This window comes from Salvelinus alpinus, chromosome 31 (assembly GCF_045679555.1).
Source record: "Salvelinus alpinus chromosome 31, SLU_Salpinus.1, whole genome shotgun sequence".
Taxonomy (NCBI): Eukaryota; Metazoa; Chordata; class Actinopteri; order Salmoniformes; family Salmonidae; genus Salvelinus; species Salvelinus alpinus.
Genome location: NC_092116.1, coordinates 3630652 through 3702740, shown reverse-complemented (window position 1 = coordinate 3702740; position 72089 = coordinate 3630652). Strand labels below are relative to the sequence as shown.

The 72089-nt window shown below is 42.2% G+C and overlaps 1 long non-coding RNA gene across 1 annotated transcript; it reads right to left on the bottom strand.

Moving 5' to 3' along the window:
• Nucleotides 1-65214: 65214 nt before the first annotated feature.
• On the bottom strand, nt 65215-65678 carry LOC139560987 (uncharacterized). Its single transcript, XR_011672039.1, has 2 exons — nt 65582-65678; nt 65215-65384 (listed from the first exon to the last, which is right to left on the bottom strand). It is a non-coding gene; the product is annotated as an uncharacterized lncRNA (long non-coding RNA).
• Between the last annotated feature and the right edge of the window lie 6411 nt (nt 65679-72089).

Genomic DNA, 72089 nt, shown 5'->3' with positions numbered 1-72089 from the left:
TCATTTGGCAGCACACTTTGTGACCAGGAAGTGGAAAGTCTGAAATCGATGCTGTGTTCAAGTCGCTGCCTATAAATGGGCATGATACGTATGACTATACGTGCACGTCATACACCTTCCCCTGGATGTCAAGAGGAAGTGAGAGGAAAAAGGAGTTGATTATCTCTGTCTGACGTTGAATGAGCCCTCTTGGAACAACGTGTCCCCCATTTTCTGTTGTCTGCAAGGCGCGTGGGGGGACCTGCTATTGCCTACTGGAAACCTGTCGTTATGGGCGAATATGAGCTCCGGCTTTGAATTTATTTGATACATGTTACAATATCATCCTAAAGTATGTTTTTTCAATATAGTTTCATTAGATTATTGAAATTTATTCGGGACGTTAGGCGTGTTGCGTTGTTTGACTTTGTTGACGTTGGAGAGCTTAGCGCCGCATGGCCCGTGTGCTTGCTAATTCAAGAGGGAAAAAGAACGTTCTGAATCCAAACAAAGACGGTTCTGGAAAAAGGACCCATTGTACAACATTCTGATAGAAGATCAGCAAAAGTAGGAACCATTTTGTGATGCTATTTCATATATCTGTCGAACTGTGTAATAGTAGCTTTGCGCTCAGGTTTTGGTTATTCCCTTACCATAACTAAGTCTTATGTCGTAATGAAGATATTTTTAGAATTCTAACACTGCGATTGCATTAAGAACTAATGGATCTATCGTTTCCTATACAACATGTATTTTTTTGTAATGTTTATGGATAGCTATTTGGTCAGAATAGGTGAGAGTCTAATAGAAATATCTGCACATTCTGGGAAAAAGATGCTACGTTAGCACGTTATGCTACGTTATGCTACGTTGTATAACCACGGATTTCAGCTCTAAATATGCACATTTTCGAACAAAACATAAGTGTATGTATAACCTGATGTTAGAGGACTGTCATCTGAGGAAGGTTTATGAAGGTTAGTGAAATTTAATATCTTTTGCTGGTTTATTCGCTAACGCTAACGTGCCTATTGCTATCGCTAACGTGCCTTGATGAATCAATGCTGTTGTGTGGTTGGCTATTGTAGTAAGCTAATATAATGCTATATTGTGTTTTCGCTGTAAAACACTTAGAAAATCTGAAATATTGGCTGTATTCACAAGATCTTTGTCTTTAATTTGCTATACACCCTGTATTTTTCAGAAATGTTTTATGATGAGTATTTCGGTATGTCACGTTGGTGTCTGTAATTATTCTGGCTGCTTTCGGTGCAATTTCTGATTGTAGCCGCAATGTAAACTATGATTTATACCTGAAATATGCAAATTTTTCGAACAAAACATAGATTTATTGTATAACATGTTATAAGACTGTCATCTGATTAAGTTGTTTCTTGGTTTCTTTGGTTTGTTCTAGGTTAGTTTGGTTGATTTTGATTTTGCTACCTGTGCTGTGAAAAATGTCTGTGCTTTTTTCTATTTGTTGGTGAGCTAACATAAATATATATTGTGTTTTCCCTGTAAAACATTTAAAAAATCGGACATGTTGGCTGGATTCACAAGATGTGTATCTTTCATTAGCTGTATTGGACTTGTTAATGTGTGAAAGTTAAATATTTCTAAAAGAATATTTTTTGAATTTCGCGCTCTGCCTTTTCAGTGGAATGTGGGAGGAGTTCCGCTAGCGGAACGGGGGGGCGAGACAGGTGAAATTCGATTATACCTTCCGGTAACCTGCCTCACCCAATGTGATACGTAATCGCTATTATTTTTAACTTTGGAACACATTCAAGAACCTCCAGTAGCTAACCAGCTAATCAGCTACAAGCTATTTAGTCATTTTTAGCCACTGCTAGCGGCTTTTACCTTCTGCATCAGACACCAGCCCTGTTCTTAGCCTGGATATTACTTGCCAATCTACCAGCATCGGACTGTCTCTCCACAACAACGCCGGATTCCTGCCCGTAATCCCTGAGCCACTACTTCTGATCCTCACAGCTAGCTTGCAGCTAGCTAGCTCACGGCTAGCTTGCAGCTAGCTAGCTCACGGCTGGCTTGCAGCTAGCTAGCTCACAGCTTGCAGCTAGCTAGCTCACAGCTAGCTTGCACCTTCCGTGGCACCCAGTACCGAAGCTATCCCTGAGGCCCACCCCCGGCCTACTCAGCTGTTTACCCGAACCCCACTCATACACGACTAGAGCCCAATACTCCACCGGATCCTTGCTGTTAACTCTGGACCTTGGCACCGGATCACCACTACTACCGATTGGCTATAGTGGCTAACGCCACTGCCACGAAGCTAGCACCAGTTAGCAAACAAAATACTACAATACCTCTTTCGCCATCTGGCTTGGATTCTCTGTCGACACGGCGCCCCGCCGCACCACCACGTCTGGTCTGCCGGCGAATACTCCATCCGCTGTGCCCTCAACCGGCCTCCGTCTGAGCAGACCACCCCCGGGCTACTAACTTTAAACGCCGCGTGCTAGCGTGGTGACTGCTTCCCTGTTCCATCCACTGCTCCCCCCTGGACACTATGATCACTTGGCTACATAGCTGATGCCTGCTGGACTGTCCATCAATCACGGTACTCCATTCTGTTTATTTGTGTTTATCTGTCGGCCCCAGCCGCGAACTCAGGCTCTGTGTGTAGTTAATCCGACCCTCTCTGCTTAGTCATCGCCATTTTACCTGCTGTTGTTGTGTTAGCTGACTAGCTGCTGTTGTCTCACCTGTTGTTTTAGCTAGCTCTCCCAATCAAGACCTGCGATTACTTTATGCCTTACTATATGTCTCTCTCAAATATCAATATGCCTTGTATACTGTTGTTCGGGTTAGTCATCATTGTTTCAGTTTACAATGGAGCCCGTACTTAAACTCCATATACCTCTCTTACCTCCTTTGTCCCACCTCCCACACATGCGGTGACCTCACCCATTATAACCAGCATGTCCAGAGATACTACCTCTCTTATCCTCACCCAGTGCCTGGGCTTACCTCCGCTGTACCCGCACCCCACCATACCCCTGTCAGCACATTATGCCCTGAATATATTCTACCACGCCCATAAATCTGCTCCTTTTATTCCTTGTCCCCAACGCTCTAGGCGACCAGTTTTGATAGCCTTTAGCAGCACCCTCATCCTACTACTCCTCTGTTCCTCGGGTGATGTGGAGGTAAACCCAGGCCCTACATGTCCCCAGGCACCCTCATTTGTTGACTTCTGTGATCGAAAAAGCCTTGGCTACATAGGAAGGAAAAAATTATACCTTCCGGTACCAAAAAGAAAAAAAAAGGCATAGGTTAAATCCTGAGATTACAGACTAGTACTAAAACACTTGAAGTAAGCATTCTAGAGTTAAGTCAACAAGTTACTATATCATTGTGTTTACTTGATAGCTACCTACACAAATAGCATGCATGTCAACATCAGAAGCCTCCTCCCTAAGTTTGTTTTACTCACTGCTTTAGCACACCACAACAAAGTTCTGTCATACTTCCCAGGTCTATGGCCAAACAGTTCGAACTTCTAATTTTAAAAATTAATCTCTCCAGAAATAAGTCTCTCACTGTTGCCGCCTTCTACCGACCCCCCTCAGCTCCCAGCTGTGCCCTGGACACCATCTGTGAATTGATCGCTCCCCATCTAGCTTCAGAGTTTGTTCTGTTAGGTGACCTAAACTGGGATATGCTTAACACCCCGGCAGTCCTACAATCCAAGCTTGATGCCCTCAATCTCACACAAATCATCAAGGAACCCACCAGGTACAACCCTAAATCCGTAAACATGGGCACCCTAATAGACATTATCCTGACCAACTTGCCCTCCAAATACACCTCTGCTGTCTTCAATCAGGATCTCAGCGATCACTGCCTCATTGCCTGTATCCGCTACGGGTCCGCGGTCAAACGACCACCCCTCATCACTGTCAAACGCTCCCTAAAACACTTCTGCGAGCAGGCCTTTCTTATCGACCTGGCCCGGGTATCCTGGAAGGATATTGACCTCATCCCGTCAGTTGAGGATGCCTGGTCATTCTTTAAAAGTAACTTCCTTACCATCTTAGACAAGCATGCTCCGTTCAAAAAATGCAGAACTAAGAACAGATATAGCCCTTGGTTCACTCCAGACCTGACTGCCCTCGACCAGCACAAAAACATCCTGTGGCGAACTGCAATAGCATCGAAGAGTCCCCGCGATATGCAACTGTTCAGGGAAGTCAGGAACCAATACACGCAGTCAGTCAGGAAAGCAAAGGCCAGCTTTTTCAAGCAGAAATTTGCATCCTGTAGGTCTAACTCCAAAAAGTTCTGGGACACTGTAAAGTCCATGGAGAACAAGAGCACCTCCTCCCAGCTGCCCACTGCACTGAGGCTAGGTAACACGGTCACCACCGATAAATCCGTGATAATCGAAGACTTCAACAAGTATTTCTCAACGGCTGGCCATGCCTTCCTCCTGGCTACTCCAACCTTGGCCAACAGCTCCGCCCCCCCCGCTGCTACTCGCCCAAGCCTCCCCAGCCTCTCCTTTACCCAAATCCAGATAGCAGATGTTCTGAAAGAGCTGCAAAACCTGGACCCATACAAATCAGCTGGGCTTGACAATCTGGACCCTCTATTTCTGAAACTGTCCGCCGCCATTGTCGCACCCCCTATTACCAGCCTGTTCAACCTCTCCTTCGTATCATCTGAGATCCCCAAGGATTGGAAAGCTGCCGCGGTCATCCCCCTCTTCAAAGGGGGAGACACCCTGGACCCAAACTGTTACAGACCTATATCCATCCTGCCCTGTCTATCTAAGGTCTTCGAAAGCCAAGTCAACAAACAGATCACTGACCATCTCGAATCCCACCGTACCTTCTCCGCTGTGCAATCTGGTTTCCGAGCCGGTCACGGGTACACCTCAGCCACGCTCAAGGTACTAAACGATATCATAACCGCCATCGATAAAAGACAGTACTGTGCAGCAGTCTTCATCGACCTGGCCAAGGCTTTCGACTCTGTCAATCACCATATTCTTATCGGCAGACTCAGTAGCCTCGGTTTTTCTAATGACTGCCTTGCCTGGTTCACCAACTACTTCGCAGACAGAGTTCAGTGTGTCAAATCAGAGGGCATGTTGTCCGGTCCTCTGGCAGTCTCTATGGGGGTACCACAGGGTTCAATTCTCGGGCCGACTCTTTTCTCTGTATATATCAATGATGTTGCTCTTGCTGCGGGCGATTCCCTGATCCACCTCTACGCAGACGACACCATTCTGTATACTTCTGGCCCTTCCTTGGACACTGTGCTATCTAACCTCCAAACGAGCTTCAATGCCATACAACACTCCTTCCGTGGCCTCCAACTGCTCTTAAACGCTAGTAAAACCAAATGCATGCTTTTCAACCGGTCGCTGCCTGCACCCGCACGCCCGACTAGCATCACTACCCTGGATGGTTCCGACCTAGAACATGTGGACATCTATAAGTACCTAGGTGTCTGGCTAGACTGCAAACTCTCCTTCCAGACTCATATCAAACATCTCCAATCCAAAATCAAATCTAGAGTCGGCTTTCTATTTCGCAACAAAGCCTCCTTCACTCACGCCGCCAAACTTACCCTAGTAAAACTGACTATCCTACCGATCCTCGACTTCGGCGATGTCATCTACAAAATAGCTTCCAATACTCTACTCAGCAAACTGGATGCAGTTTATCACAGTGCCATCCGTTTTGTTACTAAATCACCTTATACCACCCACCACTGCGACCTGTATGCTCTAGTCGGCTGGCCCTCGCTACATGTTCGTCGTCAGACCCACTGGCTCCAGGTCATCTACAAGGCTATGCTAGGTAAAGTGCCGCCTTATCTCAGTTTACTGGTCACGATGGCTACACCCACCCGTAGCACGCGCTCCAGCAGGTGTATCTCACTGATCATCCCTAAAGCCAAAACCTCATTTGGCCGCCTTTCCTTCCAGTTCTCTGCTGCCTGCGACTGGAACGAATTACAAAAATCTCTGAAGTTGGAGACTTTTATCTCCCTCAACAACTTTAAACATCTGCTATCTGAGCAGCTAACCGATCGCTGCAGCTGTACATAGTCCATCGGTATATAGCCCACCCAATTTACCTACCTCATCCCCATACTATTTTTATTTATTTACTTTTCTGCTCTTTTGCACAACAGTATCTCTACTTGCACATGATCATCTGATGATTTATCACCCCAGTGTTAACCTGCTAAATTGTAATTATTCGCTCCTATGGCCTATTTATTGCCTACCTCCTCATGCCTTTTGCACACATTGTATATAGATTCTCTTTTTTTCTTTTTTTCCTACTATGTTATTGACTTGTTTATTGTTTACTCCATGTGTAACTCTGTGTTGTTGTCTGTTCACACTGCTATGCTTTATCTTGGCCAGGTCGCAGTTGCAAATGAGAACTTGTTCTCAACTAGCCTACCTGGTTAAATAAAGGTGAAATAAAAAAAGAAAATAAAAAAAAGAAAATGACAAAAAGCACATGCCTACCCCTTGTTAGCTTAAGATTTTGAAGAAAATAAAATTGGACCTGATTATGTAAAGTGATATACAGTGGGGCAAAAAAGTATTTAGTCAGCCACCAATTGTGCAAGTTCTCCCACTTAAAAAGATGAGAGAGGCCTGTAATTTTCATCATAGGTACACTTCAACTATGACAGACAAAATGAGAAAAAAAATCCAGAAAATGACATTGTAGGATTTTTTATGAATTTATTTGCAAATTATGGTGGAAAAAAGCGGCGGGTGAATGTCTCCACCATCTGAGGCAGGGGACGAGGAGCGTCCAGGAGTTCGCCATGGACTTTCGGACCCTGGCCGCCGGTGCGGGATGGAGCGACAGGGCTCTGATCGACCCCTATCGCTGCAGTTTGCGCGAGGACGTCTGTCGGGAGTTGGCCTGCAGGGACACCACCCTCACCTTCGACCAGCTGGTGGACCTGTCCATTCGGTTGGATAACCTGCTGGCTACCCGCGGACGTCCAGAGCGGGGTCTGTCGGTTCCATCCCCCATGGAGCTGGGACGTTCTGTGTGCAGGGAGACCTGAGGAGGTTCCGTCTCGTGCACCATCTGTGGCCGCAGAGGTCACACTGCCGGTCGGTGCCGGGTTGGTTCCTCTGGGGATCGAAGCAGCAGGCAGGGCACTCTGGTGTCACCCCAGGTGAGCCGGCACCATTCTCACCCAGAGCCCTCTGTTGCACACATGTTTTTGTATGTCACTTTTCCTGAATTTTCCCCACCTCCCAGCATAAGGCGCTTGTCGATTCAGGCGCGGCTGGGAATTTTATAGACAGATTGTTCGCCCATAGTTTAGGGATCCCCATTGTTCCCGTGGCTGTGCCCTTCTCCGTTCACGCCTTAGACAGTTGACCATTAGGGTCAAGGTTGATTAGGGAGGCCACCGCTCCCCTGGGCATGGTGGTGCAGGGGTATCACAAGGAGAGAATCAGTCTCTTTCTTATTGACTCTCCTGCGTTTCCCGTGGTGCTAGGCCTACCCTGGTTAGCCTGTCATGACCCCACTGTTTCGTGGCAACATAAGGCTCTCACGGGGTGGTCACGAGAGTGCTCGGGGAGATGTTTAAGGGTTTCCGTTGGTGCTACTACGGTGGAAAGACCAGACAGGTTTCCACTGTGCGTATCCCCTTTGAATATGCCGATTTGGCTCTCGCCTTCTCCAAAAGAAGGCGACTCAATTACCACCCCATAGACGGGGGGATTGTGCGATAAATCTCCTGGTTGACGCCGCACTTCCCAGGAGTCACGTGTATCCCCTGTCACAGGCGGAGACGGCGGCTATGGAAACATATTTCTCCGAATCCCTGCGTCAGGGGTACATTTGGTCCTCCACTTCACCTGCCTCCTCGAGTTTCTTTTTTGTGAAGAAGAAGGAGGGAGGTCTGCGCCCGTGTATTGACTATCGAGGTCTAAACCAGATCAATGTGAGGTACAGTTACCAGCTACCTCTCATAGCCACAGCGATTGAGTCAATGCACGGGGCGCGCTTCTTTACCAAACTAGATCTCAGGAGCGCTTACAACCTGGTGCGTATCCGGGAGAGAGACGAGTGGAAGACGGCTTTTAGTACTACCTCAGGGCATTGTGAGTACCTCATCATGCCGTACGGGTTGATGAATGCTCCATCAGTCTTCCAAGCCTTTGTAGACAAGATTTTCAGGGACCTGCACAGGCAGGGTGTAGTGGTGTATATTGATGACATTCTGATATACTCCGCTACACACGCTGAGCATGTGTCCCTGGTGCGCAGGGCGGAGCGAAACTATGACGTGGGGGACCAGGAGCTGTTGTCTGTCATCAAGGCTTTGAAGGCGTGGAAACATTGGCTTGAGGGGGCTAAACACCCTTTTCTCATCTGGACAGACCACCTGGAGTACATCCGGGCGGCGAGGAGACTGAACCCTCGCCAGGCAAGGTGGGCCATGATTTTCACCCGTTTGTTTTAACTCTTTCTTACAGACCAGGTTCCCAGAACACTAAGGCAGATGCACTCTCCCGGCTGTATGACACAGAGGAGCGGCCCATGGATCCCACCCCATACTCCCGGCCTCCTGCCTGGTGGCGCCGGTAGTGTGGGAGCTGGACGCGGACAATGAGCAGGCGCTACGTGCAGAGCCCACTCCCCTCCAGTGTACCGTTGGGCGTCTGTATGTTCCGTCTGTTGTCCATGACCGGCTGATCTATTGGGCCCACACATCACCCTCCTCTGGTCATCCAGGCATCGGTCGGACGGTGCGCTGTCTGAGTGGGAAGTACTGGTGGCCCACTTTGGCTAAGGACGTCAGGGTTTATGTTTCCTCCTGCTCGGTCTGCGCCCAGTGTAAGGCTCCTAGGCACCTGCCCAGAGGTAAGCCACACCATTTACCTGTTCCACAACAGCCGTGGTCGCACCTGTCGATGGATTTCCTTACTGATTTTCCTCCCTCACAGGGTACCACCACGATCCTGGTTGTTGTGGACCGTTTTTCTAGGTCCTGCCGTCTCCTCACTCTGCCCGTTCTCCCTACGGCCCTACAGACTGCGGAGGCCTTGTTTACACACGTCTTCCGGCACTACGGGGTGCCTGAGGACATAGTGTCTGATCGGGGTCACCAGTTCACTTTGAGGGTCTGGAGGGCATTAATGGAACGTCTGGGGGTCTCGATCAGCCTTACCTCGGGTTTTCGAGGTCTTATTGCCAGGACCGGCCGGGGGAGTGGGCGGCATTCGTGCCCTGGGCAGAGATGGACCAGAACTCGCTCCGCCATTCCTCCACTACCCTCTCCCCCTTCCAGTGCATCCTGGGGTATCAGCTGGTTCTGGGTCCTTGGCATCACAGTCAGACCGAGGCTCCTGCGGTGGATGACTGGTTCCGGCGCGCGGAGGAGACATGGAACTCCGCTCATTTTCACCTTCAGCGCGCCGTGCTGTGCCAGAAAACCAACGCAGACCGTCACCGTAGTGAGGCCTGGTCTGGCTCTCGACCCAAAACCTGCCCCTCCGCCTGCCCTGCCGGAAGCTGGGTCCGCAGTTTGTGGGGCCATTTAAAGTCCTGAGGAGACTGAACGAGGTGAGTTACAGGTTACAGCTTCCCCCCGATTACCGCATTAACCCCTCGTTCCATGTGTCTCTCCTCAGGCCGCTTCAGGAGTCTGAGGTGCGGGAGGTTCCTCCGTCCCCTCTGGACATCGCCGGTGTCGGCGCACGTCAAGGGAGAGGGGGGGGTTACTGTCACGACTTCCACCGAAGTCGGTTCCTCTCCTTGTTCGGGCGGGGTTCGGCGGTCATCGTCGATCCACTTTTCATTTTCCATTTGTTTTGTCTTGTTTTCCTACACACCTGGTTTTCATTTCCCTCATTTATTGTTGTGTATTTAACCTTCTGTTCCCCCATGTCTTTGTGCAGAATTGTTTGTTGTAAGTGCTTGTGCACATGTTTACTGGTGCGCGTCGGGTTTTGCACCCATGTTGGTTCTTTCTTTATGCCGCTGGTTTTGAAATTAAACTGCTCCGGCTAGTACCTAGTTCTGCTCTCCTGCGTCTGACTTCCCTGCCACCAGTTACGCACCCCTTACACCCAGACAGCTTTAGAGAAACACTTGTGACCTTCTCTCGTTGGGTTACCTCTCTGGGAGCGTTCGGGACGCTAGCGTCCCACCTCGCCAACAGCCAGTGAAATGGCAGGGCGCCAAATTCAAAACAACAGAAATCTCATAATTAAAATTCCTCAAACATACAAGTATTTTACACCATGTTAAAGATACACTTCTCGTTAATCCAACCACAGTGTCCGATTTCAAAAATGCTTTACGGCTAAAGCACAGCATATCATTATGTTAGGACAGCGCCTAGTCACAGAAAGCATTCAGCCATTTTCCAACCAAAGAGAGGTGTCACAAAAGCAGAAATATAGATAAAATGAATCGCTAACCTTTGACGATCTTCATCAGATGACACTGTCCAGGACTCAATGTTACACAATACATGTATGTTTTGTTCCATAAAGTTAATATTTATATCCAAAAACTTCAGTTTACATTGACGCCATGTTCAGAAATGCCTCCAAAACATCCGGAGAAATTGCAGAGAGCAACATCAAATAACAGAAAAACTCATCATAAACTTTGATGAAAGATACATTTTTTACATAGAATTAAAGATACACTTGTTCTTAATGCAGCTGCTGTGACAGATTTTAACCTGTTGAGGATGGGGGCGCTGTTGTGGCTATTTATGCTAATCGTGTAATTTTTTGAAACGGCTTCCCACAAAGTTCTTGATCGTACAATATGCATATTATTATTATTATTGGATAGAAAACAGTCTATAGTTTCTATAGGAGTTGAAATTTTGTCTCTAAGTGGAACAGAGCCCATTCTACAGCAATTTCCCTGACATGGAGTCAGATTTCAAAAATTTTGGCCACTGTTCTGGAGTCAGTTAAAAGGGCACTGTTATTGCTATGACTATACGGACACTGCTTACGTCTTCCCCTGGATGTCTTTACGTGATGACGATTTGAATGGGGTCGATTGCGCGTTCACAGGCACTATAAATTAAAAAACCCTGAGGCTAGTCACTCTTTTGGAGCTGCGTCATGCGCCTAGAGGACACCGACCCGCACCTGTTCCAAGCATTAGTGGAGGGAGTAATATTACTCTGGTCATGTTTCTACTCGTTATGGGAGTTAAAAACATCATAAGGTAGTTAATTTAAAGCGTTTTATAGCAATTTATATCCGTTTAGTGCGATTTTGGGACATTTATTTCTGAAACGCTGTGAATTGCTGGGCACGCTTCCAGTTCATCCCGAACGCAGTTGGCATTTCCACATGGCAAGAGGACAGCTTTCCACCAAAAGACGATTGGACCCAAGAAAGGATCCTTTGCCCAAGATACCGATGGAAGAACAGCTCAAAGTAGGACATTTTTATTATGATAAATCGTGTTTCTGTCGAAAAATGTTAGTGGCTTCGGACGCCATGTTTTTTGACGTAGCTTCGCTTGGCGCAAGCTGTATTGAAAAGTAAGGATAATTTAAAAAATGTAATTCCGCGATTGTATTAAGAATTAAATTGTCTATCAATCCCTGTCCACCCTATATTTTTTAGTCACGTTTATGAGTATTTATGTATAAGAGTAGATCACTGTCTAAGTGGCGCACAGACTTTTTCTGACCAGCTGAGCTACATTTCACATTGTCTAACCATGATTTTGGTGGCTAAATATAAACATTTTCGATCAAACTCTATATGGATTGTGTAATATGATGTTACAGGAGTGTCATCTGAAGAATTCTGAGAAGGTTAGTGAAAAAATTAATATATTTTGGCGATGTTTACTTTTATCGCTCACTTTGGCTAGAATCAATGCTGGGCTGCTATGTGCTATGTGCTATGCTAATATAACGATTTATTGTGTTTTCGCTGTAAGACACTTAGAAAATCTGAAATATTGTCTGTATTCACAGGATCTGTGTCTTTCGATTCGTGTATGCTGTGTATTTTTACGAAATGTTTGATGATTAGTAAGTAGGTAAACACGTTGCTCTAAGTAGTTTTTCTATTCCATTTGTGACGGTGGGTGCAATTGTAACCTATGCCATCTACCTGAAATATGCACTTTTTTCTAACAAAACCTATCGCATACCATAAATATGTTATCAGACTGTCATCTGATTAGTTTTTTTATTGGTTAGGGGCTATAAATATCTTAGTTTAGCCGAATTGGTGATAGCTACTGGTGTTGGTGGACAAATAAAAGATGGTGGATTATGCTAATGTATTTTTAGGTAATAGATGTACATCTTTACATATTGTGTCTTCCCTGTAAAACATTTTAAAAATCGGACATGTTGACTGGATTCACAAGATCTGTGTCTTTCATTAGCTGTATTGGACTTTAATCTGTGAAAGTTAAATATTTAAAAAAAATATTGTTTTTGAATTTCGCGGCACTTGTTTTTCAGTGGGGGTGGGGGGGGAGTGCCGCTAGCGCCACTCTCATCCTAGAGAGGTTAAAAAAGCACAATATTCAATAATCTGAGTACATCGTTCAGCCACCAAAGCAAGCCATACAGTTGTTTACATGTTTACAATCAACCCGTAGGGTCTTTTTATAATAAATCTTCAATAATATTCCAACTGGACAATAGCGTATTCATTACAGAGGAAAAAGAAGGAACGGCACGCCCGCGTGACCGCGCAGTAAACAACTCATTGGCCTCAGCCTAGTCCACTTGTTGAAACAGCTCTTATTCGACCCCCTTCCACAAAAGAAGCCTCAAACAACTTTCTAAAGACCGTTGACATCTGCTGGAAGCCTTGGGAAGTGCAATCTGGCCCCATAGACACAGCATATTGGATAGGCAATCACTTAAATGAAACTACAAACCTCAGATTTCCCACTTCCTGGTTGGATTTGTCTCAGGTTTTTGCCTGCCATATGAGTTCTGTTATACTCACATACATTATTTTTAACAGTTTTGGAAACTTTAGAGTGTTTTCTATCCAAATCTACTACTTATATGCATTTCATAGCTTCTGGGCCTGTGTAACAAGCAGTTTACTCTGGGCACCTTATTCATCCAAGCTACTCAATACTGCCCCCCTTTCCCAAAGAAGTTAAGCCACAGAAGAAGAGTAGCCAGCAGATAAAGCTTACATTTTTCTGCATTGGTAGGATTACTATGTCTGGGGTGGAAAGGTAGGCCTAACTTTTGAAAGTACCATACTCAGATTCGTAATGACTTCTTCGATTTAATTATTGGCAAACAGGAACGGTACCGTTGTAAGCAAGATGCAAAGATTTGACATTGGAGAAATAAGATAATAAAAATAACTATTATTATTTATTACATTTCTAAAGTGCTTTTCATAATCTCAAAGCGCTTCAAAAGCAAAAAACAAACAGGCAATATATCATCATGGGTTAGTTAGGTCAACCAATAGAGGCCAAGTCTTTGAGTGCATGCATCCTCCAAAGATGAAGGGGGACAGTTCATCATGGCTTGATCAGAGGAACGTGGTCAGGGAGATGATTGATGAAGAGTCTGGTGACGATCTTGTCGAGGGCTACTCTGGGAACCAGCCACTGGACTTCTCCTTCACATTAGGTTTAGCCTAGGTTTAGGCTACTACATGTAACTACAATTTTCCCTATACCCACAATGAGGTTGCTACAACGTAGCTTATGAATTAAAGTGTACAATGTAGGGGCACAGGTCAAGAGACAAATTGGATTAATCAATGTGACACATTCAATACAGCTTTGCAAACTCTTGCCTGCATATTGTTGATATAGGGTGTAATCATCAAACAGTTGCAAGCGAGAGTTTCCATTTGACAAATTCAGGTATGTTTATCCCTGTTGCGTTCCATTTGCTTCCGTTTAACATCTAACATCCCACTTGGCCAAAATCCAGAAAAAATTTAGCGCGCCAAATTAAAATATATTACTATAAAAATCTATCTTTCATGAAATCACACATGAAAGACACCAAATGAACCTTTACTTAATACCCATCCCGGATCCGGGATCCTCCTCATCAAAAAAGCTGACTAGCATAGCCTAGCCTAACGGGACAGGGATATCATATAATATAATTTTCATGAAATCACAAGTCCAATACAGCAAATGAAAGATACACATCTTGTGAATCCAGCCATCATTTCCGAATTTTAAAATGTTTTACAGCGAAAACACAATATGTATTTCTATTAGCTAACCACAATAGCCAAACACACAACCGCATATTTTCACCATGTTTCCACCGCATAGGTAGCTTTCACAAAACCAACAAAATAGAGATAAAATTAGTCACTAACCAAGAAACAACTTCATCAGATGACAGTCTTATAACATGTTATACAATACATTTATGTTTTGTTCGAAAATGTGCATATTTGAGGTATAAATCATAATTTTACATTGCAGCCACAATCACAAATAGCACCAAAGCAGCCAGAATAATTACAGAGAGCAACGTGAAATACTTAAATATTCATCCTAAAACATTTATGAAAAATACATGGTGTACAGCAAATGAAAGATAAACATCTTGTGAATCCAGCCAATATTTCAGATTTTTTAAGTGTTTTACAGCGAAAACACAATATATATTTCTATTAGCTCACTACAGTTGCCAAACACACAACGCAATTTACTCCCCGCAAAAATAGCTTGCACAAAACTGACAAAATAGAGATAAAATTAATCACTAACCTTGAACAAATTCATCAGATGACAGTCTTATAACATCATGTTATACAATACAATTATGTTTTGTTCGAAAATGTGCATATTTAGAGCTACAAATCCTGATTATACATTGTGAATACGTAGCATCGATTCACCAGAATCTCCGGAGATATTTTGGACACTCACCTAATATGACCAAAGAACTCATCATAAACTTTACATAAAAATACTTGTTGTATGGCAAAAGAAAGATACACTGGTTCTTAATGCAACCGCTGTGTCAGATTTTTAAAAAAAATTAAAAAGCACACCATGCAATATTCTGAGACGGCGCTCAGATTTAACAACATTTCTCCGCCATGTTGGAGTCAACAGAAATACGAAATTACATCATAAATATTCCCTTACCTTTGATTATCTTCATCAGAATGCAGTGCCAGGAATCCTAGTTCCACAATAAATCGTTGTTTTGTTCGATAATGTTCATAACTTTTGTCCAATTAGCTAATTTTGCTAGCATGTGTAATACACGTGTCCAAACGCTCGCTCAGATGCAGGCAAACGTCGGACGAAAACTTAAAAAAGTTATATTACAAGTCGAATAAACTGGTCAAACTTAGTAGAGAATCAATATTCAGGATGTTGTTATCATATATATCCAATCACGTTCCAACCGGAGCATTCTTTTCAGTCTCTATAAGTAATGGAACGCATGGCGATATCATGAGGAAACCAAGAACGTGACCAAGAACTGGCACTCTGCCAGACCACTGACTCAGACACCTCACATTCGGTCCCACAACACAGCATAAGCTTCATTCCACGTTCTACTGACTGTTGACAACTAGTGGAAGGCGTAGGAAGATCCATATATTACAGGGAATTGAATAGGCGATGACTTTAACATCGACCACTCTCAGAATTCTCACTTCCTGTTTGGATTTTTCTCAGGTTTTTGCCTGCCATATGAGTTCTGTTATACTCACAGACAACATTCAAACAGTTTTAGAAACTTCAGAGTGTTTTCTATCCAATAGTAGTAATAATATGCATATATTAGCATCTGGGACAGAGTAGGAGGCAGTTCACTATGGGCACGCAATTCATCCAAAAGTGAAAATGCTGCCCCCTATCACAAAGAAGTTAACTTCTTCTGGCTGCAAGCCCGACGTCGGTACACTTATGACAACAGCCAGCTCAAGTGCAGGGCGCGAAATTCAAAATATATTTTTTAGAAATATTTCACTTTCACACATTAACAAGTCCAATACAGCATTTGAAAGATAAACATCTTGTGAATCCAGCCAACATGTACGATTTTTTAAATGTTTTACAGAAAACACCACGTATATTTATGTTAGCTCACCACCAAATACAAAAAAGGACAGACATTTTTCACAGCACAGGTAGCATGCACAAAACCAACCTAACTAACCAAGAACCAACCAAACTAACCAAGAAACAACTTCATCAGATGACAGTCTTATAACATGTTATTCAATAAATCAATGTTGTGTTCGAAAAATTTGCATATTTGAGCAATAAATCAGTTTTACATTGCAGCTACCATCACAGCTACCGTCAGAAATAGCACCGAAGCAGCCAGAGTAATTACAGACACCAACGTCAAATACCTAAATACTCATCATAAAACATTTCTGAAAAATATATGGTGTATAGCAAATGAAAGACAAAGATCTTGTGAATACAGCCAATATTTCAGATTTTTTAAGTGTTTTACAGCGAAAACACAATATAGCGTTATATTAGCTTACTACAATAGCTAACACACAACAGCATTGATTCAAGGCAAACGGTAGCGATAGCACAGTTCGACAGATATATGAAATAGCATCATAAAATGGGTCCAACTTTTGGTGATCTTCCATCAGAATGTTGTACAAGGGGTCCTTTGTCCAGAACAGTCGTTGTTTGGATTTAGAACATCGTTTTTCCCTCTTGAATTAGCAAGCACACTGGCCAAGTGGCGCGAAGCTCTCCATCCTGAACAAAGGGACACAACGCAACACGCCTAACGTCCCGAAAAAATTTCAATAATCTAATAAAACTATATTGAAAAAACATACTTTACGATGATATTGTAACATGTATCAAATAAAATCAAAGCCGGAGATAGTATTCGCCTATAACGACAGCTTTCCAGAAGGCAATTCCAGGTCCAACTTCGCGCTTTTCAGAAAACAGGAAATGGCGGACACGTCATTCCAAGAGGATTTATTCCACCTCAGACCAAGATAATCACTTCATTTCTTCTCTCACTTCCTCTTGACATCTAGGGGAAGGTGTATGACGTGCATGTATACTAATACGTATCATGCCCATTTATAGGCAAGCCCTTGAACAGAGACCTCGATTTCAGAAATCTCACTTCCTGTCAGGAAGTGGGCTGCAGAATGAGTTCTGTTTCACTCAGAGAAATAATTCAAACGGTTTTAGAAACTAGAGAGTGTTTTCTATCCAATAGTAATAATAATATGCATATTGTACGAGCAAGAATTGAGTACGAGGCCGTTTGAAATGGGCACCTTTTTCCAAGTTACTCAATACTGCCCCTGCAGCCATATTAAATACCAATGGATATCAATGTTATGACCATCAAACAGATTCCAAGATGGCAGATTGCATGTGTGTCTTACAAGAAAAAACACATTTACGTTACCAAGTACATTCATGCGTAAACCTACTGTAAGAGTATGTATTAGGCTGTTTTTAGATGTTTAACATAGAGAGAGAGTCTGGTGACATCAAAAGGTGGGAAACGGAACCATATTTCGGTAATCCAACCAGTTGAAAATATGCGTTGGTACTTAAAGATGAACTTCTTGTGAATCCAACCACCGTGTCAGATTTAAAAAATGCTTTACAGCGAAAGCATACTTTACGATTATTTGAGAACATTGCCCAGCAGACAAATCATTACAAACATAACCAGCCAAGTAGAGTTACACAAGTCAGAAAAAGAGATAAAAGTAATCCCTTACCTTTGATGATCTTCATATGGTTGCACTCAGCAGACATTCATTTACTAAATAAAGTCTTTTTATATCCAAAAACCTCAGTTTTGTTCGTGCGTTTTCTTCAGTTATCCACAGGCTCAAACGCAGTCAAAACAGGCATACAAAAAATCCAAATTGTATCTGTAACGTTCATAGAAACATGTCAAACAATGTTTTTATTCATTCCTCAGGTTGTTTTTAGCCTAAATAATCGATAATATTTCAACCGGACAATAACGTCGTCAATTTAAAAGGTAAACAAGAAAGGCACTCTCTCAGTCTCGCGCATGAAAAAGCTCTGTGACACTTTAGAGTCCACTCATTCAGACTGCTTTTACTTCCTCATTTTTCAGAATACAAGCCTGAAACAATTTCTAAAGACTGTTGACATCTAGTGGAAGGCATAGAAACTGGAATTAAATCTGAGTCCTAAATCAAGGAATACTGTAATGGCATTGCATAGAAAACTACAAAAACAAAAACAAAACTACTTCCTGAATGGATTTTTCTCAGGTTTTCGCCTGCCAAATCAGTTCTGTTATACTCACAGACACTATTTTAACAGTTTTAGAAACTGTAGAGTGTTTTCTATCCAAATCTACCAGTTATATGCATATCATATGTTCTGGGCCCGAGAAACAGGCAGATTAATTTGGGCATGCATTTCATCCAAAATTCCGAATGCTGCCCCCTACCCTAGTGATGCATTGTCTCGACCAACCTCTCTACCTGGAGCCGACAACTGGTCTGGGTGGAGTATGCCCTGAACACTCTTGCCTGTTCGGCCATGGGACTCTCGCCTTTAGAGTGCTCCAGGGTGTATCGGCCTCCACTCTTCCCAGATGAAGAGCAGGAAATCAACATACCCTCGCGCCAGATGTTCGTCCCCATCTGTCGGCATACGTGGAGAAGAGCCCGGGTGGCGCTTCTCAAGACCAACTCCAGGTATCGTTGACAAGTGGACCGCTGCCGGACTCCAGCTCCATGCTATCGCAGAGGGTATGGCTATCCACACGGGACCTGCCCAGTTGGGTGGAGTCCCTCAAACTTTCCCCCCATTTCATTAGCCATTTGCCCTTATCAGAGTCCTTAGTTCCAAAGCTGTTTGTCTTTTGTTACCCTGTACCCTCCCTGTTCCACCCTCTGTATTCACCCTACGTTCTCACCGTACCTACTCCGCTATGCAATCTGGTTTCCGAGCTGGTCACGGGTGCACCTCAGCCACGCTCAAGGTCCTAAACAATATATTAACCACCATCGATAAAAGACAGTACTGTGCAGCCGTCTTCATCAACCTGGCCAAGGCTTTCGACTCTGTCAATCACCATGTTCTTATCGGGCAGACTCAACAGCCTTGGTTTCTCAAATGACTGCCTCGCCTGGTTCACTGACTACTTTTCAGATAATGTGTCAAATCAGAGGGCCTGTTGTACGGGCCTCTGGCAGTCTCTATGGGGGTGCCACAGGGTTCAATTCTCAGGCCGATACTTTTCTCTGTATATATCAAGAATGTTGCTCTTGCTGCGGGTGATTCTCTGATCAACTTCTACACAGACGACACCATTTTGTATACATCTGGCCCTTCTTTGGATACGGTTAACAAACCTCCAAACGAGCTTCAATGCCATACAACACTCCTTCCGTGGCTTCCAACTACTCTTAAATGCTAGTAAAACTAAATGCATACTCTTCAACCGATTGCTGCCTGGCCGACTAGCATCACTACTCTGGACGGTTCTGACATAGAATATGTGGACAACTATAAATAACTAGGTGCCTGGCTAGACTGTAAACTCTCCTTCCAAACTCGCATTAAGCATCTCCAATCCAGAGTTAAATCTAGAATTGGCTTCCTATTCCGCAACAAAGCCTCCTTCACTCATGCTGCCAAACATACCCTCATAAAACTGACTATCCTACCAATCCTTGACTTCAGCAATATCATTTACAAAATAGAATCCAACCCTCTACTCAGCAAATTGGATGCAGTCTATCACAGTGCCATCTGTTTTGTAACCAATGCGACATATACTACCCACCACTGTGACCTGTATGCTCTCGTTGTCTGGTCCTCGCTACATATGCATAGCCAAACCCACTGGCTCCAAGTCATCTATAAGTCTTTGCAAGGTATAGCTCTGCCTTATCTCAGCTCACTTGTCACCATAGCAACACCCACCCGTAGCACGCGCTCCAGCAGGTATATTTCACTGGTCATCCCCAAAGCCAACACCTCCTTTGGACGCCTTTCCTTTCAGTTCTCTGCTGCCAATGACTGGAACGAAAAGCAAAAAATCTCTGAAGTTGGAGACTTATATCTCCCTCACTAACTTTAAGCGTCAGCTGCCAGAGCAGCTTACCGATCGCTGCAGTTGTACACAGCCCATCTGTAAATAGCCCATCCAACCAAATACCTACCTCATCCACATATGTTTTTGTTTTTCTGCTCTTTTGCACACCAGTATTTCTACTTGCACAGCCTCATCTGTACATATATCACTCCAGTGTAAATTGCTAAATTGTAATTACTTCGCCACTATTGGCCATTCCCCCTTACTTCATTTGCACACACTGTATACAGATTTTTCTATTGTGTTATTGACTGTACGTTTGTTTATCCCATGTGTAACTCGGTGTCGTTTGTTTCTGTCTCACTGCTTAGCTTTATCATGGCCAGGTTGCAGTTGTAAATGACAACTTGTTCTCAACTGGCCTACCTGGTAAAATAAAGGTTAAATTAAAAAAACAATAAAAATAAGTGTCTAAGATTAATCCCTTTTGTCACAGCCCTTTGTCTTCTGTTTACAGGCCCATCCCTCCACCTGTGTCATCGCTGGCCATCCGGCGTACATGGTGAGACGCCTCCTGAGTGTTTGACTGCGGTGAAGGGGTTTCCAGTACCTGGTTGACTGGGAGGGCTATGGCCCAGAGGAGATGTGCTGGGTCCCTTCTAAAGTCATCCTGGACCCAACCCTCATTGCCAACTTGCACGCCGGTCAACCAGGCATGTGCGCAGGTAGGACGCCAATCGGCGCCCCTGGGTGGGGGGGGGGGGGGGGGGGTACTGTCACCCTGATCTGTTTCACCTGTGCTTGTCTCCACCCTCTCCAGATGTCACCGATTGGATTCGACGAGCCTCCAACAGATGCCGGACTGTGTAAGCCATCTCCCGTCTCATGCTGGTAAGGACCAGTCCATTCTCTCACCCCACACCTGCTCCTCCGCCCCCTTGACTTGTGGATGGCCGCCCGGCCTACCCGGTCCGGCGTCTGTTGGACGCTCGTCGCGTCCGAGGGACCCTGCAGTACCTGGTGGACTGGGAGGGCTACGGTCCTAAGGCCCGGTGCCTGCCTGGGACATCCTGGATCCGGGTCTTGTTAGACTTCAAACAAGTACATGGTGGTCGTCATGGCTCTTCGGCTGGAGCCGCTCATAGTGGGGAGGTACAGTCATGATTCCTCCAGGCACAGAGGGAGGCTAAGAGACCGCAATAGAGACTTTTATTAGACTCGAGTGTGTCTTATTTAATGATTGTGTCTTTTCTGTGGTCCTTTTCATGAAGCTTGAATTGTTTACAGTGTGCTTTCGTTTTCGAGACTTGTTCGAGACAACTTGTGTTGTGAAATCTGTGAATGTATTGTAATGTTTTTAAAATTGTATAAATTGCATTCCTTTTCTGGACCTCAGGAAGAGTAGCTGCTGCCTTGGGGATCAGTAATAAATACATATACACATAAAGAAATGATGCCAAAAAGGTTGAGGTCAACATAGCAATGGAATCAACTTTATTTATAAAAAATGCAATGTCTTCCAATTTAAAACACATTTATGTTCAAGTTTTGTTTTTCACATGTACAGGATACACATGGTATACACTCTCCAACAAAATTTTGACGTGCAGGTTCTTTCACAAAAATGCAACAACAATAAGAATTAATAAAAGATAAGAATACGAACATAAAGTAAATGGCTCAGTAGAATATAATAAACATCTTAGCATAAGAACACGACATGGACAACAGTATGTGGACACCTGCTCGTCGAACATCTCATTCCAAAATCATTGGCATTAATATGGAGTTGGTCCCCCTTAGCTGCTATAACAGCCTCCCCTCTTCTGGGAAGGTTTTCCACTAGATGTTGAAACATTGCTGCGGGGACTTGCTTCCATGCTGCAGGGACTTGCTTCCTGCAAGAGCATTAGTAAGGTCGGGGACTGGTGTTGGGCAATTAGGCCTGGCTCGCAGTCAGCGTTCCAATTCATCTCAAAGGTGTTTGATGGAGTTGAGCTCAGGGCTCTGTGCAGGCCAGTCAAGTTCTTCCACACCGATCTCGACAAACCATTTCTGTATGGACCTCGCTTTCTGCACGTTGTCATTGTCATGCTGAAACAGGAAAGGGCCTTCCCCAAAGGAAAATTGGATTTCCTCCAGTACATCACTAGGGCCACGTTCCCACCCATCCAGGACATCTACTTGAAATGGTACCTGAGTAAGTGCCGCGTCATCATCAAGGACCCCATACACGGGCTGTTCACTCCTATTAATGATTTTGACTCTTTCATAATATTCTTTTATTTTTTCATTATTTGTTCAATGTACCATATATTTTCGGATTTAAAGTCGGTAATCTTATTCTGACAGCTAAATGTATGTAAAGTGAGTTAGCCTGGACCTGTGACTGGCATGGCTCCTATTCTTTACTATTTTCTGTGGGTAAACCTTTCTTTTCCAGAACAGTCCAATTTCAAACCACTTTTTTTTATCCTTCTGAAATGTAGGACTTTGTCAAGAAAGTAGTTAGCAACATCAAAAAATAGCATTTATGATTAATTCTGTGTTAATATGGAGGAACTAAAACAATCTATCTTTTGTAAATACTAGTCATGCATGGCTAAAATGAAAATGTCGACTCAATAGTAAAAAAAAAAGTTCGTGATAAAAGCACAAAATTTGGCACAGAGGTAGATGTATGTATCCTGAAAAGATATACAGTGCATTCTGAAAGTATTCAGACCCCTTGACTTTTTTCACATTTGTGACCCGTTTCAGGAATCTAGGCGTATGTCGCAAGTCACGACTTCACAGAAGAGACGTTGGAAAGTAAAAAAAAAAAACGTTTATCAAAATGCGTTTTTTGGCAGAAATGCCTTCTCGAACATGTGAACTTTCATGTGCCTTAATAACAAACTTTTACGACATCTGTAAATACAAATGCACATTTGTTAGTTGTTAGTTAGTTAAGCCACAGAAAAAGCCAGCCACCTGTCCGCTATCCATGATTGACTGAGATAATGACTGGGCTGGACATGCCGAGAGATGAGTTTCAACACCGGTTGAATATGGCCGGTGTCAGTAAACGTTGGCAAAAAAAAATCATATTTAAATTGTTGCCAGGACCCCAGTTACAGTCACGAGCGCTCTGGATAACATGAGAACAGTCTAACCAGCTCTGCTAGGGCGAGTAAAATGGTCAGAGTTTGGGTGGGGGCTAAAGCTTAAGATGTTTTTTGTGACATTGCACATGGTCAGTGTGAACCAGAGTGACTTGACACAACAACAATGGGCCAAGCAAGCTGTACATACAAAACGGAAAGGACACAGGACGTCTTATTTAATGAAAGGGGTTGCAGTCTGCCATGAAGCTTTCATCCATGTATACAGGTAAGAGTCTAGTTACAGTTTCAGATATTATACGTTTCTAATTTTGTCAGAAAGTTGTTTTCTTTGCAAGTTAAAGCTTGCTGTTAGCTAGCTAGCTGAAGTACGATGGCTGGCTTGCTAGCTACCATTGAACCTACTATATTTGGTTAACTTTAGCTAGCTATGACATTCGGTTTGTGTTGCTAGTACTCTGGTTTGGGATTATAGTTAATTGTTGAGCTAGCTAACATTAACATTACATGTCTAAACAAAAGACCCCAAGTTAAAGCTTGCTGTTAGCTAGCTGACGTTAGATAGCTGGCTTGCTAGCTAACATTAATTTATGTGTATGGACTGTGTGCAACATTAGGGATGTTTTCTCAGAATGCCATTTCGCATTGCTAGTTATAGGCTAATGTTAGCTAGCTATCTATGACATACTGTTTGTATTGCTAGTACTCTATGGGTTGGGATTGTGGTTAATTGTTTAGCTGGCTAGCTAGCTAGCTACATGTCTAAACAAAAGACCCCAAGTTAAATCTTGCTATTAGCTAGCTAGCTGACGTTATATTAACTGTGTGTAGTGATGTTATCTCAGAATACCATTTCGCATCTATTGTATAATAATGCTAAAATATTTGTATATCAGCATCAGTAGAACACGCCTGACTCTCCTCCACCAGTCATACAAAGAGAAGGATCTAATGCCTCCCATCAAAAAAGCGAGCTGGCGCAAGCACCCACAGGTTACACCTGAAGCCTGAGGATTTTCAGCGAGCCGTGAACTTCATCAACAACTACACAGAGGATAATGCAATAGTATTACCAGGACGCCAACCAGGACACAAACACTGCTGTCATCCCATGTGACAAAAGCAGCAGTGTGGCATCTCTACAAGGAATCAATGACAACACTTGGTATGTAAAGCATAAATATGTTTTGATTGGCACTACTTTTATTGATCTCACATTATTTCTGTATTTTCCAAAAGCTGATATGGATCAATATCCCACAGCTGGTTGGACTGGAGGATGATACCGGTGCTGGTGGAAAGCTATGGCTGGCAACAACACCTGACTCCATACCACAGATCAAGCAGTACCAGCATTTCAAGTGAAAATCATTTTCATTGCATTGTATGAGATTATTCTTATTATATACACTTGGGAGGTGAATTGATGTTGTGCAAGGTTTTAATGTCTTCTGATTTTTGTGTTGATGCTCTGGAGCCTGGTGTTGTCGTCGCCAAGGAGCGTTCGAACTCAGTTGGGACCAGGTTTCAGCTGCTGTTCAACGCTGACATCCTTCCTCCCATAGATCGTCTGCCTGTACAAGTACCACCTGGACTGGACACAGCTAGACAACTTATCTTTTTGAGAGGTTTAGGGAGTTTTGCGACAAAGAGGCTATGGACATCACATGCCCTGCACCAAAGTCAAGGGCAGGACAGAAACAGGCTCTCCGAATGTAGATTCCCTTGCTCATGCGTGGTTCAGATGGACCAGTCATCAGCACTATCTGCAGTGCCTCTTTTGAAATGACTCTATCATTTGAAATGATATTGATATTGTACATAATGTATATTAGTTTATTTATATTGACACTATCTAATTCTGATATTGCTGCTATGCAAGTAACCATTTGGCTGTACAGTTTACACCTTCTGTAGAGACCCATCCACTTAGCAAGACTTGTTTATTAATATGTGTTTATTAATATGTGTATATTAACAATACCACCACATATGGCGCATGCATCTGTTTATGTACCATTATCTTAAAATGGATTCAAATGTTTTTTCCCATCAATCTATACTCAATATCCCATAATGAGAAAGCAAAAATATGTTTTTAGAAATGTTTGCAAATTTAATTAACAAAAACCTGAAATATCAAATTCACAAAAGTATTCACCCTTCACTCAGTACTTTGTTGAAGCACCTTTGGCAGCAATTACAGCCTCAAGTTTTCTTGGGTATGACGCTACAAGCTGGGCAGACCTGTATTTAGGGACTTTCTCCCATTCTTTTCTGCAGATCCTCTCATGCGATGTCAGGTTGGATGGGGAGCGTCGATGCACAGCTATTTTCAAGTCCCTCCAGAGATGTTTTATCGGGTTCAAGTCTGGGCTCTGGCTGGGCCACTCAGAGACTTGTCCCGAAGCCACTCATGCGTTGTCTTGGCTGTTTGCTTAGGGTCATTGTCCTGTTGGAAGGTGAACCTTTTAAGATACAGTTTAAGGTCCTGAGTGCTCTGGAGCAGGTTTTCATCATGGATCTCTCTGTACTATGCTCTGTTAATTTTTCCCTCGATCCTGACTAGTCTCCCAGTCCCTGCCACTGAAAAACATCCAAACAGCTTGATTCTGCCACCACCATGCTTCGAGTCTGAATGGGTCTGAATACTTATGTAAATAAGGTATTTCTGTTTTTTATAAATTTGCAAACAATTCGAAAAACCTGTTTTTGCTTTGTCATTATCGGGTAATGTGTGTAGATTGATGAGGGAAATAACTATTTTTATTAATTTTATAATAAGGCTGTAGCATAAAAAAAAAATGAAAAAGTAATGGGGTTTGAATACTTTCCGAATAACCTGTAGATATACAGCAGCCCCAGATTTGGCAGCTGGGGGGCATGGCTGCCACTGTATAAAAAAAATATAGAACTCAAAAATACATATTTAGATTACAGTCTATGTCTCTATATCAAGTTGAGTCTCATCTTTCAGATGCAATGGGAACTGAGTTGATAGCCCCTATACCGTTGCAAAATTACAGGAAAAAGTCTGACGGCACCAGCCATATCGGTGGCTATTTTGGGTTTTACAGGTAGCGAAATTTCCTTCCGTAGTAAGGAGGGAGGCAAACTCATGAATATTCATGTTTCTCGACATAGAACCTGTCGGGTGATTGCTTGAGCCTTCTTGAGTGCATGACAAGCCTCTGACAAAAGACAAAACTTGGCAGACAATTTCTCTCACCTCGGATCTGAAACCAGTAGTAACCATCAACTTCAATGACAGTTAACATGAAGCTAAAAGATGTCTGACATTCCTGCGCCCCAATAACATTGTTGCCTAGGAAGGCTTGCTAGCTAGCTACAGTGTTGGATCCATATCAGCCGTTTTCTCATAAAACAGCTCAGCTAGCTAGCGAAATGCTAATTTGCAATGCTAGCTAGCTAACGTTAGCTAGACTCGGGTGCTCATGAGGACACAGGCCTCAGGATTCAGCGGGTTAGACATGATTCCACCATGGTCAACAACAACTAGTACAGACAAATATGTTCAACTCAAACTAGTTTATCCATTGGCCACATTTAGAAGGATAGCTACTGGCTGTAATGTAGTTAGCTAGCATACTGGCTCAAAATGGCCATGCAGTAGCCAACTACCTAGCTATCTAATCGTGTATGCCAAAAGACACAGCTATATAGACTTGGGAGGTCATGCATGTGCACACAGGCTACATTAGCCAACCGCTAGACACAATTACACCAATAATAATAACTAAATACGGTGGTCAGTTCATTGTCAGACAAATATTTTTCTTCAATTTAGTATATCCACTGACCACCGCATTTAGGAGGATAACTAATTACTGAAATGTAACTAGCAAGCTCACTGGCCAGGCAGTAGTCACTAATTAATGATGGACGCATTACCTATTATTTGTTACATTTGTGTTAACTTGCTCATATACAGTAACACATACCAGACTGTATGTGGAAAGGTAAAAAAAAAGAAATATTGGCTTGTTTTTTGAATGATAGGACAGTGAAACTAAAGTAGATTGGTAGCTAGCTGGTGAGGCATTCATTCGATCAAGCTGAAGCTGTGTTTCCCAAGTCATTCCTTCGGTGCTAACTGATCATGTAGAGCATATGTGTGAAGTCACGCACACAAGAAGGCTCACTCAATCACCCGACGGGTTCTATGTCGAGACTCATGAATATTCATCAAATTGCCACCCACCTTCCTACGGAAGGACATTTTGCATAGTGGCATGTCAGATTTGCTCAATTGCCAATATCTCAGCCGCTGAGTATCACAGAAACACAACACTTTGAATGAATAACATAAAAACATCAATGACAGTTTGCTATCGTTCCACACACCTCCAAACAACCCTCTGTCTCTCAACCCACTCTCTCTTTCTCTCGCTCTCTCTCTCTCTCCCTGTCTCCCTCTCTCATAGTTAATCATTTTCATCTGTGTTATTTGTGGCTGTATTATGTATAAAGCTATGCTGAACTTCAGTAGTGTTTAAGATGCATTACATTTTGAGGCCAGAAGCACCTCTGGACATCCATTATCGCAGCACAGGCCACAGCCTTCTCTGTTATTGAGTCTATCAGCACAGGTGAAGTAAGTTAATTGAAATAATATAATTTTCCATTCTATGTTTCCTACTAATAAACTCAGTGTAAAGGAAAAGACACCAGGGCAACGGTGATGGTGCCTCTATAGCTTGTGATGCAGTACCATATTGGGATCTGTTAGATTGCTGCCCCTTGTCTAAACCTCAAAGTCCTCATATCTCAACCTATTTTTCACCATCCTCCCGGCAATCACTGTCAATCCAAATACCAAATTGTCACGCCCTTGACCATAGTTTGCTTTGTATGATTTCTGTTTTGTTTGGTCAGGGTGTGATCTGAGTGGGCATTCTATGTTGTTTGTCTGGTTTGTCTATTTCTGTGTTTGGCCTGATATGGTTCTCAATCAGAGACAGGTGTTTTGCGTTGTCTCTGATTGGGAACCATATTTAGGTAGCCTGTTTTGTATTGTGGGTTGTGGGTTATTGTCTATGTTATGTTGCATGTTTAGCACAGTGTTTATATAGCGGTCACGTTCGTCTTATTCGTTTTGTTGGTTTTTGTTTAAGTGTTCTTCATTAAATTATAGAAGAATGTATTCAAACCACCCTGCGCCTTGGTCCTCCTCTCTTCAACGTTACGACGATCGTGACAGAATAACCCACCAAAATAGGACCAAGCAGCGTGGTAACGGGCAGGAGCAGGAGAGGCAGCGATGTCAGGATTTCTGGACATGGGAGCAGAATCTGGACTATACAACTTGGGAAGAGATAGACAGGTGGGCGGTCGACCCAGGGAGAGTGCCGGAGCCCGCCTGGGATTCGCTGGAGCAGTGCGAGGAGGGTTACAGGAGAATGGAGTTGGCGAAACGAGCACGGCGGCGCGGTAGGAAGCCCGAGAGGCAGCCCCAAAAATGTCTTGGGGGAGTGGCACACGGGGAGTGTGGCGAAGCCAGGTAAGAGACCTGCGCCAACTCCCCATGCTTACTATGGAGAGAGAGAGTGTCGTACTGATCAGGCACCGTGTTATGCGGTAGAACGCACGGTGTCTCCAGTACGCGTGCTTAGCCTGGTGCGCTACATCCCAGCTCCCCGCATCTGCCGAGTTAGGGTGAGGATCCAGCCAGGGAAGATGGTGCCAGCCCTTCTCTCCAGACAGCCAGTGGGTCTCCTTGGGCCAGGATATCCTGCGCCGGCGTTGCGCACTGTGTCTCCCGTATGTCTGCACAGCCCAGTGCGTCCTGTGCCTGCGCCCCGCAAGTGCCGAGCTAGAGTTACCATCCAGCCAGAATGGGTTGTGCAGGCCATTAGCCCGAGACCTCCAGTGCGTCTTCACGGTCCGGTCTATCCAGTACCACCAGTGCCAACACCACGCACCAGGCATCCTGTGCGTCTCCAGAGCCCTGTAAGCCCTGTTCCTCCTCCCCGCACTCGCCCAGTGGTGCGTGTCCCCAGTCCGGTACCACCAGTTCCGGCACCACGCACCAGGCCTACAGTACGCCTCGGCAAACCTGAGCTGCCCGTCTTCCCAGCGCCGTCTGAGCTGCCCGTCTTCCCAGCGCCGTCTGAGCTGCCCGTCTTCCCAGCGCCGTCTGAGCCGCCCGTCTGTCCAGCGCCGCCTGAGCCGCCCGTCTGTCCAGAGCCGTCAGAGCCGCCCGTCTGTCCTGAGCCAACAGAGCCGTCCGTCTGTCCTGAGCCAACAGAGCCGCCCGTCTGTCCTGAGCCGCTAGAGCCGCCCGTCTGTCCTGAGCCGCTAGAGCCGCCCGTCAGTCAGGAGCCGCCAGAGCCGCCCGCCAGTCAGGAGCCGTCAGGAGCTGCCAGAGCCGCCCGTCTGTCCTGAGCCGCTACAGCCGCCTGTCAGTCAGGAGCCGCCAGAGCCACCCGCCAGTCAGGAGCCGCCCGCCAGTCAGGAGCCGCCAGAGCCGCCCGCCAGTCAGGAGACGCCAGAGCCGCCCGCCAGTCAGGAGACGCCAGAGCCGCCCGCCAGTCAGGAGCCGCCAAGAGCCGCCAGTCAGGAGCCGCCAGATCCGCCCGCCAGTCAGGAGCCGCCAGAGCCGCCCGTCAGTCATGAGCCGCCCCTCAGTCCGGAGCTGCCCCTGAGTGGGCATTCTATGTTGTGTGTCTGGTTTGTCTATTTCTGTGTTTAGCCTGATATGGTTCTCAATCAGAGACAGGTGTTTTGCGTTGTCTCTGATTGGAAACCATATTTAGGTAGCCTGTTTTGTATTGTGGGTTGTGGGTTATTGTCTATGTTATTTTGCATGTTTAGCACAGTGTTTATATAGTGGTTCACGTTCGTCTTATTCGTTTTGTTGGTTTTTGTTTAACCTGTCTCGCCCCCCCGTTCCGCTAGAGGAACTCCTCCCACATTCCACTGAAAAGCCAGAGCGCGAAATTCAAAAAATATTTTTTTTGAAATATTTAACTTTCACACATTAACAAGTCCAATACAGCTAATGAAAGATACACATCTTGTGAATCCAGCCAACATGTCCGATTTTTGAAATGTTTTACAGGGAAAACACAATAGATATTTATGTTAGCTCACCAACAAATAGAAAAAAAGCACAGACATTTTTCACAGCACAGGTAGCATGCACAAAATCAACCAAACTAACCTAGAACAAACCAAAGAAACCAAGAAACAACTTAAGTGTTCATTAAATTATAGAAGAATGTATTCAAACCACGCTGCGCCTTGGTCCTTCTCTCTTCAACGTTACGACGATCGTGACAAAAATACAAAGACTAGTCTTGTGTGCAATTGATCAAAACAGTATCTTAAGGCCAGGCACCACACCCTAATAGGGTAATTTTCCCCCCTTAAAACTTCACTAGGGTACGTGGGATGGTAGCGTCCCACCTGGCCAACATACAGTGAAATTGCAGAGCGCCAAATTCAAAAACAGAAATACTCATTATAAAAATTCAGAAATTCATGAAGCATACAAGTGTTATACATCGGTTTAAAGAATAACTTCTTGTGAATCCAACCACGGTGTCAGATTTCAAAAGGCTTTATGGCGAAAGCATACCATGCGATTATCTGAGAACAGCGCCCAGCAGACAAATCATTACAAACAGTAACCAGCCAAGTAGAAGAGTTACACAAGTCAGAAATAGAGATAAAATGAGTCACTTACCTTTGATGATCTTCATATGGTTGCACTCAGAAGACATTAATTTACTCAATAAATGTTTGTTTTGTTCGATAAACTCTCTCTATCCAAAAACCTCAGTTTTGTTCGCGTGTTTTCTTCAGTAATCCACAGGCTCAAACGCAGTCACAACAGGCAGACAACAGGCAGACGAAAAATCCAAATAGTATCCGTAAAGTTAGTAGAAACATGTCAAATGATGTTTAGAATCAATCCTAAGGTTGTTTTTAGCCTAAATAATCGATAATATTTCAACCGGACAATAACGTCGTCAATATAAAAAGTAAACAAGAAAGGCGCGCTCTCGGTCTCGTGCATGAAAAAGCTCTGTGAAACTGTAGGGTCCAGTCATTCAGAGTGGTATTACTCTCTCATTTTCAGAATAGAAGTCTTAAACAATTTCTAAAGACTGTTGACATCTAGTGGAAGGCATAGGCATACATCTAGTGGAAGTGCAATTTGAGTACAAAAATTTAAAAAATCCTACTTTCTACTTTCTGGATGGATTTTTCTCAGGTTTTCGCCTGCAAATCAGTTTTGGAAGCTTTAGATTGTTTTCTATCCACATCTACCAATTAAATGCATATCCTAGCTTCTGGGCCTGAGTAGCAGGCAGTTTACTTTGGGCACGCTTTTCATCCAGACATCACAATGCTGCCCCCTACCCAAGAGAGGTTAATGGCATAGAATGCCTTCCTAGCTTTGTCTTTCAGTCAGTTCCCTGTGGATTCGATTTTTCCCCCCAAAATATGTGTAAGTGTGTGTGTGTTCTATATCAGTGGAGCCCAGTAAAAATGGATATCGATTTCCCTGACATCTGGATTTTTTTCTGGAATGTGTCATATTTATTTTTATTTTTGAGACTGACTGTCAGGGCCTAGATCTGACATAACGGTTGTAGATTATCTAATTGTTGCTGTAGCCCCTCTTTTGTGGGGGACAGCATACAGGAGGCATTTTATTTCTGTGTTAAGAGTGAGACGGTGGCTGTTGATTTTTCTAGTGTTTTTGCCAATTCATTAATGTATACTGTAAATTAAAAATACTTGAGCTCAAGTTGTTCCCCTGTCTCACTCCCCACCCTTGGGAAAATAAATGTGTATGTTTTTTCAAATTTTGACTGCACATTTGTTATTTGCATACATTGATTTGATGACCGCATATGTTTTTCCACCCATACAATTTTCAATTAATTTGAGAGAAATGCCTTCATGCCAAATTGAATCAAAGGTTTTTTGGAAATCTACAAAGCAGGAAAACATTTTAGTTTAGTTTTGATTCACATTTATCAATGAGGGTGTTTAGGGTATAAATGTGGTCTGATGTTCGATAATTTGGTAGAAATCCAATTTGACTTTTGCTCAACACATTGAGTGTTCCATTGGTCACCATTTTGGATTTCCAATTTTCCCAAAAGTTGTTTGAATCAATGGATTCCTCAATTTCATTAAGTTGGTGTCTGATGTGTTGTTCTTACTTTGTTCTGAGAGTCTGTTTGTATTCTTTTAGGGTTGCCCAATATTGAAGATGCATATCCTGGTTGTCTGGCTCTCAATGCTTTTGTCATTTATATTTTTTTGATTGTAAGGATGGTAAAACAAATTGTTTATGTTTTGTACAGTCACATGTATGCCTTCTTTATTGTGATGATATGTGTGGGCCAGAAAGTTGTCTAGGAGGTATTTAATTTTTGGATTGCCAATTGCTTTCTGGTAGTTTTCCATGCTATTCTTTGTTCATCTATACGTCTGATTGGTCTTGTATTTTACTGGGCTCTTCTCAGTTGTGGTATGTTTCTGCCCTTTTAGATATCCTGTAATTTTGCTATTTTCTTATAGTGGTTGTATTGGGCTGGACATGAATGCCATGAAAGAAACTGGATCTAAACCAGTGATTACATAATCTACAGTATTACTGCCAAGAGGTGAGCTGTAGAGGTGAGCCTTCTCTCTATTTCTTATCTAATCACCCCACTACATCTCTCACTTCCCATCCTCCCTCCTCTCTCCCTTTATTTTGCCTCCCTCTATAACTCCTCTTTATCCCCCTCTTTCTCTTCTCTCTCACTCACCATTCTTTCACCTCCCCCACCCTCCCCCCTCTTGTTCTCCCTCCTTCTCCCTCTCCCTTTCTTTAGCTCTATTCTCCAATCCCTCCCTCCCTCCCTCCCTCCATCTCTTTGCCTCTCTCTCCCCATACCATCTCTTCTCATTCCCTCCCCTTTCTTTAAACCCCTCCACCCTCTCTCTATTCTTTAATCGGTCCTCTCCATCTCTCTCTCTTTCTCTGCCTCTCCCTCTCTATACCTCCCTTTAATTCCCCTCTTCCCTATCCCCTGTCTCTTTCTCCCTCATCTCTTTCTATCTCTCCCTTCCCCCCCTTTACCCTCTCTCCTCCCCATTCTCTCTACCTCTCTTTCTGGTAGTTGTCCATGCTATTCTTAGTTCATCTATAGGTCTGATTGATCTTGTGTAATTTACTGGGTTCTTCTCCCTTGTGGTTTGTTTCTGCCATTTTTAGATATCCTGTAATTTTGCTGGTCTAATAGTGATCTTAGTGAATTGATCTGCCTGTGATGACATAATCTACATTATCCTCCTCCTTCTCTTCTCTCCCCCCCTTCTTTCACCCCCTCCACCCTCTCTGCCCGCTCTCTCCCTCCTTCTCCTCTCTCTCTCCCTTTCTCTCTTCTCTAAATTATTTTCCTCTGTCTCACTCTCCTCTGTTTCCCTACCCCACATCTCTCTTTCCCGCCTCTCTTTGTCTCTGTCCCCTCCCTCCTACCTTCATCTTTACCCTCTCTCTCCCCACTCACTCACTTTCCCCCTTCGTCCTCCCTCCCTCCCTCTCTATGCCTCCCTCTCTCTACCTCCTCTGTGTCCCCCCTATTTATTTTCTCACTCCCACCCCCTTCTTTCACCCCCTCTTTGTCCATCCTCTCTCCTTCCTTCTCTCTCTCTATTCTCCAATCCCCCCTGTCCATCTCTATCTCTTCTCTCTCCATCTCCCTCTCTCTTTGCTTCGCTCTGTCTCTCTCTATCTCCTCTTTAACCCCCTCCTTCTCTTCTCTCTCCCTCCCCTTCTTTAACCCCTTTCTCCCTCCCTCCCACTCTTCTACTTCTCTTCCCCCCCTCTCTGCAACCCTATGTCACCCTACCTCCTCTTTATCCCCCTCCTCTTCTCTCCCTCCCCTACTTTAAACCCCTCTTCTCTCCCACCCACTCCCTCTTCTAAATCTCTCTTTCTCCCTCTCTCTTCACCCCCACCCTCTCTCTGTCTCACTCTCCTCTCTTTCCCCCACATCCCTCTCCTTCCTCTCTTTCTCTCGCTCCACTCCCTCCTTCACCTTCACCTCTCTCTCCCTCCCTCACTCTCCCCTTTCTCCCTCTTTCTGGTAGTTTTCCATGCTATTCTTAGTTAATCTCCCCCCTCCATTCTCTCTCTCCCTCATCCACCTCTCTCTCTCCTCTCTCCAACCTCCACAGACTAGATATTGATGTATAGAAGTCAATACATTACTACATTCAATGCAAAAAGATATGTGTCAAGGATATTGACACACTTAAGATTTGCATCAATAGATTTGACACATCAGTCAATACATTGCGTTCAAGGAAAAGAACGTTGGTGATAACGCTGCAGTGGATAAATTGGTGAAAGACTCACTCAGACAGACATATAACCTCACAGACAGACATACAGACTTATTCACTCATAGACAGACAGACAGAGCCCCTGTCACTACCTGACCATAGTTTGCTTTGTATGTTTATATGTTTTGTTTGGTCAGGGTGTGATCTGAGTGGGCATTCTATGTTGTATGTCTAGTTTATCTATTTCTATGTGTTTGGCCTGATATGGTTCCTAATCAGACGCGGGTGTTTGTCGTTGTCTCTGATTGGGAACCATATTTAGGTAGCCTGTTTTGTATTGTGGGTTGTGGGTGATTGTTTCTGTGTTTGTTCACCATACGGGACTGTTTCGTGTTCGTTAGTTTATTCGTTATTTTGTTTGAAGTATTCTAAATAAATATGAATACTCACCACGCTGCATCTTGGTCCGATATCTCCTACTCCTCCTCAGACGAGGAGGACGAAGAAAACCTTTACAGCCCCTCTAGTAATGCAAGACCAATGTGTCCAATGGAGGTCCAAAAATACTCTTGGGCAAATTGACTTCAAATGTCATATGCCTGGTGAAAAATACGTACAATTTGGGACAATTCAACTTGAAAACTTCCCCTAAGAACCCCAATTAAAGCAAAGTTGAACCCATTTTGAATGTACATTTATTTTTGTGCATCTCTGAGAGATGTTCTTTCAATTTCCTGGGTAATTTTATGTTTCCATGTGTATCTGAGGTATTGCCGTTAAAGCAGGAAGAAATTCGGACACTATGACGTAGCATTGCGATAAAGCTGCTCTCACAACACTGGACGTCAATAGGAATACCACTTTAAGGTTGCAAAAACATCTATCATACATGTCAGATTTCAATACCGACCAATGTCATAATGTGGGAGGTTGTCTTCTCTCGAATGAGCCATTGATCATATTTTTGCGATATTCCTACCTTATTTATCAGAGGGTCTAGCACATTTATCCTATTTGTCTGGCTTTTCAGTCCAGGGTGCATTGCATGGTGTCATTGCGATTATCAGATGCTACTCTGTGAAGCAAATATATCTGCAGGTTGAACATGGTGAGATTGTAGACTCCTAAATTAATAGTGCAGTTTATTTAGGCGATTTAGAGCTGGGTTACATACAACTAGCTACTAGCGGAACCCCTAGCGGAACCCCTGGGCTAAAAAGGTTAACCTGTCTAGCCCCGGGGTTCCGCTAGCGGAACTCCTCCCACATTCCACTGAAAAGGCAGAGCGCGAAATTCAAAAAATATTTTTGAGAAATATTTAACTTTCACACATTAACAAGTCCAATACAGCAAATGAAAGATACACATCTTGTGAATCCAGCCAACATGTCCGATTTTTAAAATGTTTTACAGCGAAAACACCATGTATATTTATGTTAGCTCACCACCAAATACAAAAAAGCACAGACATTTTTCACAGCACAGGTAGCTTGCACAAAACCAACCTAACTAACCAAGAACCAACCAAACTAACCAAGAAACAACTTCATCAGATGACAGTCTTATAACATGTTATTCAATAAATCTATGTTTTTTTCGAAAAATGTGCATATTTGAGCTATAAATCAGTTTTACATTGCAGTTACAATCGGAAATAGCACCGAAGCAGCTACAACAATTAGAGACCAAATTGAAATACCTAAATACTCATCATAAAACATTTATGAAAAATACATGGTGTACAGCAAATTAAAGACAAACATCTTGTGAATCCAGCCAATATTTCCGATTCTTTAAGTGTTTTACAGCGAAAACACAATATAGCATTATATTAGCTTACTACAATAGCCAACCACACAACTGCATTGATTCAAGCCAACAGTAGCGATAACGAAGAAACCAGCAAAAGATATACATTTTTTCACTAACCTTCTCAAACTTCATCAGATGACAGTCCTATAACATCATATTACACAATACATATATGGTTTGTTCGAAAATGTGCGTATTTAGCGGCACAAATCGTGGTTATACATTGGGAAAACTTAGCATCTTTTTCCCAGAATGTCCGGATATATTTCTGACACTCACCTATTCTAATCAAATAACTATTCATAGACTTTACTAAAAAATACATGTTGGACAGCAAATTAAAGATAGCTTAGTTCTTAATGCAATCGCCGTGTTAGAATTCTAAAAATAACTTCATTACGACATGCAGCTTACGTTATGGCGAGAGAGCGCCCAAAATCTGGGCGCAAACTAATAGTACACATGTTCGACAGATATATGAAATATCATAAATGGGTCCTACTTTTGATGATCTTCCATCAGAATGTTGTACAAGGGGTCCTTTGTCGGGAACAATCGTTGTTTGGTTTTAGAATGGTATTTTTCCCTCTTGAATTAGCAAGCACACTAGCCAAGTGGCGCAAAGCTCTCCTTCCTGAACAAACGCAGAGAACGCAACACGCCTAACCTCCCGAAAAATTAAATATAATATGTATAATATGATAAAACTATATTGAAAAAACATACTTTACGATGATATTGTCACATTTATCAAATAAAATCAAAGCCGGAGATAGTAGCCGTCTATAACGACAGCTTTTCAGAAGGCAATCCCCGGTTCCTTCTCGCGCCTTCCAGAAAACAGGAAATTGGTGTCACGTCATGCCAAGAGCTCTTATTCGACCTCAGATCAAGCTATACACTCCATTTCTTCTCTCACTGCCTATTGACATCTAGTGGAAGGCGTATGAAGTGCATGTATACTAATAGATTTCAAGCAAAAGATTAGGTAGGCCCTGGAACAGAGCCTCGATTTGAGATTTTTCACTTTCTGACAGGAAGTTTGCTGCAAAATGAGTTCTGTTTTACTCACAGATATAATTCAAACGGTTTTAGAAACTTGAGAGTGTTTTCTATCCAATAGTAATAATAATATGCATATTGTACGAGCAAGAATTGAGTACGAGGCCGTTTGAAATGGGCACCTTTCATCCAAGTTACTCAATACTGCCCCTGCAGCCCAAAGAAGTTAAAGATGATTGACTAATTTGGCTCCCTATCAGGACACAATATCAACTGGAGTGCGTATTCTGCCCTCGCAAAAGTGTCCCTTTCTTAATCTTAGGAGATAGATGAACCCAGTACAGCTACTGTAGTGTTGAAGGATGATTATTCCCCCATTCAGTTAGCATGGGAGCGTGACCTGAACACTTCTCACCCCATCGCAATCGGACACTATTTGGAGAAGTGGTCAGGCCACTTCAAAATGTGTTAGGTATAAGATCATTCAGTAGAAGATATTGCGTAGAGCCTGTATGTATCTCAAAGATGGATGAAAAAAATCGAATTTATGATGGCACAACTGTGGTAGCAACTGGTCTCTATTCCACATGTTGTGGGAATGCACTGCAGTGAAAACATTTGAAGTTGTTTCAGTTTTGTCAGAAATGTTTCATGTTGAATTTCCACTGTGTCCCATCTCATGTCTACTTGGTCAAAGTCCAGGAAATATACTGTCTAATGTTAAGAATCAGTTGTTATCACTGGGTTGTCTTTCAGTCAAGAAAATCATTCTTCTTAAATGGAAGGTACATAAGCCAACTTGCTTTTCTGTGGGACACTGGCTGGAGGATTACCTTTAATACATTGAACGTGCAGCTTGCCTGCGACAAGGACTTCGATTTAGGTTTACATGGTCACTAGGACACTCTATGCAAGTTATTGGACTCAGGAAAGGTACACATGAAAGTTTGAATGCTGTAGTGTAGAATTGAATATCTGCCAATTACAATATTGTATGAAACGAAAACGTTGTAACTAATGTATTTGATGCTTATATGATACACTACATTTCACCCTCCCACCCCGTTCCCTCCTCTGTTTTTTTGTTCTGTTTGTACTGTTATTTGTGTGTTGTTTATATGCTGAAAAACAATACAAACTGTTAACAGTAAAATAAGCAAAGGCAGACTGGCCATATGGCATTTAGGGAAAATGTCAGATGGGCTGGTCCATTTTTTGCCCAGTGGGCATGTTTTTTGTGAAAAATTGTAATTATCTGGCTAATAATGGGGGCCTCAAGGAAAATAATGGGCCAGTTTGGGGGCCTGAGCTGCTGTGTTAGAAATGTCAGGGATGATTTCTGTTTCCCAGTCTGACCCTGGTTTCAAGTCTCTGGCAATGCTAGTCAATTATGAGATGTACATGTGACTGACTGTGTTAAGACTGTGTTAGCCTGTTAAGCTAAAGCCTAGGCATTGGTCCTGTGACTTGGATGGGTCTCTTCAAGGAGGAGGTCTAAAGGGGAGTGCAGTGTAACACAGCTTGTTCTGTGACCACGCTTGTGCGATGAGTGACTTGTCTGCGACCTGAAAAGATGCATTGTCTGGTGGACTGGAGAGCTGGATTAGAGCTCGATCAGTCAAACTAAGACATGTCTTAACACTTGTTATCTAACAGGAACAAACTGTGAGTCGTGTTAGGAAATGGCACCTGAGACAACAACAGGGCCAGACCGACATGTTTTCCTTCCCTATTCACTAGTAAATTTAATGTGATCCTGCATTTTATCCACCAATGCATGGAGCGTACCATTTTTTTTTTTCACAACCACATATACTTTGAATTCGCGAAAAGTGGGAGAGGTGGTCAAGAAACACTGGCATATTTTATCATCGGACCCAGCTTTGCCGGCTGAATTTAAATATCCACCACGTATTGTGTATAGGAGAGGTCGCAATTTACGCGATAAATTGGTTCATGCCAACTGCCAGCCACTTAAGAAAATTAGCCAAGCATTTTTACGCCCTCTACCAAATGGTAGCTATAAATGCAGAGGATGCGCACAGTGCAACAATATGATGAAGTGTCAATATTTCTGTCACCCACACACAGGAAAAAGGTTCCAAATAAATGACATTATTACGTGTTCCACCACCCATGTTATTTACATTATTAAATGTCCATGTGGGCTCTGTTATGTCGGTAAAACCACCCGCTCTCTCAAACAGAGAATTAGTGAACATAAAAGTTCAATCAGGAGAAACGACAGGGATTATCCAGTCGCTGTACATTTCAATGACATGAAGCATGACATTTCCACCTTTAGATTTTGTGGCATAGAGAAAGTTAAGATATCAGACAGGGGAGGTGATATTAATAATACTCTGAGTAAAAGAGAATGTTTTTGGATTTTCACCCTCCAGACATTGTTTCCAAAAGGACTTAATGATGAAATGCCTTTGTATGTTATGCTGTGAATTGGAACAAGAAATGTGTGTCTCTTGTAGATTATTCTGACGTTTTTCATATGATGTACCCAATGACTAATGAACTTGCTATGTCCTCATTGAGATTATACAGAAGTGTTCAATACGCCTTATTTATACACTTTTGTAATATTTATGAAATGCACATTGTTATATTTGGTAGCACTTATTTATTTTCCTTTGCCTCCAACCCCCTTCGATGTGTAGAACGGATGTGGGTGGAGCCAGGTCTACATAAGGGTGCAACTTTCAAAAAATCCCAAAAGCTCTGACGAAGGCCGTGTGGCCGATACGTAAGCTTATTAAATATCGGTGATACTATCAAGAGCAGTGTGCGGTTTCCTTTTCCTTCATCTTGTTCAATTGATGTCATGCACCTGCAAATAAGATTGCTCAGATGTGCGAGTGCCTTTTTGAATTTTTTTATTCGCCTAAAATGACATACCCAAATCTAACTGCCTGTAGATCAGGACCTGAGGCAAGGATATGCATATTCTTGATACAATTTGAAAGGAAACACTTTGATGTTTGTGGAAATGTGAAATTAATGTAGGAGAATATACCACATTGGATCTGGTAAAATATAATACAAACAAAGGATTTAAAAAATACATATATGTTTTATTATCTTTGAAATGCAAGAGAAAGCCCATAATGTATTATTGCAGTTTAGGCGCAATTTAGATTTTGGCCACTAGATGGCAGCAATATATGTGCAAAGTTTCAGATTGATCCAGTAACGCATGGCGAATAGAGAGGGGGACTGAGAGAACAGGGAATGACAGAAATCATGAGTGAGAGATGAGATTAAGACATTTACTACTACTCAACTACTCGAAACACAAACCCACCACCATGCATCTCGATGTCGACATCAGGGTTGCCCTGCGCGGGGGACTCCCGGTCCTTGGCTGTCTCATCTTAATATACACTTTATGGAACGCACTCCTGGCTTTGTCAAGCTGAGGAAGGACATATGGTGACAACTGTGAAGATATGAAGCAGAAAGAGCAAAAGTATGTCCGGCTTAAGTATGGCATGGACTATTAATTCAAAGCTCGCTACAACCTAGCTGCTATGATTCCGAGTGTGGACGTTTCAGAGTTCACACTTGTTGCTAACATATCCCAGATGACTAAACAGTCCCTTTTGGCTACAAGTCAGAATGGTGAATAAAGTTAATGTGAACATACTCTGTTGTCCACTGAGTTTATCCTTATGACGTTAGAAATTTGATTCAAAATATCCACAGGAAAGTATTATTAAACCGACGTTAAAAACCTCTTATGGCTGCGAACCCCGTACAGGGATCAACATCCGGGGAAATTTCAGAGTGACTAACTAAAAATACAACGTTGTAACATTAAAAATTCTTGAAAATGCAAGTGTCTTACATCCTTCAAAAGATTAGAATCTTGGTAATCAAACTACATTTTCCGATTTAAAATAGCTATTACAGAGAACAAATGCCATGCTTTTGGTTTGAGAAGAGCGATCAACAACAACAAATATTTTCCGCCATGACAGTTTTGACACATTCACATCTGAAGGTAAAATTATGACTTACATTCTGATATCTTGCTCTTATTTCTCTTCCTGAGGGTCCCAGTGATCAAATGAAGTGCCGTTTTCTTTGATAAAATCAATTTTTATAGCCTAAAACGAAACATTTTGTAAACCTTTTGTGTCGTGAATTCCATCTCTATCAACTTTTTACGGAGCATTCAACGTAATTACACACACTAAACAATCGTTTATCTAATCATAGTTGGTTTCATTGCAATCCTATGGATGTTTGCAACACAGCCAAACGTGATTGTTTTTTTTGCGGGGAGTACTGACCGAAGTGAACTGATTTGAAGACAACGAGCAATGACTTCATTGCGCACCAATAATATTAGCGAAGCTTCGTTGATTGACTGTATTTCTACCCAATGACCACTGATCTTCTTGAAATCTAGCTGGGTAGATAGCCAATGAGCTGAGGTAAACGCCAGTATGTGATGGTTATGGGTTGGACCACCATCCCTTGTTTGTAAACGCACACGTAACGAACTTCATTCTCGCCATTGACCAACGGACTAGTTGCAGTCACACTTGTTACGCACAGCAGTGTTTTGGAAAGTAGTATTTTGGAAAGTGTTTTTTCAACGATGTCATTGAAGACATCATGGCAAATAAATCAGGAAAAGCGAAGTCCAAGTCTAAGTATACAGATTTGCACCAGATTATAGAAGAGATTGATCGGGAAAGTGAGACAGATTTTTTGTTTGAGGAATCTTTGAGCGACCACAGTTATGATCCAAACATTGAGGAGCTGTTTCTGCAAGGACAGGACGTACTTATGGACTGGTAAGTGCTAATGGCGTTTTATGAAATATAAATATATATATTACATTTTTTTTGCAATTTGCAATGAAATGTGTGATGAAATGTGTAAAGTACACATTAGCTATAGTGTGTATGTTTGTATACGACCCATAACCTGTGTGTGTGTGTGTGTTTGTTTGTTGGTTTGTTTGGGTGTGTGTGTGTGTGTTTGTTTGTTTGGGTGTGTGTGTGTGTGTGTGTGTGTGTGTGTGTGTATATGTATGTGTATGTCAGATATATATATTTTCCATTTTTTATTCAAATGGAATGGAGTAGAATAGCAAACACACACATATGTGTTCATATGCCACAGTTCATTACTGCAGAAATGACTGTGCCTCAGAGCCAAAAGGGCAAAGCATGGAGTAGTCGTTGTGTTCTGTGTCGCATGAAGTCCCCCATCACCTGCACCACTTGTTCAGTTTGCCTCTGCTTTACATACGAAAGAGACTGCTATGGGACATGGCACAGGCAGCAAAATATTGTGTAGAGGACTTCCAAAGGGTCTACCCCTGTTTTTTGTTTTTGTTTTTTAAAATAATATTATTTTCAACATTTTTATAATAATTTTTTTGTTTGTTAGAATTGCTTTTTTATATGTTGTATATAGTTATTTGCACTGTTGTATATAGTTATAGGTCATTTCACCAATTCGGCCACTTGGGTACATTTGGGCAACTTGTGTGGGACACCTGGGTGACTTCATGCTAAATGTCATGTAGCTCTCCCATTCCTGAAGTTATCAGTCTGAAACTTTGTACACCTACAGTTGCCCTCTTGTGTTATCCATAAAAATGATCTCCAGCATCCTATCTGACTGTGTGACTATTCTAGTACATGTGAAAGATGATGCTACAACAATAAAAAACAGAAAACGTATGCTCTTTCTTTCTTTCTTTCTCTTTTCTTCCACCAGATCTACTCTGTTATATTCTCCTACATTCAATTAACATTTCCACAAACTTCAAAATGTTTCCATTCAAATGATACCAAGAATATGCATATCCTTGCCTCTGGGGCTGAGCTACAGGCAGTTAGATTAGGGTATGTCTTCAGGCGGAAATTGAGAACAAGGGATGCAGCCATAACAAGTTTTAAAACACAGGCATGAGCGTGGATCTCATGGTTTGTTGGTTCACACACAAATCAAATCAAATTTTACTGGTCAAGTACACGTGATTAGCAGATATTATTGCAGGTGTAGCGAAATGCTTGTGCTTCTAGCTCCGACTGTGCAGTGATATCTAACAAGTCATATCTAACAAATTACACAACATGTACCCAAAACACACAAATCTAGGTAGGAATGAATTAAGACTATATACATATGGACGAGCGATGTCAGAGTGGAACGGACTAAGATACAGTAGAATAGTATAGAAAAACAGTGTATACGTATGAGATGAGTAATGCAAGATATTTTTTAATTATTAAGTGAATGAGATACCGGAGAATAGTCTAGAAAACAGTATATACACATGAGATGAGTAATGCCAGATATGTAAACATTATTATGTGACTAAGATACCATGGAATAGTATAGAATACTGTATATACATATGAGACGAGTAATGCCAGATATGTAAACATTATTATAGTGACTAGTGTTCCACTCTTTAATGCAGGACTTGGAAATAGTCTTCCACACTTTGGAAGTCAATAGTACTCACAAAGGAAACTTCTCTTGATGATCTATATACAATATCCCTTACAAGTCTTTTAAAAAAGATCTCACTTGTAATGGCGTGAGAAAACTACACTTAAAAATTATAACGTTTCCTAGTTGCAAAAATGTCCATCCATTACAAGTTGTCAAGATGGCTTCCCCTTCACTAAAACCATTAAGTGACTATGAGTGTGGCTAGGGAGTGACTGGGGCAGAGCTCACGGTCTATACCAAGGGTCTCCTCCGGGTAGATCGCGAACTCGTCAAATCAAATTTAATTGGTTGTGTAGACATATTTTGCAGATGTTATCGCAGGTTTTTCTAGCTCCAACAGTGCAGAAATAGCTAACAATACAGAACAATACACACAAATCTCCAAAATACTGTACATGTATATGATGGTGTGTGTATGGACAGTATGGACAGTATATGAATAGAGAAGGTGTGTACAGCAGTTGACTAGAATATAGTATATACATATGAAGTGGGTAAAAAAGTATGTAAACATTATTAAAGTGACCAGTGTTCAATGACTAAGTACTTAGGGCAGCAGTCTTTAAGGTGCAGGTTAGACTACTGGGTGGTAAGCGGCTAGTAACATTCACTAAGTTCAGGGCAGGGTACTGGGTGGAGGCCGGCTAGTGGTGACTATTTAATTGTCTGATGGTCTAGAGATTGAAGCTGTTTTTCAGTATCTCTCTCCCAGCTTTGAACCACCTGTACTGTCTCCGCGTACTAGATGGTAGCGGGGTGAACAGGCCGTGGCTCATGTGGCTGAGGTGATCTTGATGATCTTCTTGGCCTTCCTGTGACACAGGGTGCTGTAGATGTCCTGGGGGGGCAGGCAGTGTGCCCCCAGTGATGCGTTGGGCTGACCACACCACCCTCTGTAGAGCCCAGTAGTTTGCAGTCCACTCGTGAGTAGCTCGCCAAGCAATTCTGAAAGTATTTATTTTTTATGTGTTCCGTCACAAACTGTCATAAACATAAATCTCCCGGTTACACACTGAATCCAAGATGGCGTAGCAGTCGGACGTGTGTTTGTATTGTCCTGTAGCGTGTAAATAGTAAATAGTAAATAGTCTTCGTATTTTTCGTAGACATTTCGTATATATTTTAATTTCACTTTCCATCTAGGAACTGAATATACATTCCTACATTCCGCCTCACCCAATGTGGTACGGACCTGCTATTTTTTTATACTTTAGAACCGTAACCCCAAGCAGAAGCTAGCCAGATAACTAGCTACTAGCTAGTAGTCAGTTAGCCACTGCTGCGGTCTTCACCCTCAACTCGGACACAGCCAGCTTCAATACCGGGCCAATACCTGCCAGTCTGCAAGCGCGATATCAACCCAGAGCATATAGGACTGCTTTTTCTCTACCACATCACCGGATTCCTGACGCAAGCTCTGGACAATTACACCGTATCATCACAGCTAGCTAGCTGCAACCGAGTGGCTACTACTGGCTAACACCACTGTCCCGAAGCAAGCACCAGTTAGCCTTGAGCTAGCCTCGAGCTAGGCCCATCTGCCGGCTAGCTGCAAGCGCGATATCAACCCAGAGCATATAGGACTGCTTTCTCTCTACCACATCACCGGATTCCTGACGCAAGCTCTGGACAATTACACCGTATCATCACAGCTAGCTAGCTGCAACCGAGTGGCTACTACTGGCTAACACCACTGTCCCGAAGCAAGCACCAGTTAGCCTTGAGCTAGCCTCGAGCTAGGCCCATCTGCCGGCTAGCTGCAAGCGCGATATCAACCCAGAGCATATAGGACTGCTTTCTCTCTACCACATCACCGGATTCCTGACGCAAGCTCTGGACAATTACACCGTATCATCACAGCTAGCTAGCTGCAACCGAGTGGCTACTACTGGCTAACACCACTGTCCCGAAGCAAGCACCAGTTAGCCTTGAGCTAGCCTCGAGCTAGGCCCATCTGCCGGCTAGCTGCAAGCGCGATATCAACCCAGAGCATATAGGACTGCTTTTTCTCTACCACATCACCGGATTCCTGACGCAAGCTCTGGACAATTACACCGTATCATCACAGCTAGCTAGCTGCAACCGAGTGGCTACTACTGGCTAACACCTCTGTCCCGAAGCAAGCACCAGTTAGCCTTGAGCTAGCCTCGAGCTAGGCCCATCTGCCGGCTAGCTGAAGAGCTAGCGCCACTGCCACTGCCACGAAGCTAGCACCAGTTAGCAAACACAATTCTACAATTCACAACCTCTCTTTCGCCATCGCCATCTGGCTTGGATTCTCTGTCGACACAACCACGTCTGAGCAGACCCCCTCCGTCTGAGCAGACCACCCCCCGGGCTACTAACTTTATACGCCGCGTGCTAGCTTAGTGGAGGCCTCCTCTGCTCCATCTACGGCTGCCCCCTGGACACTATGATCACTTGGCTACATAGCTGATGCATGCTTGACTGTCCATTAATTCACGGTACTCCATTCTGTTTATTTGTGTTTTACCTGTCGGCTCTGTGCTTTAACTCAGGATCTGTGTGTAGTTAATCCGACCCTCTCTGCCTAGTCGTCACCATTTTTACCTGTTGTTGCTGTGTTAGACTAACACCCTGTTATTGCTGCTGTTATCTTACCTGTTGTTTTAGCTAGCTCTCCCAATCAAGACCTGCAATCACTTTATGCCTTATTGTATGTCTCTCTCAAATATCAATATGCCTTGCATACTGTTGTTCAGGCTAGTTTTCATTATCATTGTTTTGGTTTGCAATGGACCCTGTAGTTCCACTCTCCGTACCTCTGATACCCCCTTTGTCCCACCCCCCACACATGCGGTGACCTCACCCATTGAGACCAGCATGTCCAGAGATACAACCTCTCTTATCATCACCCAGTGCCTGGGCTTGCCTCCGCTGTACCCGCGCCCCTCCATACCCCTGTCTGCACATTATGCCCAGAATCTATTCTACCACGCCCATAAATCTGCTCCTTTTATTCTTTGTCCCCAACGCTCTAGGCGACCAGTTTTGATAGCCTTTAGCCGCACCCTCATCCTACTACTCCTCTGTTCCTCGGGTGATGTGGAGGTAAACCCAGGCCCTGCATGTCCCCAGTCACCCTCATTTGTTGACTTCTGCGATCGAAAAAGCCTTGGCCTCATGCATGTCAACATCAGAAGCCTCCTCCCTAAGTTTGCCTTACTCACCGCTTTAGCACACTCTGCCAATCCTGATGTCCTTGCCGTGTCCGAATCCTGGCTTAGGAAGGCCACCAAAAATTCTGAGATTTCCATACCCAACTATAACACTTTCCGTCAAGATAGAACTGCCAAAGGGGGAGGAGTTGCAATCTACTGCAGAGAGAGCCTGCAAAGTTCTGTCATACTTTCCAGGTCTATGCCCAAACAGTTCGAACTTCTAATTTTAAAAATTAATCTCTCCAGAAATAAGTCTCTCACTGTTGCCGCCTGCTACCGACCCCCCTCAGCTCCCAGCTGTGCCCTGGACACCATCTGTGAATTGATCGCTCCCCATCTAGCTTCAGAGTTTGTTCTGTTAGGTGACCTAAACTGGGATATGCTTAACACCCCGGCAGTCCTACAATCCAAGCTTGATGCCCTCAATCTCACACAAATCATCAAGGAACCCACCAGGTACAACCCTAAATCCGTAAACATGGGCACCCTAATAGACATTATCCTGACCAACCTGCCCTCCAAATACACCTCTGCTGTCTTCAATCAAGATCTCTGCGATCACTGCCTCATTGCCTGTATCCGCCACGGGTCCGCGGTCAAACGACCACCCCTCATCACTGTCAAACGCTCCCTAAAACACTTCTGCGAGCAGGCCTTTCTAATCGACCTGGCCCGGGTACCCTGGAAGGATATTGACCTCATCCCGTCAGTTGAGGATGCCTGGTCATTCTTTAAATGTTACTTCCTCACCATATTAGACAAGCATGCTCCGTTCAAAAAATGCAGAACCAAGAACAGATATAGCCCTTGGTTCACTCCAGATCTGACTGCCCTCGACCAGCACAAAAACATCCTGTGGCGAACTGCAATAGCATCGAAGAGCCCCCGCGATATGCAACTGTTCAGGGAAGTCAGGAACCAATACACGCAGTCAGTCAGGAAAGCAAAGGCCAGCTTTTTCAAGCAGAAATTCGCATCCTGTAGCTCTAACTCCAAAAAGTTCTGGGATACTGTAAAGTCCATGGAGAACAAGAGCACCTCCTCCCAGCTGCCCACTGCACTGAGGCTAGGTAACACGGTCACCACCGATAAATCCGTGATAATCGAAGACTTCAACAAGCATTTCTCAATGGCTGGCCATGCCTTCCTCCTGGCGACTCCAACCTTGGCCAACAGCCCCGCCCCCCCCGCTGCTACTCGCCCAAGCCTCCCCAGCTTCTCCTTTACCCAAATCCAGATAGCAGATGTTCTGAAAGAGCTGGAAAACCTGGACCCATACAAATCAGCTGGGCTTGACAATCTGGACCCCCTATTTCTGAAACTGTCCGCCGCCATTGTCGCACCCCCTATTACCAGCCTGTTCAACCTCTCCTTCGTATCATCTGAGATCCCCAAGGATTGGAAAGCTGCCGCGGTCATCCCCCTCTTCAAAGGGGGAGACACCCTGGACCCAAACTGTTACAGACCTATATCCATCCTGCCCTGCCTATCTAAGGTCTTCGAAAGCCAAGTCAACAAACAGATCACTGACCATCTCGAATCCCACCGTACCTTCTCCGCTGTGCAATCCGGTTTCCGAGCCGGTCACGGGTGCACCTCAGCCACGCTCAAGGTACTAAACGACATCATAACCGCCATCGATAAAAGACATTACTGTGCAGCCGTCTTCATCGACCTGGCCAAGGCTTTCGACTCTGTCAATCACCATATTCTTATCGGCAGACTCAGTAGCCTCGGTTTTTCTAATGACTGCCTTGCCTGGTTCACCAACTACTTTGCAGACAGAGTTCAGTGTGTCAAATCGGAGGGCATGTTGTCCGGTCCTCTGGCAGTCTCTATGGGGGTACCACAGGGTTCAATTCTCGGGCCGACTCTTTTCTCTGTATACATCAATGATGTTGCTCTTGCTGCGGGCGATTCCCTGATCCACCTCTACGCAGACGACACCATTCTATATACTTCCGGCCCTTCCTTGGACACTGTGCTATCTAACCTCCAAACGAGCTTCAATGCCATACAACACTCCTTCCGTGGCCTCCAACTGCTCTTAAACGCTAGTAAAACCAAATGCATGCTTTTCAACCGTTCGCTGCCTGCACCCGCACGCCCGACTAGCATCACCACCCTGGACGGTTCCGACCTAGAATATGTGGACATCTATAAGTACCTAGGTGTCTGGCTAGACTGCAAACTCTCCTTCCAGACTCATATCAAACATCTCCAATCCAAAATCAAATCAAGAATCGGCTTTCTATTCCGCAACAAAGCCTCCTTCACTCACGCCGCCAAACTTACCCTAGTAAAACTGACTATCCTACCGATCCTCGACTTCGGCGATGTCATCTACAAAATAGCTTCCAACACTCTACTCAGCAAACTGGATGCAGTTTATCACAGTGCCAGACCCACTGGCTCCAGACCCACTGGCTCCAGGTCATCTACAAGGCTATGCTAGGTAAAGTGCCGCCTTATCTCAGTTCACTGGTCACGATGGCTACACCCACCCGCAGCACGCGCTCCAGCAGGTGTATCTCACTGATCATCCCTAAAGCTAAAACCTCATTTGGACGCCTTTCCTTCCAGTTCTCTGCTGCCTGCGACTGGAACGAATTGCAAAAATCTCTGAAGTTGGAGACTTTTATCTCCCTCAACAACTTTAAAAATCTGTTATCCGAGCAGCTAACCGATCGCTGCAGCTGTACATAGTCCATCTGTAAACTACCCACCCAATTTACCTACCTCACCCCCCATACTGCTTTTATTTATTTACTTTTCTGCTCTTTTGCACACCAGTATCTCTTCTTGCACATGTTCATCTGATGATTTATCACTCCAGTGTTAATCTGCTAAATTGTAATTATTCGATTTATTGCCTACCTCATGCCTTTTGCACACATTGTATATAGATTCTCTTTTTTTCTACCATGTTATTGACTTGTTTATTGTTTACTCCATGTGTAACTCTGTGTTGTCTGTTCACACTGCTATGCTTTATCTTGGCCAGGTCGCAGTTGCAAATGAGAACTTGTTCTCAACTAGCCTACCTGGTTAAATAAAGGTGAAATAAAAAATAAATAAAATAAAAAACTATTCAATCAAAGCCACATTGACATTATCCTACCCTGGTTAGCCACTATTGGCTTAAAAAGCCAAACGTAACACAATATCTGGCAACTAATTTCAGCAAAATTGCTTGTCTGTCTGTTTTGTGCGTGCATTTGTCTATCACTACGTATTCAGCCAGTTAGCGATGCTAGTAATGATGACCGTCTTGTGGGTAGACAGAAATACATTCCCCAAAAACCTTCCCATTTAAATGTTAAAGAGTGATTGCCTTTAAAGCAACAAATCCCTTTGAAAACAGCCTATGTGGCATCGATATGAGGCAGAAACAGTTATTTTAGTGTCAAAATGGACATCAAAGTGTAAGCAGGAAATGTTTTGTCACGCCTTGCGTTCCATTACTTCTGTAGACACAAAGGAATTCTCCGGTTGGAACGTTATTGAATATTTATGATAACAACATCCTGAATATTGATTCTCTACTTAGTTTGACAAGTTTATTCGACCTGTAATATAACTTTTTGAAGTTTTCGTCCGACGTTTGCCTGGACCGGCGCGAGCGTTTGGACATGTGTACTAAACGTGCTAGCAAAAGTAGCTACTTGGACATAATTAATGGACATTATCGAACAAAACAACAATTTATTGTGGAACTAGGATTCCTGGGAGTGCATTCTGATGAAGATCATCAAAGGTAAGGGAAGATTCATGATGTAATTTTGTATTTCTGTTGACTCCAACATGGCGGAGAAATGTTTTTCATATCTGAGCGCCGTCTCAGATTATTGCATGGTGTGCTTTTTCCGTAAAGTTTTTTTGAAATCTGACACAGCGGTTGCATTAAGAACAAGTGTATCTTTAATTCTATGTAAAACATGTATCTTTCATCAAAGTTTATGTTATTTGACGTGGCTCTCTGCAATTTCTCTGGATATTTTGGAGGCATTTCTGAACATGGCGCCAATGTTAACCGAGATTTGTGGATATAAATATGCACATTATCGAACAACAAAACATACATGTATTGTGTAACATGATGTCCTATGAGTTTCATCTGATGAAGATCATCAAAGGTTAGTGATTCATTTTATCTCTATTTCTGCTTTTTGTGACTCCTATCTTTGGCTGGGAAAATGGCTGTGTTTTTCTGTGGCTATGTACTGACCTAACATAATCGTTTGATGTGCTTTCGCCGTAAATCCTTTTTGAAATCAGACATGTTGGCTGGATTCACAACATGTGTAGCTTTAATTTGGTGTCTTTCATGTGTGATTTCATGAAAGATTGAATTTTATAGTAATATATTAGAATTTGGCGCGCTGCATTTTTACTGGCTTTTGGCCAAGTGGGACGTTAGCATCCCACATACCCTAGAGAGGTTAAAGGGGAATTACGCAAAACATTTTTTATAGATGCTTATTTTTTTAGACCTCAAAATGTATTTTCTGTTGCATTGACATATACTCAGAACAAGCTTTTTCGTTGTTTCTCTATGAATAAGTGTTATATTGAGAGTAAATAAAAAAACGAAAAAATCTAAAATCAGTTAAAATAAAACAGAGACAACAGAATACTGAAAAATATATATTTTTAATGTACAGTACTAGCCAAAAGTTTGGACACACCTACTCATTCCAGGATTTTTCTATATTTTTACTATTTTCTACATTGTATAATAATAGTGAAGACATCAAAACTGTGAAATAATCATGTAGTAACCAAAAAAAGAGTTCGACAAATCAAAATATATTTTATATTTGAGATTCTTCAAAGTAGCGACCCTTTGCCTTGATGACAACGTTGCACACTCTTGGCATTCTCTCAACCAGCGTCATGATGTAGTCACCTGGAATGCATTTCAGTTAGCAGGTGTGCTTTCTTAAAAGTTAATTTGTGGAATTTTTTTCATTCTTAATGCACATGAGCCAATCAGTTGTGTTATGACACTGTAGGGGTGGTATACAGAAGATAGGCATATTTGGTAAAAGACCAAGTCCATATTATGGCAAGAACAGCTCCAATAATCAAAGAGAAAAAACAGTCCATCATTACTTTAACACATGAAGGTCAGTCAATATGGAACATTTTAAGAACTTTTAAAGTTTCTTCAAGTGTAGTAGGAAAAACCATCAAGCGCTATGATGAAACTGGCTCTCATGAGCACCGCCATAGGAAAGTAAGACCCAAAGTTACCTCTGTTGCAGAGGATAAGTTCATTAGAGTTACCAGCCTCAGAAATTGCAGCCCAAATAAATGTTTCAGAGTTTAAGTAACAGTCACATCTCAACATCAACTGTTCAGAGGAGACTGCGTGAATCAGGAATTCATGGTCAAATTACTGCAAAGAAACCACTACTAAAGGACACCAATGACTTGCTTGGGCCAAGAAATATGAACAATGGACATTAGACCGGTGGAAATCTGTCCTTTGATATGATGTGTCCAAATTTGTGAGACATAGAGTAGGTGAACGGATGGTCTCCGCATATGTGGTTACCACTGTGAATTATGGAGGAGGAGGTGTGCTGGGGTGGGGGTGCTTTGCTGGTGACACTGTCTGTGATTTTATTTAGAATTCAGTGCACACCTAACCAGCATGGCTACCACAGCATTCTGCAGCGATACACCATCCCATCTGTTTTGCGCTTAGTGGGACTATCATTTGTTTTTCAACAGGACAATGACCCAACAAACCTCAAGAGTGTGGAAAGGCTATATGACCAAGAAGGAGAGTGTTGGAATGCTGCATCAGATGACCTGGCCTTCACAATCACCCGACCTCAACGCAATTGAGATGTTTTGGGATGAGTTGGACTGCAGAGTGAAGGAAAAGCAGCCAACAAGTGCTCAGCATATGTGGGAACTCCTTCAAGGCTGTTGGAAAAGCATTCCAGGTGAAGCTTGTTGAGAGAATGCCAAGAATGTGCAAAGCTGTCATTAAGGCAAAGGGTGGCTACTTTGAAGAATCTAAAATCTAAAATCTATCTTGATTTGTTTCACACGTTTTTGGTTACTACATTATTCCATATGTGTTATTTCATAGTTTTGATGTCTTCACTATTATTCTAGAATGTAGAAAATAAAGAAAAACCTTGAATGAGTAGGTGTGTCCAAACTTTTGACTGGTACTGTAGCTCTCATGCTAGAAAAGGTTGGAGACCCCTGGCCTACAGATCAAGGAACCTTGTGGGCTACAATATTGACTGGCTTTTCCTTGTAAAATGTTTGTTAACTCCCAATCAACAGCTATAAAACATTAATTATCCCTAGTCAATTGTATTCAAATTAACGGTATTTATTTATGTAAAGTATGTGTTAACGATTTATGTACATCATTTAGACAGTAAGTCATTCGTTTGTGGATTTATGTCACAAATACTTAAAAAAAACTTCTCCTTCATAAAGGGTACAGGGATATGCTGTGTTATACCTGTTATACCTGTATCATCTCCATTTTCAAAACAGTCTTCCCCTGTTACTACAATGACTTAAACAGTAGCCTATCCTATCGTTCTTCCCTTCTGCCCTTTAATGTTTCCTGTAATTTAACTCATATCTTACAGCCCAGAGGCTCACGGAGGGATTATGAATCCACCAGGGGCATCTCATGAATCATATTTTAGCTGTATGATGTTCTTGGCCTTGGGAGAATCCTCATTCATTACTTTCATTAAAAACTGCAGCCAATCAGAATCCTTGTTCATTAAACACACAGCCAACTAAGACTGTTACAGGTTGTCTCTGGTGTTACAGGCTCATTCATTGAACCCACAGCCTATCAGGGCTGTGCTAGTGTCGATGTAATAGTCCCACTCTGCGTACAGTGGATCTCTCCCATCGCTGTGTATTTTGTGAATCTGTCCACAGGGTCCCATTTGGAGCGTACTCTTTTGCCTTCAGGGCCATATTTCAATTATAAGAATGACCGCAAGTTTAGCAAACACACATTTGAGACAAAACACCTTTTTTCCGCAGCCCAAGGCCCTTTGCCGAAAAATATTGTCTTGTGAGGCTTATGAAGTAGAACATCTCTGCTGGGGGATTCTGACATTTTTAGGAGGCAGAAGGCTTTGCATGTCCTCTTAATTTTTACCTGCTCCTGACCTTGCTGATCTCACCTGATTTGTCATCTTGTAAATGCTCTAACCTTGGTGACGAAAAGGTATGTTGTGGTGTCAGAGACTGTTGCTATTGGTCTGGTTTACTATGTCCTCCTAGAAGTATGTTTATCCTTCTGAAGTATAATGTCACATGGTCAGATTTTTTGGTATCTAGTTCATCAAGCCTCAGTGGAATTGATGAAAAATATCAAAAGAGGAGACGGGTTTAACTGATAGCGCTCGCTGTTCTAAGCTAATTAAAAATAAATAGTGAAACAATATAACCAGTGACCGTGGCAACTCTCTATTAGATACTTAGCACCTTCAAACCACACTTTATTAGGCCATTAGGAATTGTTGGAACTTCAGCAGGGGTACTGCACTTCCAGATGAAATCCAATCGCACATTTTGATGCTAATCATATTCATACTATCACACAAAAGAAAATACTGTCAAAACATTAAGTTAAACCTTATATTGACTTTACTAGTGAATATGAATGTTTTATAGCTGTTAATCGAGGAGAAAACAATCAACATTGTAACCCACAAGGTTCAATGGATCCTTGAGACGTGTCAGAGATGTGATTATAACGACGAGATCGACGATGTATATATACACTAAATCAGGGGTTCCCAAACTTTTTCACACAGGCCCCCTTCCAGCATTGGAGAACACCCACCGCCCCCTCCGCACGCCCATGCGCCACCTTCCATTTCTATGGGCACAAGCACTGTTCATTACACAAACTGTTCACACCCGTCTTGTTGGTGGAGATTAAATGTTGCAGGTTCAAACCTTATTCCCTACAATTCTACACATTTTGTTATGGGGTGGAGAAAAAATGGTGCAATTTTAAAGCTATTTTCATGCAATTCCATACATTTTGTCATGTCTAATGCGTATCCATGTGATATTTGAGTGATGTATATATATCAGTGATATAAATATATGGCCTAAAAAACATAGCTAAGTAAGGTTAGCTGACATGGCATAGTTGATCTGGACATTTCAGACAAGTTATAAATAGCTCTCTACGGTATGCAATGACTGACATGACAAGAGGACAACTTTGTGCATTCTGTTATTACAACTTTCAAGAGTAAGTTGAAAGCCGGACTGAGTTACTTAAACTTAAGGAAAACAAATATATATTCATTTTGGTGGGTGGGTACCCCCACGCCCAGTCTGTCGGCCCCACATGTTGGGAACCACTGCACCAGATGACTGATGGAGGTGCTGTGTTGAAGCCACCGTGCTTCCATCTTGGCACTTCATTGTAAAAAACTATTTGGAAGGTAGGGAAATGCATTTAACTTCTTATGGCTGCAGGGGCAGTATTGAGTAGCTTGGATGAAAGGTGCACATAGGTGCCCATATTAAACGGCCTGCTCCTTAGTCCCAGTTGCTAATATATGCATATTATTATACATATTGGATAGAAAACACTCTGAAGTTTCTAAAACTGTTTGAATTATGTCTGTGAGTATAACAGAACTCATATGGCAGGGAAAAACCTGAGAAGTTCCACTATCCATGTTTGAATTGTTTCTGATGGTGTCAGATTATTCAACCATGCTCTCAATTGAAATGACAGTGAGATATAGATGAGTTTTCACTTCCTACGGCTTCCACTAGATGTCCAATAGTCAACAGAACTTTGTCTGATGACTCTAATGTGAAGGGGGGTCCGAAGGAGTACAGGAATTAGTCACCACTTCCACGGGCTGATCACGCATTCACCATGCGCCTTCACATGAGTAGGACGTCCGTTCCATCGCTCTTCTGAAGTCAATGAAAATTTTCCGGTTGGAACGTTCATTCAAGAGTGTATGTTAACAGACATTCTAAAGATGTGATGGTGCATGGTGACATGCGTGATTAGACCATGTTTCTACTGACTAGTTACGGAACTCTTTGGACATTTCGTCACGTTAGAGTCGGAGGCGCTTTCTGACTATTGGACATCTAGTTGTAGCCGAAGGCAGCGAAACCATCTATAGCTCACTGTCATTTCAATTGAGAGCATGGTTAAATAATCGGACATTATCAGAAACAAATCAAGCATTTATTGTGGAACTCTGGGATTTTCCCTAGGCACATGCAGTTCTGATGAAGTTCATCAAAGGTAAGGCAAACAGTTTATCATGTATTTTCTGAGTGTTCTGTTGAGTCCAACATGTGCGGTTAATTTGCGTTATTGTTACTGAGACTCCGCCTCAGATTATTGCATGATTAGCTTTTTCCGTAAAGTTTTTTTGAAATCTGACACAGCGGCAGCATTAACCTTTTGTCAATAGGGGGAGCTGTTAGCATTTCTTTTTTTTTTACATTTCCAAATTAAACTGCCTCGTACTCAATTCTTGCTCGTACAATATGCATATTATTATTACTATTGGATAGAAAACAATCTCTAGTTTCTAAACCCGTTTGAATTATGTCTGTGGGTGAACCAGAACTCTTTCTACAGCGAAACTCATGACAGGACATGCGAAGCTCTGAAAAATAGTCTCTGATCTCGGATCAGTTTAAAACTCTGTGTGTGCCCTATGGCTTGACATGAACTGCACCCGCCTTCCCCTGGATGTCAGTAACCAATGAGAAGTGGAATGGTGTCTCTACGTGTTTGTCAGAGTTTATAAAAGGGAATGGAGTGAGATGTCCCTTCTTTACGACGCTCGCCAGGACGCAAGGGAGGACATCCGAATCGCATGCTCAAAAGCTCTCGTTATTGATCAAAGATATATCCGTCTGTGATTTAATTCGATATAGGTGTTAGAAACATCATAACGAAGTTATTTGAAACCGATTTATATCAGTTTATGCGAGTATATTGCTATTTTTCTGAATTTCCTTAGTATTGCGTTTGAGGATTTGGGCATGTGTGTGCCGTGTAGCTATCGTTAGCTGCTAGTTCCGAAGTTGAGGAGGTCGTTTTACAACAAAGCAACGAAAAGTACGAGTTATTTATGATTTTATTCCGTATTTATGTGGAAAAATGTAAACGCAGTTGTCAGCCATTTTTTGCGGCACTAGTCTGGCTGTAACTCACAATGTATGTCTAGTAACGTAAATTTTAAAAATCTAAATCAGCGGTTGCATTAATAACCAATGCATCTTTCATTAGCTGTCCAACCTGTATTTTTTTGTCAATCTAATCGATAAATAATCGTAAACATAGGTGCCTTTCCAAGATGGCGCCGGAAGGAATGCATGCCATGTTTTGACAGATTACATTGCATAACCACGATTTGTGATGCTAAATATGCACATTTTCGAACAAACTCTATATGCATTGTGTAATATGATGTTACAGGACTGTCATCTGAAGAATTCTGAGAAGGTTAGTGAAAAAATTAATATATTTTGGTGGCGATAACGTTATCGCCCCTTTTGCATTGATTCAATGCTGGGGTGATGTTAGCTCATGTGGTATGCTAATATAACGATATATTGTGTTTTCGCTGTAAAACACTTAGAAAATCTGAAATATTGTCTGGATTCACAAGATCTTTGTCTTTCAATTGCTGTAGGCTGTGTATTTTTCAGAAATGTTTTAGGATGAGTATTTTGGTAATTGACGTCGGTCTCTGTAATTATTCCGGCTGCTTCCAACGCTATTTCAGATTGCAGCTGCAATGTAGAACTGTGATTTATACCTGAAAAATGCACATTTTTCTAAAAAAACATATCCTATACCATAAATATGTTATCAGACTGTCATCTTATGAAGTTGTTTCTTGGTTAGTGGCTATATATATCTTTATTTAGTCGAATTAGTGATAGCTACTGATGGAGTAAAAAACTGGTGGAGTAAAAAAAGTGGTGTCTTTTGCTATCGTGGTTAGCTAATAGATTTACATATTGTGTCTTCCCTGTAAAACATTTTAAAAATCAGAAATGATGGCTGGATTCACAAGATCTGTATCTTTCATCTGGTGTCTTGGACTTGTGATTTAATGATATTTAGATGCTTGTATTTACTTGTGACGCTATGCTAGGCTATGCTAGTCAGCTTTTTTACTGTGGGGGGTGCTCCTGGATCCGGGATGAGTACCAAGTAAAAGTTAAGGAGAGGTATATCTATAATTCCATGTGTATAACTTGTATTATCATCTACATTTATGATGAGTATTTCTGTTGAAACGATGTGGCTATGCACTATCACTGGATGTTTTTGGAACTAGTGAATCTAATGCGCCAATGTAAACTCAGATTTTTTGTTATAAATATGAACTTTATCAAACAAAACATGCATGTTATGTGTAACATGAAGTCCTATGAGTGTCATCTGATGAAGATAATCAAAGGTTAGTGATTCATTTTATCTCTATTTCTGCTTTTTCTGACTGCTATCTTTCGCTGGAAAAATGGCTGTGCTTATTGTGGTTTGATGGTGACCTAACATAATCGTTTTGTAGTGCTTTCGCTGAAAAGCATATTTGAAATCGGACACTTTGGTGGGATTAACAACAAGAATACCTTTAAAGTGATATAAGACACATGTATGTTTGAGGAATTTTAATTATGAGATTTCTGTTTTTTGAATTTGGCGCCCTGCACTTTATCTGGCTGCTGTCATATCGATCCCGGTAGCGGGATGCAGCCATAAGAAGTCATGTCTACATTTGTTTTTGCCACATCCATTCTATTACATACACCTTAATGCATACTTCTAGATTATATTGTGTGAGCTAAACATACATTTTGTAAAGGGGAGCGCACAATTGGCATGCTGGCTGCAGGAATGTCCACCAGAGCTGTTGCCAGAGAATTCTAGTATAATTTGTCTACCATAAGCCACCTACATCGGCCTCACAACCGCGCCATCCCAGGACCTCCACATCCGGCATCTTAACCTGCTGGATCCTCTCAGACCATCCACCCAGAAAGCTGATGAAACTGTGGGTTTACACAAACATAATAATTTCCGCACAAACTGTCAGGAACTGGCTCAGGGAAGCTCATCTGCGGGCCCGTCGTCCTCACCAGGGTCTTGACCTGGCTGCATTTTGGCTTTGTAACTGACTTCAGTGGGCAATTGCTCACCTTCAATGGCCACTGGCACTCTGGAGAAGTGTACTCTTAAAGGATGAATCCGGGTTTCAACTGTACCGGGCAGATGTCATGTGGGCGAGTGATATGCTGATGTCAACGTTGTGAACAGAGTGCCCCATGGTGGCGATGGGGTTATGGTATGGCCAGGCGTAAGGTATAGAAAACCAACAAAATTGCATTTTACCGATGACAATTTGAATGAACATAGATATCCCGTGAAGCCATCATGCCACCTAACGATTTTAATTTGAGATCATTACAGTGTAAATGAGGTTCTTTTCATTATTGCTTTGCAAACAAGGCTGATTTCCGTGACAATTTCGCTGTTTATCTTTTTCACATGTACGAACAAACAGGTGTGATCATTCTACAGTGGTCCCTGCAGCGTACGCTCAAACCGGTGTGATTTTAGAACGTCCAGTTGCGATTGACGCAACAATCAGCATTTGAGCTGGCCACACTGATTTTTCACAGAAACATTTTGCACAAACACAGTCCTTACAAAGCTATGTCCAGAATGTGACCACTTTATTTTTGGATGCAATGTTCAGACATTCACAGAAGTAGCTACAGCATAACACAATCATCCTATTCGGAACATGTATGCCACATTTGTGCTAGCGCTAACTGAGGAAAGATTGACCTAACACAAGCAGTCATATTTTTATAACTCTCAACCTGACAGAAACGACAAAATGAATTAGCTAATAGCAATTATTATTTATAATTAATCACATCATGGGTGAGCTCACAATTGATCAGAATAGTTGAGTAAAACACTTTATAGAAATCGGAAGTAATCCGACAATGAAAGTTTGCACGCGTCGCCATGGTTGTTTTCTCGCATCAACCAAAGATAATATGAGACACGATGAGTTTGGTCTGTTTATTGTATGTATGCTGAAGGGGGTGTGTCATCTACGATCATTCACTTCTCTTCATTCACTTCAGGAAGTTTACCCGAAAGATGAGTGAACCATTCCTTCACCTCATTATATCATCTTTGGTCTGACAGATGTTTACGTGACACCAAAAAGGCATTGTATAATGTCAACAAACATGGCGACACACATATACATAGCTGGCAAATAGCTTAGCATTAGCTCATTATAATCAGTACAACATTCAAAAAAGTATTTTACACACATCATAGGTGTCCATTACATTCTTTGCAATAATCAGAATACATTATTTGTCACCAGTACTTGAAAACATGTAAATAAAACTGTAAACACATTATGCTCCATACATACATACATACATACATACTATGTATGCGCCTACAGTAGAACACGGTATATACAGAAAATAAGGAACGTACTTTGATAGGAATGCAAACATGTCAAAGTTATTATTTGTAAGGAAAACAACAAGGCATTGTGAGAGCCAGCCAGTAAATGTTCCAATTCGTGTAAGACTGTGCAAATATATGCATACTTGATCTGCGCAAACATTGTTGAAGTTCGTGGGTGTCATGCCCTGACCTTAGAGAGCCTTCTTATGTCTCCATTTGGTTTGGTCAGGGTGTGATTTGGGGTGGGCATTCTATGTTTTGTTTTCTATGTTTCTTTATTTCTATGTTTTGGCCGGGTATGTTTCTCAATCAGGGACAGCTGTCTATCATTGTCTCTGATTGGGAACCATACTTAGGTAGTCCTTTTCTCTCCTTCCAGTATGGGAAGTTAACTTTGTTACAGGCTTCATAGCCCTGTTAAGCTTCACGGTCGTTTTGTATTGTTTATTGTTTTGTTGGCGACATTCAAATAAAAAGGAATATGTACGCTCACAACGCTGCACCTTGGACTTCTTCCAGCATCGGCCGTGACAGTGGCCTCTCTTCGAAGAAAGAAGTCCTGGTCTGTAAAGCCTCAAACATATAAATTGTCCGCAATGCTGAAATGGGCTACTTCTATGTGAATTATTGAGGTGGGATAAACCTCAATTGAAACTGCTGTTAGAAAATAATGTGAAATTGACAAGTTGAAACATTTTGGAACAGTGAGTGAATTCTGACATCATGTGCATAAAACAACTTACGCTGGGGCGACCGTTAGAGATATTTGGAACTCACGTATGAAAAGGTTAAACACCTTTTGTTTAGCTAATAAAATGAAAACATTACTTCAAACTACTTTTGGGTACCTTGTTAACATTATAACATGAAATCCATGTCTTACACGTTGCTACAGTGGATTGAGAAAGTATTCACCCCATTTTGTTGCCTTACAACCTGGAATTAAAATAGATTTTAGGGGGGTTTGTATCATTTGATTTACACTTTGAAGATGCCTACCACTTTGAAGATGCACATTTTTTTTATGGTGAAACAAAAAAGAAATAAGACAAAAAAACAGAAACGTAAGCATGCATAACTATTCACCCCCCAAAGTCAATACTTTGTAGAGCCACCTTTTGCAGTAATTACAGCTGCAAGCCTCTTGGGGTATGTCTCTATAAGCTTGGCACATCTAGCCACTGGAATTTTTGTCCATTATTCAAGACAAAACTGCTCCAGCTCCTTCAATTTGGATGTTCTCCGCTCGTGTACAGCAGTCTTTAACTTCTCTGGGATATGTGGGACGCTAACGTCCCACTTGGCCAAAAGTCAGGGAAAAAGCAGAGCGCCAAATTCAAATAAATTACTATAAAAATCAATCTTTCATTAAATCACACATGAAAGACACCAAATTAAAGCTACACTTGTTGTGAATCCAGCCAACACGTCTGATTTCAAAAAGGATTTACGGCAAAAGCACACCAAACGATTTTGTTAGGTCAGTACATAGCCTCAGAAAAACACAGCCATTTTTCCAGCCATGAGAGGAGTAGCAAAAAGCAAAAATAGAGATAAAAATAATCACTAACATTTGATGATTTTCATCAGATGACACTCATAGGACATCATGTTACACAATACATGTATGTTTTGTTCGGTAAAGTTCATATGTATATCCAAAAATCGGAGTTTAGGCGGGACGCTACTGTCTCACTTGGCCAAAAGCCAGAGAAAATGCAGAGTGCCAAATTCAAATAAATTACTATAAAAATCAAACTTTCATTAAATCACACATGAAAGATACCAAATTAAAGCTACCCTTGTTGTGAATCCAGCCAACATGTCAAAATTCAAATAGGCTTTTCGGCGAAAGCAAACGATGCTATTATCTGAGTTAGCACCATAGTAAACAAAGAGAGAGAAGCATATTTCAACCCTGCAGGCGCAACACACAACGCAGAAATAAAAATATAATTCATGCCTTACCTTTGACGAGCTTCTGTTGTTGGCACTCCAATATGTCCCAAAAACATCACAAATGGTCCTTTTGTTCGATTAATTCCGTCGATATATATCCAAAATGTCCATTTATTTGGCGCGTTTGATCCACAAAAACACCGGTTCCAACTTGTGAAACGTGACTACAAAATATCTCAAAAGTTACCTGTAAACTTTGCCAAAACATTTCAAACTACTTTTGTAATACAACTTTAGTTATTTTTTAACAATCGATGAAATTGAAGACGGGATGATCTGTGTTCAATACAGGATTAAAACAAACTGTAGCTAGCTTTCTGGACACGCGCCTCTAACAAACAAGACACTTCGAGTGACCCTCGTTCAAGATGGCCGTACTTCTTCATTACACAAAGGAAAAACCCTCAACCAATTTCTAAAAACTGTTGACATCCAGTGGAAGCGGTAGGAACTGCAAGAAGGTCAATTAGAAATCTGTATTCCCAATGAAAATCCATTGAAAAGAGAGTGACCTCCCAAAAAATTATCTGAATGGTTTGTCCTCGGGGTTTCGCCTGCTAAATAAGTCCTGTTATACACACAGACATGATTCAAACAGTTTTAGAAACTTCAGTGTTTTCTATCCAAATCTACTAATAATATGCATATCTTATCTTCTGGGGATGTGTAGCTGGCAGTTGAATTTGGGTATGCTTTTCATCCAAACGTGAAAATGCTGCCCCCAATCCTAGAGAAGTTAAGTCATACCACAGATTCTCAATTGGATTGAGGTCTGGGCTTTGACTAGGCCATTCCAAGATATTTAAATGTTTCCCCTTAAAGGGAACAGGGTAGGAGACAGAGACGTAAACAAGCAAATTCACAGGTTACACTTTACTGTGAGAAAATTGTATGGATTAGTGCAATGTTATAAATGGGAGATATGTACTTTTCAACAGTTTTGAAAGGTATAGCCTACCTCAATCCTGTCCCCCTCGGACTCAGAGCACAGAGAATCAGACTCATCCAAACTCACTGGCTCTATTGGATGGGATACCTCCTGGGGGGCTCGGACAGTCGATGGTCCTAAAGTAATTTGGAGAGGTAGATTGAAGAGATATATTTTCATAAACTCAGCATAACTACCATTTCTTGCTTTCTCAAATGTCAGCCAAAGCTTAACATACTTTTTTTATTGGGCTTCACCGAAGTGTAGGGCGTCAGTGCTTTCAGTGGTCGACCGTCCAACTGCTCCAACTGGAGAAGATTGTTTGGCTTCCACCGAGGTAACCCTATCACGACAAAGAGAAAAATATCAGTGTTAAGGAAGCTAAAACTAGCTTCAGGTTATTTTGTGTGCAAATGTAAATAGTTGTTATCTGATATGTTTTATATTCACCTTAACAGATGGTGACCCCAGCTAGGAGAGAATAAGCAGCGAGGTTTCCCAGGTCTTGCCTTCCATCCTCCTGCTTCCAAACCAAGCAATTTGCCCGGATGTCGTAGAACTTGGTCCCCTTCTTGATTCTGCTCCGGTAGCTTTCCATCTGTTTCTCTTGCGCCTTGTAAATTTCATATCACAAATGCATTTCTTACATATCTCTTGGAGGGACGGACATTTTTTTACAGCAGAAAAAAAATTTCTTCTGGTCAAAAACGAAGGCGTTCTCATCTGGTTCGACAACTTCCATCACATCAGGTGGGGTTTCAGTGATGTGAAAGTACCTTTATACAAAAGTAGCAATAGACAAACAACAACACTAAGTCAGTCACAAATTTGAAAGACTACAAGTATATGCAATAATTGTAAAGACAATTGCATTGTTTACCTCTGTCAACAGCTGCGGCACCCGTCCATACTCGGTGGAGGCCTGGACACTGCTGTTGTGTGCAAAGAGAATTACCTTCGGGTTGTTCTCCCACCGTTCCTGGTACCTGTCAAGGGACTTGCCCATAGCAGTGTTGAAGGTCTGTTTGGTCCATTCACCAAACCTGGAGGAGAGAGTAGGAATATCTACTGACACTGTAAGATATTGAAATATGTCTGATTATATACCTTGGAAAAACAATAATACATTGTAAAAAAGAAATAAAACAAAACCATTGGTGACAGAAAATAACCCATAACATCTGTACCTTGTAGAAAGAGGAGGAAGGGAAGCGCTACTAAGGTACACTATAGTATATTTTGGTAGATAGAAGGTGCTCTTTGGTAAAAGGTGTAAATTGGTCATCAAAAAGAAAGGAGGACCAAGGCACTCTTCATATAATTAATTAAAATGCCTTTATTAGTATGGCATGTTCAATAGAAACAAAGTTGTTTAAAAAAACGTTTAAAAGTGACTTCTCCCAGTCATGGTTAGGGTTGGAACTGCCTCTCTGGGTGTTCTGATGCTTCTAGCTTGGAGTTGTATGCTCATGATAACATAGCTACAGTATTTCACCTTTTCATGTGTATATTATTGCTTACTAGGTGTGTCCAATTTGGTAACCACTCCCTCTTCTAATTAGGGCTAATTGGAAAAGCCTTTCAAAAGAGGACATTGTATTCTCCTTTTTCTGTACTCCCTGACGAAGGCCATGCAGCCGAAACGCGTCGGTTTTTAAACAACTTTGTTTCTATTGAACATGCCATACTAATAAAGGCATTTTAATTAATTATATGAAGAGTGCCTTGGTCCTCCTTTCTTTTTGATGAACATCTGTACCTTGTTCCAGCATTCATGACCACTTTAGATGACCTCAGGAAAACCGTGGGTGTTGAAGATGTCCCTCATCGCCTTGGAGTTGGCATCGCCAGTCTTGTCATTGATGGGACTCATACAAAACAAAAACAAAATTTTCTTCCAAGTACTCTTTTTATTAGGTTACAGAAGGGAATTTAGAGTTCTCTTCCTGTACTGATCTTCATGGGTATTGCCTCCACCCACTTGGTAAAGTGATCGGTCGCCGGCAGACACCAGCTGTTGACATTCCTGGATTTCATGAAGGGTCCGATGAGGTCAACCCCTAACATTTAAAGTGTTAGAGAGAAGATTACGTTATTCTTACCCATACCTGTGTCATACAGTATGCAGATTTTCATATTTGTAAATATACTGACACACACACACACACAATTTCTATAATATTGAATTCTGCTGTGGTCAAAAAAGCAATCATTACAAAACTATTTATCAGGGCAATATTTGAATTGGGAAACTTACCGATCATGTGCCATGGTGAAACAACTTTGATGGTCTTCAATTCCAGGGCCACAGTCTTCACCCTAAAACTTCTGGCGGGCTAGACAGGGTACTGACCTTTAAGCAAAAAGTGACAAATTGAAACATTGTGTGCTCTCTGATATGACATTCACTGAAATCATAATAATTTCAGATATAATAGAATGTGATTGATAAAAAAATAGTTATTTCACTTGCCCAGCTGTCCACCTCCTGATTTTGGCAGTCATGTGCTTCACTTCGAAATGGCCAGCATGCATCTCGGTCAATACGGCCTCCTTCTCCTCCTTAGTAAAAATCACTCTCCTGTGTGGCTGGCCATCCTTTCCCCGTAGGTACATGTGATTGCCTAACAAGTTGGAAGAGATAAGTTGTTTAAATACTCAAGTCTAAGTACATTTGCACTACTGTCTTTCTGTGTTTCTATCTCCATCTCTCTCTCTCTGTCTGTCTGTCTTCCTCTCTCTCTCTGCCCCCCCCCCCTCTCTCTCTGTGTCTGTCTAGCGAAGACACCTAGTTAAGGACATTTGGAATGACCATAATTGCTTACACCTATCCATTTGATTGATCAGGTTTAACTTATAGCTAGATACCTCAACATGACATACATATAACTATATCGGGGGGGGGACACTTTTTGGCACGACAGGCCCATTGTTGTGTCACTCATCCGCAACCATCACGGAAGCGGATGTTATGTTTGAAACTGATGGCGCATTGAGTGGAGATGAGAAGAAATTGATTACAGTGGTGAACAAAAAGGAGAGTGGTTTGCACCTGAAAAAGCTATCGGATTGGAACGTGTCGTGTGTGGATCTGTGAAGCAGGGTGCCTATCAAGGGGATTATCTCTGAAGTGGCTCTATAAGTGAGTGCAAAGGATGTAAGTGAATAAGTAGTTGCGGTGGTTGGTGAACACTGACTGACCCGTATGGTGGTTAGAGTGAGCCCCCTCCATCCATTCTTTTGTTCATTGAAGAATCTCTCCCTTCACACGTATACATGGGTTATATGAGACACACTGCACGAGCCTTTGTTCCAAAACTCATGCAGTGTGATACATTTCAAATATCTGGAAAAAATGTAAGTAGACGGGAGAAGTATCAAATGCCATTTGAGGTGAAATGGTGCAATTGCGGTGGGGAACATGAGCCCGAATTCCTGAAGTGCCCTGTTAGGGTGAAGGGGACATCCGATCTGGCAGGGGTGAGAAGAGTGTAAGAAGGGAGTAATGTTGAAGAAACCATGGTAGTGGATTAGAGACACCAATAAATGTTCCTTATGTTAGGTTATAATTCTCAGAGTAAAAAACTCAAAGTACACTATGAAAGCTTAATAACCAAGTTTATTCTTCCCAAATGGTCCATACAGCTGCATTAGACAAAAACATTTTCACACAAGCACTGATGTTTAACTCTTCCTTCTAAGCTGAGTCTCCTCCTACCCATCTAAACAAACATTGTATCTTTACTGCTAGGCATAAACCATACATTTCTCCCTTAACGTGACCTGACCTGACCTGACCTCAACCCCCTTCATCACTAATCCACGGCTCTCTTGCCTTATCAGTGCCTGCCACATGTGATCTCTTCCCTGCACTCAGCACATTACAAGCCTAATTGCACACACTATATACCTTCCTCCTACAGATGACCATTAACTTCTGGTGTAGACCCTCTAAACCTAAGCACTCCCTCAGTAACATGAATAAATATATTTAATATTCTCAGAACCCAACACTTGCCAACAGGATCTTGACATGTTGCATGGTAAAAAGGTGGACTTTGTATCCTTTATTGCATTGGCTATAAACTGCACGGTACCAACAAAGAGAAAATCTGAGAAAACGTTTTTTGGGACTCAGGGACTTTACAGCATTTCAAGAAATCCTGTCAACGGATGTGTAGGGACCATGACTAAAGAAGTGGGATGTTTTTATATATATATATATATATATATATATATATATATATACATATATTATTATTATTTTATTTTTTTACATTATGTGATGTTGTTGTCCCCCCCTTTCCCACAATGGATTTATTTAGTTTTTGTTCACTACCCATACAGTAGGTGGCGGCAATACACCTTATCGGTTTTAGTCTGTCAATGAACCTCAAAGAAGAAGAAGAACTGTTTTTAATTTAAAAGTGAGTCTTCCATTCAAGTGAGAACTTTCTCAACGATCTATCAAGTTTCCTTTGTGTGGTCTTTTGACTTCCAAGGATCAATGTGTGGAAGGTTATTTCTATGGTCTACTTATATATTTTAGTTTTTTCTCTGTAGACTATATTCCCTTTCAAACGACTGAACGTGATACCTTAGGAGAATAAACTGTCTCATTTCATGAAGGTATTCAGTGCACAAATCACTGTGGAATGATTGTGGCCTTGTCACAAAACTTGGATATGTAAACTGTCTCCACAGCTGTCATTTCCACAGCTGTCAAATTGTGAAACCTAATCAACAGTTGTGTTATGGACTTGGCAAATTTGCAGACAGTGGTTTTAGGGAGGACCATTGACCTCACTGCCCTTTTTGAAAGGAGTAAAGAAGGAGTAAATGTCCGCTTTGAGGCCTGTTATGCTATGGATATTTTGTGTGTGTGTGGTTGTGATGCATGTCTCCATTATCAGACATAAACATGATACATCTATGGATGGGTGTTTCACAAGGTCTCAACAAAGCAGTAAGAGAAGAGGATCATTGAGAAAAATATACACTATGTAGAGTACATTTATTAATAACGTGTAGAGACCCTGATTGTCATTTTGACACGCCATTGATTATTAATTGACTGGAATGGAACTGTCAAAATCCCCTATTGCCTTTTCGCAATAACCACACTCCTTCGATATTGAACATGGATAAAACTCATGTTTGACAGGCCCTAGGGAAGCATAGCTTTTATTCACATCCTACTTCCGGTGGATTGGTGACACTTATTTCATTTTTTTATACCACGAAAGTCATTGGATCTCCGTGGTTGTTCAAACAGTATATGCAATCTCCTCACTGTCAATCAAGTCAGTCCTGTGTAACACGTCAAATAACAAAAAAGAAAACCACCCGGGCAGAAATACATTTAAGTGTATAGCGGTGGGGGTTCGTGGGTAAAACTCAACTCTCCTGTGTGTGTTTCTGTATTTACAGCTCCGTATACCTCTCGTCCCCAGACAACAGTAGAATTTACCTCACAGCCCGCTCCTATTGGGACTTTTAACTATCACCCTCCAGTTGTGATGTATAATTTGAATCACTGAGCAAGAGCTAGAGAGGTGGAGAGAATGGTGTATGTGTCTACGTGTGTGTGTGTGTGTGTGTGTGTGTGTGTGTGTGTGTGTGTGTGTGTGTGTGTGTGTGTGTGTGTGTGTGTGTGTGTGTGTGTGTGTGTGTGTGTGTGTGTGACAGATAATCTATTCTAAAGACACTCCCACGGGAGGTTCTTTTTGTTTGTGCTTATTTGCATATTTTTTTTTAGAAAAGGCCCACCCCTATATCTGTTCATGGTATAGGCCTTTGTTGGAAATTACATTGACATGGGTTTTGATTGGGTAGGGGAGGGGGTAATGCTACGCTACGGACCCAGGCCTTAGTTCTGTCACTCGTCATGTATAATGCGTTGTGGGATAGCCTTTATTTATTGGGTTCTGCATGAATTCCTGACTCGGTAGAGAGTAAACAAGGTGGTTATTTAAAAAGGAATAAACTTGATATTTCAAAGCCATATGGGAAAAAAAACACTATGAAAAGAAATCATGATTGGCTGAGTGGTCTTCAGAGGACAACAAAAATCAGAGGACACATCATAGACCTATCTCTTTATCCAGGAAAATGACGTTCATGATTGGGTCAAGTGAAGAATCCCGGATGTGCTTCTTGGCACTCAGGGATCAATTTACCAGGTCTAGTTGATGGAGAAGAAATGGTGATGTACGCTTTCACAAAGGTTAAGCATTGTCAACCAACCATCTTGATGTGTTTTTCTATCTGCCTTTTCAAAGATAAATGAAAGAAAAGTATATATTTCCCTATCTCCATCACCTGCTACAAATACAAGACCAAAAACATATTTCATCTTCACGAGACTTCATTTTTTAACTTGCAACCTCTTGCTTTGGACTCTACCTGTTTTAGAGCTTGCATGTAGGAGTGTTCCCATCATTGCATTTATAGAGCCCTTTGCAAATTGTTCCAGAAAATGGGTCTTTGGATAAATACCAAAATTGTTGTCAATAAAAGACCCCCTTTTATAAATCACTTTTCTTCCGCTCAGACTAATGGCATGGTTTGCCGGAGGATTGTACGTCAGACACATTTCTGCTTCCATAGCAACACCTCTCAGCACTCTGTTGTGCTCATATTACTCATCCTTTCTGGCTTGGGTACTTCAGCTGTGGACAAAGAAGGCCTGTATACCTGATTATCAGATTACACAAGCCACTACACAAGCCACAATCCAGAGACACAGTCAGGTCAACAGGCAACATTTGCCTTAGCAAATAGAAGATACCCACTGGGCACAGACGTAAATGAAACTTCCATTGAAATGACGTTGAAACAATGTTGATTCAACCAGTGTGATTCAACCTTGAGTTTAGTTGAGGTTCAGTGCATAATTGTTTAGATCTTATTGGAGATACTGTACGTAAAATAGTGTTTTTTTACATTATATCACCTGTAACATCCATTTACTTGGCCACAACTTTTCTAAACAAAAAAAGATGGACATTCTGTATGTTAGACAAATAGACATAAAGGTAACTGCCAAAATAAAGTGTCTCAGTAGGGCGTTAAGCCACCACGAGCCAGAACGGCATGGATTCTACAAGTGTCTGGAACTATTTTGGAAGGATGCAACACCATTATTCCACAAGAAATGTCCATAATATGGTGTTTTGTTGATGGTGGCGGAAAACACCACTCCAGAATCTCCAATTGGGTTGCGATCGGGGCCTCATTTATAAATGTTGCGTACGCACAAAATATGGCCCAAAAAATGTGTGCGCCGGTTTTCATGTACAAATTGGCATTTATAAAAAACGGAACGTGATGTCAGAATGTCCTTATCCTCCCGCAAACGTTAGACCATGCCAACACACAGTGTATAGTAGTTGAAGTATTGCATTGCAAGAATGCAAAAGTAGCCTAGTGCAAATGGGAAATATATGATGATATAGAAGAAGATGCAATCATTTGCTGTTAGTGAGAAGCGCGAACATCTATTTATTTGATCTTTTGCATTCTGAAATAACTTAAATATATTTCTGATTATTTCATTTCCATGATCATTGCAGAATAAATTGCTACTCTTTTATGACTCTTAAGGTTTCATACTCGTGAAATAGCCTATGGGCCTAAAACAAGTGAAGATAGGCTACCATTTGTCCCATCTCTCATTTAATCGGACCCACCTCACAGTAGTAAATACACAATGTTCCATTATTTAAAGTATTTTGCGACTTTGTGATCAAATCTGAAAATCAGTTTAATGATCGAACAGACGGTTCACAATTTCCATTGACGTTTGTCTGAATACTGAAATGTCAAATTTCTCAAGTAGCCTTGACAATATTTAATTTATAAACATAATGCTTACTCTGAGTGTACAAAACATTAAGGACACTTTCCTGATATTGAGTTTCACTCTACCATTTTGTCCTCAGAACAGCCTCAATTCGTCGAAGGCGTTCCACAGGGATGCTGGCCCATGTTGAGTGAAATGCTTGCCACATTTGTGTCAATTTGGATGGATGTCTCACACCCTGATCTGTTTCACCTTTCTTTGTGATTGTCTCCACCCCCTCCAGGTGTCACCCATCTTCCCTATTTCCCTCAGTGTATTTATACCTGTGTTCTCTGTTTGTCTGTTGCCAGTTCATCTTGTCTTGTCAAGCTTACCAGCGTGTTTTCCGAGTTCCTGTTTTTCCTAGTCTCTTTTTACTAGTCCTCCCGGTTTTGACCTCTTGCCTGCCCTAACACTGAGCCCACCTGCCTATTCTGCCTGCCCCTGACCTTGAGCCTGCCTGCCTGCCGCCCTGTACCATTTGGACTCTAACATGATTATGAACTCTTGCCTGTCCGTAGTTTCTCAATAAATATCAGAGACTTGAACCATCTGCCTCCTGTGTCTGCATCTGGGTCTCGCCCTGTGTCATTATAGGATGTCCTTTGGGTGGCAAACCACTCTTGACACGCACAGGAAACTGTTGAGCGTGAAAAACCCAGCAGCATTGCAGTTCTTGACACAGACTGGTGCGCCTAGCACCTACCACAATACCTCATTTTTTATTTTATTTTTTATTTCACCTTTATTTAACCAGGTAGGCAAGTTGAGAACAAGTTCTCATTTGCAACTGCGACCTGGCCAAGATAAAGCATAGCAATTTGAAGCATATAACAACACAGTTACACATGGAATAAACAAAACATAGTCAATAATACAGTAGAACAAAAGAAAACAAAAAGTCTATATACAGTGAGTGCAA